At 31.4% G+C, this 72,089-nt stretch overlaps 3 protein-coding genes across 4 annotated transcripts in view; 2 read left to right on the plus strand and 1 right to left on the minus strand.

Moving 5' to 3' along the window:
* The first annotated feature begins 6,588 nt into the window (after window positions 1-6,588).
* On the plus strand, window positions 6,589-8,791 carry LOC113393360 (very long chain fatty acid elongase 7-like). Its single transcript, XM_026630207.2, has 5 exons — window positions 6,589-6,640; window positions 7,368-7,555; window positions 7,639-7,707; window positions 7,813-8,112; window positions 8,582-8,791. Exons 1-5 carry the CDS (start codon window positions 6,589-6,591, stop codon window positions 8,789-8,791), a joined length of 819 nt encoding a protein of 272 aa, XP_026485992.2.
* A 7,384-nt stretch (window positions 8,792-16,175) lies between these two features.
* Window positions 16,176-56,748, plus strand: LOC113393429 (very long chain fatty acid elongase 7-like). Of its 2 annotated transcripts, none has more exons than XM_026630300.2 (6): window positions 16,176-16,321; window positions 50,422-50,565; window positions 52,087-52,277; window positions 52,920-53,000; window positions 53,282-53,581; window positions 54,575-56,748. In XM_026630300.2, the coding sequence occupies exons 2-6, from the start codon at window positions 50,469-50,471 to the stop codon at window positions 54,857-54,859; spliced, it is 954 nt and encodes a 317-aa protein (XP_026486085.1). In that variant the 5' UTR covers window positions 16,176-16,321; window positions 50,422-50,468; the 3' UTR covers window positions 54,860-56,748. The 2 variants fall into 2 exon arrangements, with proteins under 2 accessions (XP_026486085.1, XP_064071302.1); XM_064215232.1 differs by lacking the exon at window positions 16,176-16,321 and adding an exon at window positions 49,234-49,256.
* An 11,675-nt stretch (window positions 56,749-68,423) lies between these two features.
* LOC113393234 (very long chain fatty acid elongase 7-like) overlaps window positions 68,424-72,089 on the minus strand; it is a 10,070-nt gene continuing 6,404 nt past the window's right edge. Inside the window, exons 2-5 of the mRNA XM_026630018.2 lie at window positions 71,482-71,672; window positions 70,889-70,963; window positions 69,943-70,242; window positions 68,424-68,847 (exon numbers count right to left, since the gene is read on the minus strand). Coding sequence (XP_026485803.2) covers window positions 68,641-68,847; window positions 69,943-70,242; window positions 70,889-70,963; window positions 71,482-71,672 — 773 coding nt within the window. The 3' untranslated portion in view covers window positions 68,424-68,640. The remainder of the gene's footprint in view (window positions 68,848-69,942; window positions 70,243-70,888; window positions 70,964-71,481; window positions 71,673-72,089) is intronic.

The following is a 72,089-nucleotide window of genomic DNA, read 5'->3' on the forward strand; positions in this document are numbered from 1 at the left end:
CTGGTAGTATTTCGTTGAAATTAGACAAATGCAGGTTTCCTCACGATGTTTTCCTTCACCGCCGAGTACGATATGAATTATAAACACAAATTAAGCACATGTAAATTCAGTGGTGCTTGCCTGGGTTTGAACCCGAAATCATCGGATGGCGGTGGCCACTTACCATCGGGTGGACTGTTTGCCCGTCCACCCATCAATGATATAAAAAAGACGGGCCAGCATAAAGCCGTATCAACTAATCAGCGATTAGTAACAACTAATTTTGTATTTTATTAAATAAAGTAGTATGTTGAAAATCATTCATACGAAGATATAGAGGATAAAAACCGTGTGAAAACGAACTCATGTCATTTTCATTAGTTCCCATAAACCAGTTGTATAAAAAAAATGTACATTATTCAAGACAACATGTACATATATTGTATTTAGTTCATTTTAACTGTCCCTTTTCCCCAGCAAGCTGCTATTTAACTAAAATGTTGTATGGTCTCCTTATAATCAAGTTCGTGTGCTTCGTATGCTCGTTTTACTTGGCGATAGGGCTTTGGGCAAACCTGTCTATGTAGGTACCATCGAAACATCAGGTATTCTGCCGCCAAACAGTAATACTCAATATTGTTGTGTTCCGGCTTGTAGTATGAGAGATCCAAGCGACATAACGTCTTAGTTTCCAAGATCGGTGGCATTGGCGATGTAAGGGATGGTTTATATATCGTATAGCACCAATATCTGTGGGTGGTGGTGACCACTAAACATCAGATGGCCATTTGACCGTCCGCCTACATATTACATATAAAAAATTCTCTGCACTACTTATTTCTAATTTCCTAGGGTTTTTTATTGCCTTCCTAAAAGACTGGCAACGCACCTGCAACCCCCCTGGTGTTGCAGATGTCCATGGGCGGTGGTGATCACTTTCCATCAGATGAGCCTCCGGCTCGTTTGCCCCCTATATATATAAAAAAAAAAATTGCCGTAATAACTCGACAATTAATACGTTCGACGTGTAATAAATAAAATAAAAATCAAGGCTCATTTTTATTAATTAATTAAGGTTTTATTTCGACTATTAGCCGACTGTTGGTACTTACTTATATAAAGACAAAACTCTCTTTAACTAAGCCTACCATATTTATTTTAATATACATCAAATCAAGGGCACAAGTGGCTATTAATATTAAACTTAGCTTTAGACTGTATTCTAAAGCTTAATCATCGTCAGCCTACTTGACTTCTAAAGGCAATTGAGTAAGTTACTCACGGACAACATTTCACTTCGAAGTTTATATCAATAAAACGTTAATTAACGAGACATGACATAGGTATATAAAATGAATCGTTAAAAGATTACAATTTTGAATGTATATCATAAGAATTATTTATTACAATAATAAATAGAGATGTAATGCAGTAAATGTTTGTATGTATATAATATATATTTCGGTAATAAGTTTAACGACACACATTGATAGTAGATTTTCATCTTGAACTACAACCATGAGGCACTTATTATACGACGTCATTCTGTATATTAAATGTTACTAAAAACATTGCCCATTGCCTTTACCACTTTAGACTTTAGAGTAGTAAAGTTTTTGGTCTGTGTGCTACGGATAGTTAAATATTTGTAAACGGCTTCAATCGTTTTGTGGCTGAATTGTATCGGTGCAGATCTTAACATCCAGTGTTCGTAAACATGTTTCGAGTATTATAAGCTAAAAATATATGATTTCGTTAACATTTCGAAGTTTTTCCAACATTTACATAATGAATATTATGTAATTCCATAATATTATTATTGTACCCTTCCCATATATGTAAATATCATGATCCTCTGCCCAAAGGTTGTCTGGAAGAGATCGCTGCTGAGCGATAAGGCCGCCTGTTGCACCTCATGCAACTTTTTGTTTCAATATTGTAATTTTTAGTTTTAAGTTTGGGTGCAATAAAGTATAAATAAAAAAATAAATAAAAATATAAAATAAGCCTCACAACACCAGTTTATAGTTTTCAAAGTATGTTTTTACCTAGTTGCCAATACGAATGTTTGTACATAGAATAATTTGTGGGAATAAAATCTTTAACTTACGTTGTTTATGATATCGCATTTGCATTTAAATCTACGTTCATGTCAGGACCGGGATCGACTGGACGATGCGACATCGAAAGTGCAATCATTATCATAAAAAATATGATAAAATTTAATCCATATATTCTTATAGTGTTAACGTTATTCACAAGCAAATAGATTGATGTATAATGCCGTTTAATCAAGAGTTCAGTTGCAAAAGTGAAAAAAAAGTTTAGAAGTGTTTTTTATGTTACAACAGATTAATTAAAAAAAGGCTTTTAAAAATATTTTAGAAGGTCAAATGAAGGCATCGGAGTGTCATAGTTGGATGCGAACCGATGCAATGACCCCACCATGACGGAGAGTGTAACGCTAGTTTAACACACACATGGCTAGTTAGCAGACACCCCCCACCACTAAAATAGTAGTGTTGACGACATTGGATTTATTATGGAAATATGTTTGGTTCGAAGTTGGCTAGCTTGTTTTGATAAGTGGCGACACCTTCAGCGATCTTACGACATATGATCGACGGATACTGTGTTCACTTCTTTCTGTGTATTGTTAAGGGAACATCGGACGATAGAAGAGTTTTAAATTAAAGTGAAACTAGAATTTTGTGTTCTCCAGGGGCGTAGCTACCGCCGTATCTCAATTATAAGGGGCCACCGCGTAAGCAAAAAAAAAATGGGATTTTTTTTTGTTTCACAAATGACAAAAGTCAAAAAAAGCAATTCTTAAAAGTGCCCAAATTTTTCGAAAAAGTGACACATAATAATGATGAATAAGTTTTCTTTTAATTTTATGCATTTTTTTTTCTTTTGCGACATATCTTTACCCTTGCTAAGGGACCCCAAACAAATTTTATACGGAGCCCCGCCAAGGCATAAAAAGGAGAATAATATAAATAATATCAACGTTCTGTATTGCATTGTATTGTAAATATGCATTTTAAAACAATATATATTGTGGTAAATATGATATATGATAAAATTGTGGACTTAATAAATGGGTGCTTAGAATAAATGTTTTAAGGAATATAAAAATGCATTCATGCATGCTTCGTCAAAGAAGCACGTAATGGTACATCTAATAGATATCGAAAGTCAAATATCAATACGTCTCAGATCAGATACGGACACGCACGGAAGCACACAAACAAACACACACTACATGACAATGTACCTAGTCGATACGATTTGTTTTTGTACTCTATGGAGAAGTAAATAAAACAATTCATTAAATATATATATACATATAACTATAATAATATTTGGAAACAATGTTTTTCCTGCTCATGTTAAAAGAAAAAAAATCTCTCTCCATTCCAAGTTAGGCCTAGCTCAGAACGAATATTAATCATAGACTTCTATCCGTTATATATTTATTAAAATTAAAACATATTCATTTACACAAATAAATATTTAATATTAATATAATATTTGCATCGAAATGAATAAAACATAATCATTACATAGTTAACCATTCAGATATCATTCACTTGCAAGTTTTTCGAGATCATTCAACATATCTAAGCGTATGACACAATATATCTTGTTTTAAAGTCACACTTATTTTTTGTTGTGTTTGCAAGAGTAAGAGTTTGTTTCCATTGCGTTTAATTGACGTCAAATAATCGTAGTTTATGTGATTATATTCAGAATTGTGTGTCGGTGTCCATAATTATTATTATTTAGTTGCCATATATAAAAACGTATTCGTATTAATATTCTTTTATTACCTTGTTATTATATCAATTCAAAAAATAGCAATTTCTTGTTTATTTAGTGAATTGTGTAATAGGTATGACTATGTAGAATATTATAAGTCAATAGTACAACTGATAATTATTTATTTATATAATAAAATAAAATAATACACCAAATATCACGTTAACAAGGATAACCTTGTTTTTTTTAATGAATTAGATTGTCCACAGACCCAGTAGTCTAAAATTGGACACATACCAAGTTCCATTACTAACTTTTATTCTGATTAAGAAGTATAATTTTATTTAGTTACCAAACTCACGGTGAGTTGCAATTGTCTAAAGAACAAATGTTTGTAGTCATTTTTTATGTGTCACATTTTTCTTCTCGCTCCCTCAATCTATGGGAGTGATGGAAGAGCCTATTTGCTGCTGAGTGCTGTAGCACTGAGTTGTAAGATAGTACCAATCCAATTTCCGAGATGAAATGTTCAAATTCATCAATTTGCAGTTCAATTGTTTTTAGTTGTGTTAACAGGACACGGGCTGTGAGCAGTCAAATGTTACTCATCATATTTTACTACTGTAGGTCTCATTATTTTTATTAATCAAAACGCTTCGCAACAAAATAATGAATAACTTAAAAATAAAATCGTTCGATTTTCTTTAATCTTAAACTGTGTAAGATGGGAACTTGAGAGAGTGTTTAGATGAAATTAAACCAAGAATTAATTATTAAGTAAGTTCACAAACGAAAATTGTAAGTTTATATAATAGTAGTCAAAGAATAGAATCGATAAATCCATACAATGGAAATAAACTCTTAAGCAATCGTATGGAACACGGGCTGATTGACACAAAGTGCAGTTGTCTGATGTCACAACCTGCTACACCGATTTGTAACGTTACCAAATACAATTCTTCACTTTTATTTTTATTAAGTACAAGAGATCTTATAACTTAACAAATTTATTTTGTTTGTTAATATCCGATAATTTTGTTCATTTTTTTTATTTGTTGTTTTTAATGAACCAGTACTTAATTTTAGTAGCGTGATATAAATGCAATTCTTTCTGTTTTTTTTTTTCCATATTTTTTCTACGAAGATAATACTATTGTTGAAAGTTGACCCGTTGAATTTAGGTTATCTTCTATTGAATTACTTTTAAATGTGTTATATTGTAACACTGTGCCTTCACCTTTTTTATTATTACTTTTTTTTTATTATTTTTTAAAAAGGCAAAGAGCAAAAACTTATTTTGCCTAAAGTCTGATATTATCCCAGTAATGGATAAATATTTCCTCAAATTACCTCTTGACTTAGGTACCTAGGACCGGTCAGGTTTTGTTTTGTCGAATATCATATAATCGTTTACCGATCGATTGCAAATCAACAAGCTTAATAACACAGCGCATCAGATGGCAGATTCAATTTCGCGAAGTTCGACGAGAAATCTCCCTGTTAGTCGTATCAGCGATACTCCGCAAGAGATTGGCCTGGTGGGTTAGAAGGTGGATGGTAATATCACATGAAAATGACACAAAATATGCGTGACCTTGGGTTGAAAGTGCGTGTCCGGGGCGTGCTAGCCAGGGGATGTCTGATAAACCATATCGAGCGGCGCTTTCGACGCCTCATCGGGAAAATAATGCAACTCTTTTATATTTAAACCATTTCACATTCAATCTACTAGATCCTCTCGAGCAATAAAATGTGTGTGTAGTATTATGTTCAGAAATTAGATTCTTCATGCCATATTATAGCGCCTGTTAAAATGTTAATAGCAAAATAAAAGTAACAGACTTTGCTAAACAAAACCTCTTAGGAAAATTAATTAATGTATTATACTTCAAATCAACAATGATGACTAACGTTCTTAAATTAAATTAAGTATATGTATATATGCAAGACGCACCTGTAAACCTAAATTACACTCATGAATAATAAATGAATTAATACAATACACTAACTCACTTTTCATGGATTTCATTTGTCATACTTTTTTACCAATACCAACTGTGAAGTGATCGTAATTTTCAATTAATCATTTTATTAAAATTAAAGCTCATTTATTAAACATTAAATGGCGCAAATTTCAGTTAACATTAACTAATAAAATATCAACCTGGTAGTAGGATCTATTGGCTGATTGGGATGGGTACCACCCATTCATTTATTATTCTACAGCTAAACAGTATTTTGTATCGCCGCGCTCAGGTTTGAAGGATGAGGAATGAATGGTGTGTAAGAAGTAGTTAACAGTTACAGCAATGGTATGTTTTATAGGGAAAGTCGACGACTTACCATTGGGATATTTACACGTACCACTTACCATAAGATTCTTTTTAAAAAACTCTACATTTCGTATAACATTACTTCTTTGTAATGTGCTTAAAAAGTGAAATTACAGTTTAAATCAAATTATTTAAAAAATAAAAACATTATAATGAACAAATTTTGTTGAACATACAAACATACATCTATTGACAAGCATGAGCTAAATAGCAATACCAATTTGAATACAAAGTAATCTGTGTTATACATTCATTTAATAGTGCAAGATTTACCAAATCGAATAGAGATTTTATTAAAGCAGTTTTTATTAACAGGGACAAAGGTTTAATTTTGTTTATCAAAACAATTCTGTTATATTTATTTTCATTTGCATGTCTTTTAGTGACATTACAGCCCTAGTTATAAGGTTCCCTGACTTACCTTAACATGAGCTTAGTGTAGGAAATACTTTTGAACGAACACGTTAATTTTTGATAATTTGTATTGAAAAAAAATCTTTGAATATTATTAGCAATGGCTACGGGATTAGAGGAGCGATTTATATTAAGTGAAAATAATGGATCACGTAAGTATTTTTTAATTTATCAAATGACAATATCATATCTATAAGTTTAGTGTATATATTTAAATGTGTATTTATATACTTAGTGCTAGATAGTGAATTTATCTTACTCAAAAAAAAAAAAATATATATATATATATTTGAAAATTAATTAAATGAATTAAATGTACACGATCTAATAATTAAAAGAATGACTATGTCTATAATCACCTATTAGCACATTGTTTTTATAAACATAATCGGTTAGTTATGAAAATAAAAGTAATATTAATGGGCTGGATGATTGGATATCTGATGGTAAGAGGTTTATTGGCACTATTAAATTAATAACCATTATTCAATATCGCCAATGCACTACCAACCTTGGACCAAGATATTATGACCCTTGTAGTTTATCAAATCGTAACATAACAATACTATTTATTGCCGCAACTATATACACTATTGGTAGAATATATGATATGTCGGTGGGATCTACCCAGACGGGCTTGCACAGCGCCCTACCACCAAATAAAATGTTTAAGATAATCTATGTTATCTTGTGTCTATTTATAATTAGAGTACTTTGCGGAACTATATTTGATAATTGTTCAGGCCCAAAAAGTATATAATACGATATTTACATAAAGTTCTCACGATATTTACAAAAAAGTCTTGAGTCGAGCGTTATAATAATAACTATAAAATGTTACCTTAATTTAAATACATAGTTTAAGTTTATTTATTTCAGTATTAGTTCCAACATGGTCTTTTGGTGAGACTTCAGCCGGACTTGCTGTTGTAATAGCATCTTATCTAGTACTCATTTTAAAAATACTACCATATTTTATGAAAAATAGATCTCCGTATCAGTTGAAGCAGCTTCTCCTTATATATAATGCTTTTCAAGTAGCTTTTTCGGCATATGCAGTATTCCTAGTAAGTATTGATATTGTTCTAAATACAAATATGTAGATTATTTGTTAGTCATAATTTGTTAAAATAAAGTGTTTTCTTTACAGTATACCAGATACACATTTAATCATGGTGTTATTACCATAAGATGCCCGAAAGCAGACGATTTAAAAGCAGTAAGTCTTTATTATTACAATTTACAAAAAAAAAAAAAAAGAAATTAGGCGCCTGATAATATATTGAAGCAAAAAAATTACAAATGTGCTATAAATAATTTTCAGGTTATTGCAGAATCCTGGCCTTATTTTATAGCAAAACATGTAGATCTTCTAGATACTGTATTTTTTGTTCTCCGTAAGAAGGATAATCAAGTGACTTTCCTCCACGTTCTACATCACACTCTCATGGTTACTTGGACATGGTTCCATCTCATGTACCATCCTACAGACCATTTTGTCGTGGTGGGACTCATTAATAGTTTCGTACACGTATTGATGTATGCTTACTATGGATTATCGTCTTTAGGACCAAAGTACGCAAAGTTTGTGTGGTGGAAAAAACATTTGACCAAAGTTCAATTGGTAAGTTATAGTCTAATTTAATGAAATCTGATTCTACACAAAATATATTCCTACATACATATACATATATTATTGTTATTCAGGAATGTAATTGAACACGACATTTGGTGATTATTAATACTCTATGTTACTAGAACAGCTAATTAAAAATATTATTCTTTATGCATTTCGTCATGCTATATCTTTTTGAATTTTCAAACCCTCAATTTTGAATTTGAATTAATTGAATTGAATGAAGATAAAACATAATAATTATATTCATTGGTATAGTTTATTTCATTCTCTCTAAATAAATCTCATCAAAAGTTCAGATCATCATAATAATATTATTCAATTTAATTGAATTACTTACTCGATAGCTTTAAGTTATGCTAACGAAGTGAAGATTATTTTGAAAATATTATTAAGTATGAAGAAGCAGTGCTTGGCGCGGTGAATGATAATCTTATACATGTATTTCTTTTAACAGATTCAATTCATCTTAGTGCTCTTGAACCTGCATTACCAGCAGCAGCTGTCACCGTGTCCCATACCTTCCATGTTTCACTACTTTTGCTTGACCAGTATAAGTTCATTCTTCTTCCTCTTCATGAAATTCTACTTCACAAGTTATGGCACTAGAAAAGAGAAGAATATTAATAGTATTGGATGTAATATAGAAGTAGATAAAACGAACTAAACTCATCGTCTGTCATTGTGGACTAAAAAACCTTTTGTGATGAAATAGTTTTTCTCAAGCATTTGAGTTTGTATTTCTTTTTAAGATTTGATATAACGTTGAGTCAATGCACTTATATCATACAAAATTATTTTTAAGTAAAAGGTACTTAAAATTAGCTTAAGGACAAACTATTTAGAATGAGAATAAGAATGAGAACACGTTTATTCAGGACAAACATAAAAAAAATAAACCAAAAGTAAATTAAACATTAACTAATGACTATAAGAAAACAACAATATAAGAAATAAAGAAATAAATAAAAGAAAAAAATAAATTTCGATAAAAACACAAACATAATCTAATCTTATGATGTCTGCAACCGTGATGTGTCCCGAAAAGGTGTATCATTCAGCTTGGGTTAGAACCCAACGCTGATTTTCAATGGTACCCTTGTGGCCGTGACGAGCCGTGATAAAGTGCTGGATAAAAATTAATTATAGTGATTTATAATGTAAATTAATTAAATAATTCCGTAACATTAATTAGTATGAAAGCAAAACATTACAAATGAAACGATATATTTATTTGCATAAGAATTTGCAAATGAAATATCTAATATCATTAAACAATACGATGGTCAAATATGTGTTTCAATTTTACCTAACGCAACTTCTAAAAAAAAGTCTGAATTGTTAAACAAAAGCGTCGCCGTTTAACATGCTGCTCCAATGGAATGGTGGACGGACAATGGACACGTGTTAGAATCTCCCCCGCCACAAGCAAATTTCCTCACGATGTTTTCGTTTTCTGTCGAACACCAAATTAATTATAAGCATATGAAAATTGCTGGTGCTTGATGGTACTTTCCCTTAAAATCCTTCGTTAAGATTCCAGTTAAAGTATCGATGTCTAAAAGCTATGATGATAACTCACCACCAGATGGCTCGTCTGCCAGTCCGACTGACATAAAAAACACGCATTTTTAGTACAATTTCGTTTTACGTAAAACATAATACATATTCATTATCTAGGTTGTTACAATGACCGATAAATAATTAAAGTAGGTATTGATTATTGAACCATTGATCGTCTGACATTTTACAAATTCTAACATTGTATTTAAACTCACAATTGATAATTTTGCTTAATTTAATTTATTTTTAACATTTTGAAATAAAACCCTATTTAGACTGTTTTCCTATTGTCTCTTTTTTTATTAATTTTATAATGTTTTATTTTATCAATTAGCTTTTGCAATGTTGATATATATTTCAATTTCCAAGTAATCTTAGAACACCTGTAAAAAAGTAGGCAATTACCCATTTACTTATTATGACTTTTGGTTTACTGTGTATTTTTGTACTACTTGTAGGTGTTGTCAAATAAATAAATAAATAAATAAATGATTACAATGTTTGTAGTATATTCAATGTAACATTTTCATATATTAACTGAGTGTACATTTTGTGTTTTAATTATATTTAATCAATAAAAATAAAAACGACCAAGCCCTCAAATATTTATCTGATATTTCAGTTCATATCTAGTTTTGGCGTTGATATGTTTAGATTTGAAGTTAACTTTGCCGTTTTATAAATTCAGATCATTTGTAAAAAATACATTGGTAAAGAAGGTATATTATTCAATTCAAGATCACATAGATGATGAAAAAGCGTGGAGCTAATACTTGTTGACTTCCAGGCAGGATGTATTATATATATATATTTATGGATAATTGTATCTAACTAATATGACTTTGTATTTTTAAATGTTGAAAAAGACTAACTAAGTACTTAGTTTCTTGCCAGTTCTTTTTGGTAGAACCTGCAAGACGAACCCGTGGTAGCTTCACTTAATACAGTTTGTTAAATGACGATTCAAAAGTGCTTGTAAAATCCTACTTGAATAAAGTATATTTTGATAGTTAAAAAAATGTTTGAAAAATATATGCCATCTTCTTTTATGAAATGGCTAGCTAGACGGGGAAATGGGCCACTTGATGGTAAGTAGTCACCACCGCCCATAAACATTGACGACATAAGAAATTTCAGTCATCACTCAGATCTCCAATGCTCCATCAACCCTGGGAAAGAAGTTATTTGGCCCTTGTACCTTCAGTTACATTGGCCCTCTCACTCTTCAAACCGGAACACAACAATTCAAAGTATCGCTGCTTGGCGGTAGAATATATGATGAGTGTGCGGTACCTACCCAGACGGGCTGCACAAAGCCCTACCCACTCATCATCTTAATGCTTCTGCAAAAATGAGGACAGACTGGGTTAACGTTTTACTGTAAGAATCGAATATGCCATTCCGTGTAATGTTATCGTTTATGTCTCCATGAAGCTGTCATGATTCGTACAGAAGCAATTTGTAATTTTGATGTCGTAAAATTTTCAATGTAAATAATTTTCATGTAACTCAATTATTTTGAATGTATGTCTATTGATGTACAATGAAATGCCAGAGCTTCGACGAGTAACACAAGAGGTTAAGTTCATTCGAACAAGAACACACAATATGGTCAAACAAATTGATAAAATAAAGAATAATTTAACTTTTGTTGATCCAATCGTTTTAAAATTTTCGTATATCAACAAATCCGGTTGATTAAAATTTTGCAATGAAAAAAACCAACACATGTATGCAGAATATCAATCGTATAGTTCATAACTGGAATGAGTACGGGCTTCGTAGTTTGTTCTTAATATATGCATATTGCGTGACAGGGCGATCACAACATTCTAAAAATGCATTAAATTGGTGATTACGCCTGTCGTGTAATTATCTGCAACCACACCGAAGCGAATACCTCGCATACCAGTTCAGGCGAACTTCTGAAGCCGATTTCATGTTCACTAAAAACTAAAACAATTGTTCTATTACGATTCGTGGTTCCCCGGTCAATTGACTTTGACAACAGTGTATATCTGTCACAGTGAATAAAATTAACCCATCACTGTCAAAATGCTTCTATTGGATTTAAAGCAATACTTACTATATACTTAATGTATTTATTTACATTATGAAAAACGAACTCACTCACCTTTAAAACTGAAACTTGCACGAAGTTTAACCAGCGGTATCGGTCTGATAGATCGCTGCGATGGCAGAGACATGCTCGTATATTTACAATTATTCAAATATCGAATCTCTCGTTATAACGAGTTATGAGTTATTTGTCATTAATTAATAAAAAAGATGATACAAATAAATAGTATTTATGTGTAAGGACGATGTGTAACGACGTGTACCGATGTAATACATCGGATACGCGGCGATTGCAGCGGCGGAAAGGAAAGTTGTGCATCCTTATGTACTGTTGCCCCAATAAAACCTTCGATTGAAAATACAATACGTGTAAGGGATTTGTTTATTAATATTACACTTGAAGCTACTGATTGCTTCGTGTATTCTAGCAAAAGTCAAGAGATTTTATACTGCCACTACCGATTTTCTTTGATCTGTTGACCGGTATGGAAATTTAATTGCTACTAAGCAATCTAGTGGAGAGTTTAATCAAATTAGATAGTATTGAAATTGTGTCTAAGAAAATATATGTGTGTGAATTTTCTTGGTTCATCAATGAAATGATGAGATATTAATCTCAAATAGATATACAAAGTTACATTTTAATAAACAAACAGAAGTGACGTTATATAATGTACTATTATTTGACTTTTATGTATTCCGGACAAATATTATTTCCGAGAAATAGTCACTCAGTCGACTTTATGCTTCGATTGCCAGTTTTCTGTGACTCTGCTAGATAATGAAAAAAAATAGTTTTTTTTTTAAATAGTAAAAATAATTATAGTATTGAAAATTATGGTCTTGAGTATCGAACTTAAAGTCTAGGTGATCGATTCTATTTTTATAAGTCAGTCATTTAAATAGCCGAGGTGGCCCAGTGGTTAGAATGCGTATATCTTAACCGATGATTTCGGTTTCAAACCCAGGCAAGCAACACTGAATTTTCATGTGCTTAATTTGTGTTTATAATTCATCTCGTGCTCGGCGATGACGGAAAACATCGCAAGGAAACCTGCAAGTGTCTAATTTCAACGAAATTCTGCCACATGTATATCCCACTAACCTGCATTGGAGCAACGAAGTGGAAAATGCTCCAAACCTTCTCCTCAAAGGAAGAGGAGGCCTTAGCCCACCAGTGGGAAATATACAGGTAATGCCGAAACGGACCGACCGGTTGAGTACGTCCAAATGGCTACAGATTCCGTGCTGCAGCAAATCCCATCCGCAGAGATCGTAATTCTTGGCGATTTTAATGCCCACCATGCCGAAGGGCTTGGATCACGCACTACCAATCATGCGGGTAGATCTGTTCTTTCTTTCTGATCTCGACTTTGTTTTAGCATATGATTCGACAAAACTGGTCCCCTCGCCAACGCGAATACCGGCCGTGGAGGATTATACACCTTCTTTGTTGGACCTTTTGCTGATTTTCCATCCGGATGGCTACCAGGCTATCGCTCGTCGGACTATTGTCTCGTCCGGAGTATAGTGCCGGTTGTGCGGTACTTACGACCTGGTTTCATTGCCATACCGCGAAGAAGAAAGCTGATCTTTTAGGTTCTCTCGAACTCGACTCTGGATGACCGAGGAAAGTCACCACCAACAATCCCGCAGTGTAATACCACGATGCTGGAGGTTAAATTCCGGCAAAGTGCAGTTCGTAAAGCACTTCTTTCCTTGGATATTCATAAGTCGAGTGGCCCGATGGCATCCCTCCAATTGTGCTACGGACGTGTGCTCCCGAGTTGGCGCCTGTCTTAACGAATCTTTTTCGGCAATCCTACGCATTAGGCGTCGTCCTGAACTGCTGGAAGACTGCTTTAGTGCATCCAATCCCTAAAGAGAGCAAACGCTCAGACCCGTCCAATTATAGGCCTATAGCCATCACCTCCTTGTTCTCCAAGATAATGGAGTCCATCATAAACTGCCAGCTCCTGCGGTACCTCGAGAAGTACCAGCTGATTAGCGACCGCCAGTACGGTTTCATTCCAATCACAAGAGGACAAAACCCAAATAGGTAAAAAACTTTTGACATTACATTGAAGCGATATCATTGGTCGAGAGTTTAAATAATCTATGATATTCATTATTCTTTGATAAAAAACGTAGAAGAAACTGTTAACTTTAAATTAAAGTGGATATAAGTATTTCAGTAAAATAATGTTGTATTATGAATAAAGATATACTAATCATGATCTGTCATTATGGTTGATATTAGTAAATCGCATACAATTCGTAAATCAAAGGTTTGTTTACCTTTACTCGTTCTTCGATTGGAATAGACTATAGGTTATAGTCTGATATAGCGGATACGTTACTTTTGCCTGAACAATGTACGGAACACTAACAACAGATAATATGTTAATTTAAATATAAAATATTTTTTATAAGTATTTTTGATACGTCGAGCGTTATTAACGTTTCGGGATGTGGATTCGACTAATTCGAGATAATTGGCAAAAAAATTCAATAGCTATTTAAAAAGATACTATATAATTATAAATTAGGTACATACAATTTGTTAATTTATAAACAAGATTCAGCAATCAATCAATTCAATACAATAATTTTGTCAGATATATATTCTGGTATAGAGTAAACTTAGCCATTAAGAATTATTATTATTACCCGAACAGATTGAAGCCCCTTAGTAGAAGTTCAGCACTAGTATAAGACTGCGGAATTTTATTACATAATATGCCTTACTCTAAAAACTATTTATTAATTTTATTAAGATCCCTTATTAAAATAATGTAACTTTTATTTACTTTAAAATAAGTTCAGAATTTGCAACGGTATTATTTATAAATGTAAAAATAATTGTTATTTTAATTATGTGAGAAGAAAATATTTGTTTTTTTTTTCAAACATTTTCCTTCACGTGCAAAGAGCAACTATTCGAGTTTCTTGCCGTTTCTTCTCGCTAGAGGCTGCTTTCCGAAACGGTGGTAGGTTTTTAATATCGACGATTTAAAAATGCTTCGTTGTGAAGTTTACTTGAATAAAATTGATTTGATTTGATTTGATTTTCCTACCCAAACGGGTTTGCACAAAGCCCTACCACCAAGCTTTCAATTCATTCAATTCAACACTGTAACATGACGATTCAAAAGTACTTTTATGAGCCTCCTTGAAAAAAGAATATTTTGATTTTTATGAAATAATGTATACAATCATCGCCATCTTCCATTAATCTATTCCTAATCACATCCTCGGTTCCAATTCTGCCACGAGCTGATCGGCACAAACAATAATTTATATAAGTATAATAAAGGTTAAGTATGTTGCACAGAATACCATCAATTTTAGCTTTATGCTACAAAGGAATGTATTGTGAGCTATGCCAAACCCAGTTTAGAGAAAGTGGATCCACTTAAACTTAATTTTAGTTGAAATATTGCTAAGCCCTTTAAATTTATGATTTTAAAATTGGAATTCAATCAATCGACCATTCTCATAATAAAAATGGTCCAGTTCTAAACTAAAATACATTCAGATTCTACTACATTCAAATCTTCTCAGATTTTATCAATAATAATTACGCTAACGCTATTAATGAATGAAGTAACAGCTGTGACCACGTAGTTCTCACAATGCAGGAAATCATACCGTTGCAATTAGGCATATTCAAGTTCATTAAGAATTAAAAAAATGATAACAGGTACAATTTAATTTACATTTTTTACTCAGTTTTATAATATGTTTTACTATCTGTCTTATAAACATGTTAGTTATTTATTAAATTAAAAACATTTATATACTTTACATAAAGTATTATAATATACTTACCTATAGAATATGTAATGAAAACAATAAAAAATAAGGCCAAAAGATTGTACTGTGCTATAGTACCCAGGCAGTATTACCTCTCGGAATTGAAAAGAATCGTCAGACTTTGAGCTAAGTAAGCGTCAGCTCGTTTTAATTTACTGAACTTGTATATATATGTATGTATATATGCTTGATTAGTTTATTTTACTAAATAAATAAGCAACGAAAAAAGAGTTCAGTACCTTTGTCGCCTCTGTTAACTGTTATTTTTTGTAGCTATTGACTAATAAACGTTATAGATTAAGGATTTAAAATTATAGATACTATGATAGAAAAATAAAAAAAAAACACATATAATTATAAAATTAAATTTTCAGTAGTGATAAGGAATATGTATGCGAACCTACCGCTGGACGAACAGAAGTATTAAAAATGTTATGGACTACCAAAATCTATTTTACAACTCACGTGTTTTAACACCTGACGGTTCTAAATTATCAAAATGCAAAATTGTTTAGAGAAAATGGTGACAGGTGTTCTCAACAGCGTGTCTCTTAAATTCTTGCATAACCCATGTGTAGGATCCGATGAGTATGGGCAACCTGCGCGCACACAGCCTTCTCATAGTAAATCAGTTGCCTTCAGACCACAGCGTCGATCGGTGTGGCGATATTTTAAAAGTGTGATTCGCGTGTGATCTTTTTTTTTTTTAATTCCGTGTTATATTTCGGAGTAAATAAAGGTTGGTTACATTCTCATACATATGATATAAATTGTATATTTATTATTATAAATTTATAGTACTACATAAAAGTGTTCTATGTTCTATATATTTATGTGTCGTATGTTATGATTTGTTGTCATTACAAAGCCTCAGTTCCTATGTATTTTTGTAAAGATATAAACGACAGTACAATTTGAGAGAAAGTAGCACGTGACAAATGAGGTCCCTATTACATTGTAATTGAAAACAAAAGGGACAAATAACAATTATTAATAAATAATTATGTATATTTAATTTATAATTACTATTACAGTTTCTCCGTATAGCAATAATACAATTATTGAATATAAAGAGTTAATTAAAAGCGGGATTATTTTGGATAATAATTATTCTCTTAAAATATAAATTGTTTTATTAAATAACATATTAGGTTTGTTATTATTATAATTCTTCGTTTGAATCAATTTTTCGATTTTAAACGACGTTTAAGAAGTACAAAATAGCAGCAAAGGTACCTGATGGTTTTAACGATTATATAACAATAATAAAGTTAGAAAATGCTGTTTTAGCGATATAAAAAAAGCTCATTTTTTATAAGTAAATATCCCGTTGCTGGGTCTCCGTTCTTTTGAGGAGAAGTCGCTTATTCTACCAAAATGTTCTTATTTGTGTTGTTGGATACACGAGAGGAAGTGTTCTACCGACGCATTCGGGATTCTTCGCTATGTTTTTATTTACCGCTGACATTATATTCATATTTAATTATAAATACGAAATAAGCACATGAAAATTCGGTGATGCTCGTCGGGGTTGAAATCATTGGATCAAATTCACTTGTACTTGTTGGTAGGGCAAGCCTCTCAGGTAGGCACCACCCACTCATCAGATAGTCTAGCGCAGTGATTCCCAAAGTGGTCCAGGTGGACAGGGTCTACGTAGGCGTGAATAAAAAATGGGGGTCCATAAGATGTTAATGGGGGTCCACGAAAATTTATCTGCTTTTGATAGTAAAGAGCAAAAATGTAAGCATAGTTTTTATAAGGGCCTACCTACATTGTTTTAAGTACCTAACTAAGCAGATAATATTTTAATAAGGCAAGCGACTGTTACTTGTCCAAACTTGCGTATTCGATATTACGTACAATTTCGTGTACAGACGCGAAACGTTGCAAAGAGCACTTTTTTTTTTCTTTCGTCTTCAGTTTGAGAGAATCACTAACAAATTTTAATTGCTGAAGTACTCGTAGGGTTAATAAGGATAGAATTAAAAGCACCAATATTAAACAAATTTAAATTTAGTACATATTTTAGTGTTTCCCTCAAACTGTGTGTTAGAGACACATGCCAATAGGTGGTCCACGAGAAAAATAAGTTTGGGAACTACTGGTCTAGCGCTAAACAGCGATTACCGAGAATATTTATTTGCTTTTAATTTTGTATTCGCTTTTGTTACTTGAATTTTATACTCCGCGCACTTCATTTGTTTGATCAGTTCTTGTTTTGTTAACTATAACATATCTTTGTATAAGGTAAAACATAAAGATCATATCGTACTTTATTTTTGCTACGTTAATTTTGTATATAAATAGAATGCTTAACATAGTTATGATAAATAAAAAAATATAATAGCTAACATGCTAAGCCAATCTTCTCGACAAATACGACCATAAAATTGAAATATAACCGTGAATAAATTTAACTTCCCGAACCGGTTTCGCACACATTAGAATAAGGGCTAATATACACATTGAATATGTTAAAGGTATATCGTACATACTGTATTGGTTTACGCGACAAGCCTATAAAGCTTTCAGTCACCACGATGTTTCCTGATATGTTTCCCATTTGTGAATTTTCAATCTATTCAATTCAAGTATATATATTTATATGGTTGAATATATATACTCTAATTACTAAGACGTTCATTTGAATTTCACAATAATGAACGAAATAGAGTGTTAAATTTTTACAAAAGGGATGTGCGTGCTGTAAACCGGATGTCGATAAATTGGTCAAGTGCGTGTGGATCGAACATTTGAATAGAAGGATAGAAATAATTATCGATATAACTCGCGTATACGCTTAAATATTTAAAAACAAACAAATCCGATAATAGTTATTATAAACCAGTAGAATTAGTGCCTTGACCCGATATTATACAAGAAATACGAGTATGTATAATGGTTTAGTAGTTTTTTTTTATGACAGACACATAAAATAACCTCTTTTCGTTTATTAATATAGATATTTCACTGTGTGGTTGGGCTTTGTGCAATCCCGTATAAGTAACACACCACACACAATGATTTGCCCTACCGCCAAACGTACCTACTTTGTACAATGTGTTTCCGTTTGAAGCCAGTGTTATATTTTCGTATACTTGTGTAAGACTGAGTGAATTGAGCGAGCTGAGTGAGCTAAGGAATACTTAAACTCAGTAACTTAAACGCGGTTGACAACTCATTAACAATTAAAGGAATTATTAAATGGAATTTTCTCATCAATAAAGCGTTAAGTGTTAAACAATTAAATTGATAAAAACAGCTGCTGCTATACAAATGTCGTAACTCAAATGAGTACCTATTTCAGTTTTTAAATAATTTAAAAACTACTTACGGTAGTTAATTGAGAAATAATATCGGTCTCGGTAGCTATAATTTGGCATACGGTATGTCTGTGTCTATGTGTGCGAACATATTTTTACTCTATGATATGTTATGCACAGTTGGATAGTGTTCCTCGAGTCAGGAGAAAAGTTATGGAGAACATCATTATATATACATATACTTATATAATACAATGACATATGCATATATGGGAAGTTGAAACTGAATAAGAGTTCAGGATTAATTTCGTATTAATATTTTTGATAAGTATGCAAACTTTTTAGATTTAACTAAATTAAAACGTCGAGACTGTCCGTTGATCATAAAAAAAAAACAAAAATTTAAAAATAGAACTGCAATAAAAGATAAAATTATAGCCGGTTAAAACTTATGCACAGTTTCAAATTCGTGTGTTATTAGAAGTAAAGGTTGAAATTAATTCTCTTTCTTATTATTTTTTTTAATTTCTACATGAAATTGGCGTCCATTAAAATCGTGTGACGGCCGTGGTTACATGAAGTCTTAGTGTGCGTGAGACGACTAAGAGTTAATTCAGTAAAAAATGAAAATTAAATTATTATTTTAAATATCATGGGAGTTTTTGTATTGCACAGTTTTTAGGATTATAACTATTTCACAATCTCACAAATATTTCCGGGAGCGCAGTAGCGGTTAAAACTAGTGAGCTATAAAAGCGCGGTGTTCATTACATACGCAATACGAAAGGCCGAGCAACATAATATGCAGATGGTAAATTGATTAGTTTCCTTACATAACTTTCACCACAGATAATAATATAAGTTCCTTAATCTTTATATTAAGAACTCCTTTGTATACCTTTGAAATCTATTTCAATATAAGAACCACTTGCCATCAATTCCTTTTTAGTGAATAAAATAATGTATTACTTTTAAATTTTCATTTATTTGTAAATGGCACATAAAAGTTATATATTTTCCATTCCATTATATAATTTAAAAAAATATAGGCGTCATCTATATGGTAAAAGTTAAGACACCCTTTTTAGGGTTTCGTACCCAAAGGGTAAAAACGGGGCCCTATTAATAAGACTTCGCTGTCGGTTCCTCTATCTGTCTGTCACCAGGCTGTATCTCAAGAACCGCGATAGCTAAACAGTTGAAATTTTCACAAATTGTATATTTCTGTTTCTGTGCTTTTTTTGCCCTTTTTTTGTTCGAAATCAATAATGGTAACAGGTAGGCACTTGATATATTCACAAAATACTCAGTTGTATTTTTAATTTAATAATAAATAATAAAATAAAAATAAACAATAATAATAACGGTACGGACCCTACGCGTGCGAGTTCGACTCGCACTTAGTCGGTTTTCTTATTTATCTGTTATTATGTTATAAAATGGAAATAATACTGGAAAAAAACTTTACAGCATACAAATTTATATATGTTTTCCTAAAATATTCAATATACTCGTAATTATTGTCAAATTACACTGGTCTTTTTGCTTGGTAATAGGGTTTTGTGCAACTCATAATATATTCTAACGCTAATATTAATATGTAGTATTGTTGTATTCGGTTTGTAGGGTGATTGAGTCAGTGTAGCTATAGGGACAAGGCACAAGGGACATAACAACTCAGATCCCAATACGCGTTTCTTATGTAAGAAATCGTTAATATTTCCTACGGCGCCGATGTCTATGAACAGTGGTAATCATCCCTCATCACTTCTCGTCATACCAAAGACTAAAAAAAATCTACGACCACTAGTTTCAAATAATTATCTTATTCTTAGAAATACAATAAAATTTTAATTATTTTTAATTAATCAATACATTAATATTTTAATCATTATAATAAACATTATATATTATTATGTTTAGAATCATGTCAATAATTCTTCTCATTATTTACGCTATTGATGTGAATCTTGTAGCCGAGAAACGAAAGAGCTTATCAGCTCAACCTTTTTTTGTTTCCTGTGATAGGACAGAGGTAAACTTCTATATAAAAATATCTGGGGCCGTTCAAGACGTATGTTTTCAAAAGGTGAAATAAAAGTAAAGAATTAAGAGGTTATTACGTGCATATTATTTAAATTAATCGCCGATTTTAATTTTTTTTAAATATAAATATTGGACAGCATCACATACATTACTCTGATCCCAATGTAAGTAGCTAAAGCACTTGTGTTATGGAAAATCAGAAGTAACGACGGTACCACATACACCCAGACCCAAGACAATATAGAAAATTAATGAACTTTTTCTACATCGACTCGGCCGGGAATCGAACCCGGGACCTCGGAGTGGCGTACCAATGAAAACCGGTATACACCCTACTCAACTACGGAGGTCATCAAAAATTGATTTTAACGAATCAACAAATATATTTTTCTGTAAAGTACCATTTATGATTATAAAATAAATCAACTAAAGACAACGAACTTCGTTTCTTAAAACTGTTCCGTCTCGTTTGAACAGGATGCTCGAAAAGGCGTATGCCGTATGGAGCTATAAAACTTGAATTACTATAAGTTAAATCATAATTAATTTTTATACAACGAAAACAATGTTGGTAGCCAAAGACACGACTGCGAAATTGTCTTGAGATATGAACTAAGTAAATAAGTGATTAGTTATTTAAGTATTTATAAATATAACTAGTTATCTCCCGTGGCTTTGCTAGCATTAGAAAGTTGGGGAGTTAAGAAGGAGCTAGGTACTTTTTTCGGCATAAAACTTACTTGGTGGTAGGGATTTGTGCAAATCCGTCTGGGTAGGCACCTACTCATCAGATATTCTGCCGCCAAGCATCTATACTATACAATACTTGGTATTATTGTGTTCCGGTTTGAAGAGTGAGTGAGTCGGTGTAATACATACAAGGGAAATAACATCTTAGTTCCCAAGGTTGGTGGTGCATTGACGAAGTAAGGGATGGTTAATATTTCTAACAGCGTCAATGTCTATGGGCGGTGGTAACCACCTAACATAAGGAGGCCCATTTGCCGGTCCATACATAAAAAGTCACAAATTTACTAATCCGTACAAATCCGTGATCAATAAAATTTTGTACCATGACATGATTCAAAATGAACATGAGCAGGACTGTCTCATATTATTTCAGTCCCTTAGAGTACTCGGGAATATGGGGACCTGCGGATTAAATTATTTTTTGCCCTTCGTGACACACCAACCTTACATCACATCATTGAGCACCGCATCGCCAGAAATATTACAAAAAACAATGTTCGGGGACCCTCGACAATGGGGGCCTTGGCCTCGTGTCCCTTGTGCCTTTTTAGTAAAATCATCTTTGTGCCACATTGAATTCAAATCCGGTCATCCATTTGGCGTGATTGAGTACGAAATATCCATACACCCAAACTTTTGTGTTTATAACATTAGTGTTATTGTGATTACATATTATTTTTAATGATCTGGTTTGGTTTCTTCATATAGTTTTCGTAAAATCATTAATAACATACACGTTTTATGATATAATATTATATGCGCATACGATTATTCAAATTAATATTAGTATTAAAAAAAAACTAACACGAACTATGATGACCATCAATGATGAAAACAACAGGACAACAATAAAAAACAATTTAAATTAATTTATTTATTAAATGGAAAATAGTTTATTATTATTATTAAAGTATAAAGAACATCAACATAGTATTGATATGTGATCTTTAGAATTACCCAATTAATTTACCAAATGATTTGGACACTTATTACTCAACTTATAATTGAACAAGTAATCAAACTGTTGAACGTTCATTTTGTTCTGCACGTGTTACGAACCTAAACTAGACCACTCAGAACTGTTGCTTCTGTTCCGGGCGTTGCCCTGGTTTCAGAATTTGTTACTACGAGTACCAGCTTATGTAATAAGACTTGTTATTGAGGATTTCCTGAGACAATTCGACAAATAATGACAAGCTTGATTATATTATAACGATAATATTATAGAATTTTATGCCATCGATTCGATGGTGAAATACATTTGATGTTCAGTAATTGCACTTGGCCTGATGACTAAAATATTTATATCATCGCTCTGCTACTAAATTAGATTTCTTAATAACGTGGTATATTAACAGACTGCCTGCTGTATTGACTTGGATACAAGGCAGATTCAAAATGATAAGACAATATGCGATGAAGGATATTTGTTTTTCTCTGAAGATTTTTTTAATAGCAGTCCAAAATAAGAAAACTGAAGCAGAACTATCTAATCTAATCCTGCTCTGGTTTACCGTCCCATTAAACTATGAGACCTGTGTTTGCGTAGAAACTATTGTAGTATATTATATTATCTCTATATCTGCATTCAAAAAATCTGATAGGAGGACTTGACTTCGTCTCCTTCCAAGAATTTAACTAAAGTTAATTCGTGCAAACGATCGGTGTAGTGCAACAAATACGTTGGTGGTTTATATTGTCATTGTCATGGTCATAATTTATGATATGATGATTCCTTCGCGAAAAACAGAATACTAAATAATTAAATTAAACTGCGAGTGTACAAATACATCCTAGGATGATGACGATGATCGACCATTAATAAATTACCATTAGTACATACATATATATCTTATCATCATAGCAAATTTTTTTTCAAAAATTACCCGGGCTTTAAATATTCAATTTTATCTAGATAAAATAAACACAATTATACGCGAGCGAAGTTACTGGTCGAAACTAGTGTATTATTATTGTAAAACGATATTAATAAATATAAAAATAACTTATACTTCAATCGTTGGCTGATTTTGTTAGCGTAGTGATTATATGTCGTTAAAATATTTTAGAAATATTTCTACGCCTTGTCCAGATTTGTGCGTCGGACTTGATACTAGTTTAATTAATATATTTGTTATTTCAAAGTTGTCCTCTCGCCAAAACTATATTATGATTGACCGTGGCCTCATTCCGTTTTATAATCAAAAAAAAAAATCAATATTTATTTGTACATTACTTAAGATAACGATTCGTATACAAAATCTATGTTAATGTCGGCTTGTATTTGATCGCTTATTAAATATTTCTTATTAACTTTTGAATGATCATATCATTGTTCACAGTTAAAATATATATGTGTGTCATTTGTAGTTGAAATGGACAATGGACGAAAGAGAATCTAAAAATTTTAAGTTCGTGCTTTCTGTTCTGTCAGGAAGCGGGATGTTAAATTAATCTACTAATTAGTTAATAGTAATTGTTGGTTTAGTGGCTTGCTGATTTGGCCGTATATTTTGATGTAAGGTAATCAAACTGTAGATCGGACAATAAAAATACAATTGGGTTTGCCCGTGGCAGACCACACCTTCAAAGCTATTTGTTCGGTGATGGAACTTTTTCCGGTATCGTATCGAATTTTCTCGTGTTTTGCATTCGAATTAAATTTTGGTAAAATTCAAAATCATCTTCGTACTGAACTACGAACAATGGGCTATTTGCGACTAAAAGGGCTTAAAGTCATTACTTTCAAGTAACTAACGGTCGAAAGGTTTAAACAGAGACGCCAGAGGAACTGGAGCGTGGCGCGTCACGTAACGAATTACGATAGGTACTTAATGTGTAGCGTATGTACTCGTATCTATAAAAGTATTTTCTCCTATGGATTATATTAAAATTACTATTTATCGCCATTGTGTATTGTTTTTAATTTTTATGCTTTTTTTTTCATGCTTATGCTTATGTATTGCTTGGTTTTTTTTTCAATAATTTCTCTCGCGATTGTTGCCTAAACTGACACAATGGCGATAAAGCCTGTGCTCGGTCAAACCGCCTAAATATCCTGCACTTGGATATAATATTGTAGTTTATATATAAACAATTAGATACCTTGCTAATAAATATATGTCATATGTTTTTTTTTCTCAAACCGATTAATTAAATAAAATAAATGAAAAGAAAAAAAAATGCAATCCATTCGTTATAGATTTTAAATTTCGAATGTCTCCCATTGGTAGATGATCTAAGTCAAAATTGGATTTTAAGATATAATAAGATACAAGGTGGAGGGGGACGCCTTCGTGAATGAATCGACCTATACGGTGTAATAAAGATATATTTTGATAAGATCTAAGATAATTGATCGGCATATTATAATTGTGTATAGAGATTACTCTTGTATGTATATTATTGAAAGAGCCGAGATGGCCCAGTGGTTAGAACGCGTGCATCTTAACCGGTGATTTCGGGTTCAAACCCAGGCAAGCATCACTGAATTTTCATGTGCTTAATTTGTGTTTATAATTCATCTCGTGCTCGGCGGTGAAGGAAACCTGCATGTGTCTAATTTCAACGAAATTCCGCCACATGTGTATTCCACCAACCCGCATTGGAGCAGCGTGGTGGAATATGCTCCAAACCTTCTTCAAAGGGAAAAAGAGGCCTTTAGCCTAGCAGTGGGGAATTTACAGGCTGATAATGTAATGTAATGTATATTATTGAAGCAATTTATGAATCCAATGGGTACATAAACATGAGGTGCATTTTTGCATTACTTATACGTATGTTAATAATATTATATCTATGCAAGGTCGCGTAAGCAATGCTAAGAATTAATACTAGCATATTTTGTAGGATTTCACCTTTAATTGCTTTTAAAACGTCGAGGGACATTTAACTAGGCACAATAGCTAAGTGATTGCTATTAGATATATAGGCGTTCACTGACCCAGAAAATGTTAAGTAGTGATTTAGATAATAACATGTTTTATATAACAATCGCCATGAAATAAATGTTGTTTGTCAGGCGTTTTAATTACTTGCCCACAGTTTATGTGGAAAGTTTTTATATAAATTAATGTTCATTATATTATCTAACTAGCTGTGCCCGCAACTGCGAGTTTGAATTTAACAAAAGAGTTATTGTCGTAGACTATTTACTCATTAATACATCTGATATCTGCCAGTGAAAGTCCCGTCAAAATCGGTCCAGCCGTTCCAGTGATTAGCCGGAACAAATAGACAGACAGACAAAAATTTAAAAAAAATGTTATTTTCGTATAAGTACCGTGTATACATACGTAATATGCATTAAGTAAAAAGCGGTTATTTTAATATTACAAACAGACATTCCAATTTTATTATACGTATAGATATAAATAATTACATAAATGTATGCAATGCTTACCTGGGTGGGTACCACCTATTTATAACGGGTGAGATGATGATGTCGTTCGGACTGATTTGGGCCACGATAGCCAAAATCAATTGAGACCAACCTACTACGCAAGTCATTATATATTGCACAAGTGTAGGCGCAACAGGTGCACTCCCTATAACATCACTTTGATAACCCGATGGGACGGCGATTCCGTCACGACTGGAGTTCAGGTGTCGAATCTGCTTTACGTGATTTTCGAGGCACTTTAGTGTACACGCTTTCAACTCCGGGCTCCGGTAGAAATACCCTATAACATTTTATTGGTCGGGCTCGAACCCAGGACCTTGGGATCTCATATATCTAGTCACTAAACCAACGATGCAGTCAAACTAGTTGAATTACAGGGGAAATTAAATCACAATCTTAGGTTGGTAGCGCTTAGGAGGGTTGTTGTTGCTTCTTATACTTCTAGTGTCTTAGTTCGAAGATGATCTTACCTTCAGGTAGTCGATTTGTTTCCTTTATTGTATATTAAAAATATACTTTCCGCTATTTTTATATGTATAGATGTCAATCAGGTGAAAATCGAATTTCATCTCCGAAGATGGAATGCGGTAACAAGTCGATAACTTTCACGAACGAGTTCACTAACTTTTAGGTTAAAGCTATGTTAGAATATTTTAACACAGTTTCGTACTTATAACAGTTTTTATAAAATAAAACGCTTATTTACCTTCGTATTTTTATTTCTACTGTCTGACTGTTTTGTCTGTTTGGTGTTTATTAAATGATGGTGGTAATAGCAGCTCCCAAAACCGTGGCAGCCACGGGATGCACAAGTTAAATGAAATTATTCTATGAGCTAATAGCTATAAATCGAGCCCATACAAAAAAACATCAAGTAAGTTGATGATATATTTAGGCGGAAATTGACAAATTGGACAAATGGATCACGTGATGGCAAGTGGTCACCACGACCCATAGACATTGGCGCAAATATTAACCATTACTTACTAACCTAAGATATTATGAGAAACGATAATATAAGATATTACAGGAAACTATGATATTATGTCGCTTGTGCTTGTAAATACACTGGCTCACTCAACCTTCAAACCGGAACACAACAACATTAAATATGTTGTTTGGCGGAAGAATATTTGACGAGTAATTGATACTGAGACGGCTGGTACAAATCCTTACCATCAATTAAACGTTCTATTTGGTGTTTTTCTTAATATTTAAATGAGACCAATCCACCAAGTACATAGAGCAAAAACAAAAAGATTTCTCCAAATCGTTTTATAAATATAAATCATAATTTATATATTTAATATGAGAACCTTTCGTATTTATTTTTAATCGGTAAAAATATATAATTAATGAAAGCCAAGATATCAATATGGAATTTAAAAAAACGTAAGTACGTTAACAAAATCAATTTTTTTTTTAATATTAAAATATACCTTTAGTATACGGAACTCCGTTACAAGGGAGTGCAGAGGAAAGTTTCAATTACGGCATTCTAATCGATTTTACCCCAAAGACGTCAATCGTTGTTGTCTTAGGATTTACGTTTATGTTCTGCTTTATTTAAAACTCGGTTTCGGAGATAAAGAACGCGTATATATTTGATAATCCTTCATTTTATTAATATTATATATTATAAATCATACACACGAAAGAATTACGAAATATTTTTAAAACAAACCTTGCATGGACAACATTGACCTTAATATTATACAGATTAAGAATTTCAAGTTCATCGCCTAGTATAATTCGGTAGGCGAACCGTCTCATATGATATAATTATCTCGACTGTATCACATTTGATTAAATCTTTAAGGCCTCTTAATATATTTTTCTTTAAAAAATATCTCCACTACGCTTAACTGCGGAGCTATAATTTTATATAACTAATTACTCAAAGGTGATTATGTCCAACAAGATATACTTAAGAAATTTTCCTTAAACGTATAAACTAAATAATAATGTTTATAAACAAAGAAACAATTAATATCACAATCTTGAAACATTACAAGTACAATCGTCAAGTGAGTTTTAAGCGCGTTATTTTAGGGTTTAAAAGAGGAACGTATTTCAATATTTGTATATTTGTGTACTATAAAAATGATTCTTTGAACGGATAGATCGTAAGTGCTTCATCAAATTTTATCTATGTGTCTGTATATATAGCTTGAGCTATTAATAGATCGACAAAGCCTTAAATATACATATGTATAGTTAAACGATAACTCAGATTTGAACTCAGCGTTTGAAACCAGCCTTCACTTTATACTTAGTGATAAGAACAAAGCTAATAAAAAATGTACAGGGAAAACTTACAATTAAGTTTTCCCTGTACTATATGGATAAATTTATCTCAAATCTAAGTTTGAATTTTTGTCATAATAAAGAAGTTACAATTTACAAGTTACATAAACATTTAAAGACAAAAAAACTATATCAATAAGGCTTACTTTTATCGTTCAGTAACTTCATTGGTACTTTTTGCCTCGGGCGTGAAATTGATTATAAAAGCCAGTTAGAATCGGGTCAATAAATATAATATGTCTATGCGAATGTACACATATAAGGGTTCATTTGCATAGACATATTATATACATAGACAGTTATATAAGGGCCTTTTAAAACGACCAAAGTTGGTTCAACATTTGTGAGTCTCATGGTAACTGTTTTAGAAATTAGCTCCCTAGATGTGTGATGTGATATGGATTGCCTTATCAAAATGAGCTTATACTGATAGTAAATAATGAAAATTTGATTTTATGCTTCTGTAATTTTATTACAAAAGTTTACACGTGCACAACGGATCAGTACAAGTGTATTCGTACGAGTATGAATGCATGTTATTATTCACATGCAGGCAATGATTAAGTTGTACGAATTACACTTGAATACTATTATGTAAATTTGGTAAGATAGCATTGCAGTTGATTTATATATTATATATGTTTGTAGCTATATAATTGAGTAGCGATAGAGGCTTGTTTCATTTAATTTACATTAGCAAAAAATGCGTCAATCTCCTCTTAGGATTGTTTATGTTTTGCCCTAATATGGTTCAAATGATAGAGCTAATTTTTTAACAAAATGCGCGTTTAAATGCCTTTTAACATTGTTGCTTTTATCAAATATAAACTAATCTTGAATCTCTTCATCTATGACAATAGTATATATACAAGTTGTATATATATTACAGTAATCGTCCGCAGCTTTGCTCGCATTTTAGGAGTTATCAGGTTCTTCTTTGGGGTTCAGTTTATCTTCATATAAAATTTAATCGAATTCGATTCAGTGGTTTCAAAGAGAATGAAAGAATAACAGGTAGACAGACAAAGTTACTTTCACATTTATATAGTATAGATATATCTTAGTGAAATTGGCAAATATTTATATTTGCTTAAAATCTTTACGGCACGGCTTGGTTTAATAAATGTGTGTTCTTTTAAACAGAAGCTGATAGCTTTATCCAGCTGTAGACTGTCCCATTTATACACATACTAGCTGTACCGGTTTTACCCACCCTTGGGATGGAGGTTCGTAAAATCCGGATTTCTACGCCCAAAAAGTAACCTATTTCAAGTTTGTAGGAGTTATAATTTCTGAGATTTCGTGATTAATCACTGAGTGGTATTTCGTTTTTATATATATTGATTAGGAATAATCGTGGAACATTTTTTTGCGCAGGTCACTCAAAGGTATTTCATTTAATTTATACCTTAAAATAAATAGGTTACTATACATTTACGATAAATATTTAAAGTTATATATAAAGAAACATGTACAAATTATACCTATTGGTGTCAATATGACCATGAGCAGAAATTATTAGAATAACTTATGCTTAGATGACCTCAAAGACGAGGTCCCAGGTTTTATTTCCTACGATTGTGAATATTTCAAATTTAGTTAGTTAAATTAGTACTGTAATAAATTTCCATAACTCCTAGTATTACCAATTGCGCTATTAATCAGGTGGTGAAGGTACAAAACATCTTAGTTACTAACTTATTATTATTAATAGGTGGTACCTACACAGACGGCTTTGTAAAAAGCTTACCTTACATACCACCAAGTGAATCTCGTTTAATCAATTCTTTGATTTAGGGGTAATTTATATGGCTGTATTTTAAATAAGGTTAGCATTAAAATTGTATTTTTTCAGTCAATAAATTCTCAATAGCGGTCCGGAGTTGACAATTGACATAAGACTCCTGTGACTGTTTACTGTAAAGTATTTTCTGATCGTGACGTGTCATCCTGTCATTCTCATAGAATTAAGCTTGCGCACGTTCATTGATATCTCATTATATTGACTACGCAGATGAACAGTTACAGATTTGAGAAAACCAATTTTCATAGATCGTAGCTGTTACCCGCCTTTGATGTTTGTACCATAGTAGGTACTTATGTGTTTGTAGAAGTAGTGGTTGTACTTTTATTATGATAACTAACGAATTTAAAATTGTTATCATTTTATTTTATATGAGAATTTTGAACGATATTCAAAATATATATTGTTTTTGTTTGTAAGGCTTTTTGAAACGAAGTCTTTTTACGCGGCTTACAGTAGACTGGGCTAGCAGAAAACGTCACGTAAGGAAAACAAGTTATAGACCTTCAAGCGACCTCTCCCTGTCTTTCTGTTTCGTTGAAATACATTTTTATATAATATAATTAAATTTTTTTTTTTTTAGTGTTTTAATTCACATTTAATTTTTCTCAAACGGTGTTAATTTCTTTTATTGTGTCATATTATATGGCGAAGGCAACTGCGTGCCAAACAGGTGTCCCAAAAGACCGCTGGTTTTTTTTTAATCAAACTATGACTTCCTACATTGTTAAAGCTTTATACCAGATGTAATCAAAATCAGTTCATCGGCTTAGCAGTGTAAACGTATTACGTGAAAATGTTACGACGACACTAGTTTCGTATTTATAATATTTGTGTGCTGGGTTATTATGTCAACGTGGTTCGGAAATAAAATTGTGCGTAGGCGTTAAGGTGAAGGCTGACGTAGTTATTAAATAACATAATAAAAGCTATGTAGAACGCAGAAATTATAAGCACTGAACAACTATCAATATAATTTAAATTATATTACAAAAGAGATATTTAAGAAAACCTTTCTTTTGTAATTCGGAGGTGTAATAATAAATTGTTTTATTTTTTTAAATGGTAATTTGTGCTCTCGTTTTTTGCTTTCCTCCAATCGACTCATTCTATATAAAATGATGTTAGGAATTGTGCAACGTTTCGTGTTTAAGATGCACTCATTGTTGCTTGTTTTTGGTTTCTTAATCATTGACAAAAAAAATCGATAATCGATCAATTTTTATGAACATTTTTGATCTAGATTACGTCACTAATAAATATTTGTGCCCAAAGGTTGCTTCATAGGGATCGCTGCTTTAGCAATGAGGCTGCCTGTTGCAACTCACGCAACTTTGACAAATAGAAGCCATAAAGAAAAATGAAATTATAATTAATTTGATACTAAAATAATAATTTTGCTAAAAGATGAGAGAAGATTTTGCGAACAGAAAAATAGTCACACTTTCTGTCATCTGTGTAATCTATTCGTGAACAAGCTTTGTAAAGTTCCCAAATGTCATACAAACGAATCTATAAACCTATAGTTAAAATATCATAGTTAATGCTTGCAATGTACATGATATTCTTATTGTGCAACGGCTGTGAGCAATTAAAACAAAAAAATCTATCAATTAAGTTAAACAATGGCATCTACGCTTAGCATGTGAAGATAAAATAAAAAAATAAAAAACCTGATCGTATATTTTATGAACAGTTTATGATAGGAATCTTAAGTGTCATCAAATTATTTTAAATAATTTTAATCGTGTAATACCAGTGTATTCTGTTTTAATCTGATCACATAAATATTGCCTAATAGATGTATCATAAACTATATTATATCTTAGTGGTTGTCAAACAAAACGTGTTCGTATATTTGCATTAATACGACAATTGTACAATACTTATTTCATTATATTTAGTGGTAAGGGCTTTGTGCGGGCTCGTCTGGGTAGGTATCACCCACAAATCTCCTTCTCCCGCCAAACATCAGTACTTTATGTTGCTGTGTTCCGGTTTGAATGATGAGTGAGGCAATTTAACTACAGGCACAAGGGACATAACATCTTTGTTCCCAAGCTTGGTGGAAAATTAGCAATGAAAATGATATGAAATAAGTGTTATATGAAATAATCGTTAAAGAGCGTTTGTGTGCTAAAGGATATTACAACACTAATGACTTTTTAGTTGACTGCACACCTTGGGAATGAAATGATCGCCTCCAGGCTGTTTCAAATAACTAAAATATAATAATTATTGTACATGCAAAATGAGAAAAAAGAAAAGAAAAAAAAAAAAAATATCCCGCTGAGTTTCTTTCGCCGGTTCTTCTCAGGTCCGAGGTGCTAAATTCCGAACAGGTGGTGGATTTTTGACAATCAATAAGCAAGTGTAAACACTTCTATATTGAATAAAGATTTTTGATTTTGACTTTGACTTTGACTTTGTTAATATTTCACACTGCACCAATGTCCATATACATTTGCTCGCCCAGCTTCCTATCTCATCTTTACATAGTATAAAACAAAGTCGCTTTCTCTGTCCCTATGTCCCTTTGTATGCTTAAATCTTTAAAACTACGCAACGGATTTTGATGCGGTTTTTTTTAATAGATAGAGTGATTTAAAGAGAATGATTTTGTATGTATAATACGTGGACAATATAGTAGATAAACACTGATAATTTTAGAGGTTTCTAATGTGATGTCGTAAAAAGACACATTTTTTGCGCATTTATTGCAAACGCTGGCTGAACACTATGAGATAGATCAAAATAATGTACTACAGAATTGTATACCTCAAAAATGTCTACAAAAAAGTCCGCGATGGTATGTGTCTATCTGTTAGTGATAATCCACAATAACATTTTTTTGTCATTTATTTTTTACCACAAATATTGGCTAATTTTCGAAGCGATTTTAACTTATACAGCATTAATCCTTATCCGATGAAATACCTTAAATACATTGTTGATTTAATATTGATCTATATGGCCCTTTACAGCATATGATTTAAATGAATATTTTCGAAAATATTACAGATTTAAAAATTGCGGAACGTAGCGTTTGCGGTGGTACCGGCCGGCAGGGGCGGCGGGAGCGTGCTATAGGCGCGTCGGAGGCCGCGGTTCTCCCTGTACTTGACACTTGTAGCACTTTGAATTTAGCAGCGATCGGACGCGGTTATTATCGGAGCTCTCTAGCGAGGGAAATAACAATACATACTTCCATACTAATATTATAAATGCGAAAGTAACTTTGTCTGTCTGTCTCGCTTTCACGCCAAAACTACTGGACCGATTTAAATGAAATTTGGTACACAAATAGTCTAGAGCCTGAGAAAGGACATAGGCTTTTTATTTGGAAAAAAATGCTGTAAAGGGTTGAAAAGGGGGATGAAAGGTTGTAAGTTGTTGAAAGTATTATCATGTTTAGAATTTTTAGAACTAGAAGCATAAAACTTATATTTTAGGCTGTACACTTATAAACTAACATATCATGATACCTACTCAGGAGGGAATTTTAGATATTCTACCCCTAAATGGGTGAAATAGGGGTTGAACATTCGTATGGAATTTTTTTAGTTACCAACATGAAACTTTATTTTTGGGATACTGATTAAAAAGGAGTAGATACTTATTTAAGTGTTTCTGCATATTTTACCCCTACGGGGGTGATATAGGGGTTGAAAGTTTGTATAGAAGTCCGTCATTTTGAAGTTAGAACTTTGAAATTTTATTTTTGGGCTACCGATTAAAAATGAGTTGATTCGCATTTAAGCGTTTCTGGATATTCTACCCTAAGAACTGAAATACACACCAATGTGCTATACAAAGAGGTATTACATTAAGTAACATTTAAGTTAATTTGTAAATATATTCATATTCTACGCGGGCAAAGCTGCGGGTAACAGCTAGTTGTACACAACATTGTTATTCAGAGCACTTGTCGGCTTTTTGTCTATACATCAAAGGACTTAAATAAGGAAAATATTTATACGTGGTTGGCTCAATAACATTGGACTGATGTGATATTATATCATAAAATCATTGTTCTTACTTCAGAATTGTGGCGTCGTATCAGATTGCCGTTTTGAAGGATAATGATTGTAAGCGAATTGACAGTACACCTTTGTATACGCACAGGGGTCACTATAAACATTTCATGCGAATTCCATTCTCCGAGTAACAGTACATTATACTATTATGAATTATATTGATACAAAAAAGTCGTGAAATCAGTAATTTTTAAATTGTATATTAGTATTTATTTTATATATTATTATTTTTTTTACGAATTGACTAATAATAATCCATTTATACTTGAAAAAAGTTAAGAATGTAATAATAATCCATTTATAAAAGTAATTACTGTCTTTATTGCTTGTATTTCTCGTATAATTTACATTCCGAAACAAGACACCGTAGTAACATAACTTTCAATGAATCTTGTAAAATAACTATTTAAAATTGCTTCTATAACACAAATTGAATAGTTTTTTTATAATTTTGATATTCGTATTTTATTGTTTGATAGTATTTTACTATCAAGAACTATTATTATTTGATTCGGTCGTTTAACTCACATACATTTGTGAACAGATATTCTTTCATTTTTTATATCTTCTTTGATCGTATAGTCCATTATTTTGACAACTGTAACACAAAAAATAACGATTTCAAAATACTTGTACAATACAAACTGAATAGTTTTCTTATAATTTTTATTTTCGACTTTATATTAGTATTTTCAAATAAGTTATCTATATGTCAAATATTTTGTAATAAATATGTTTTTGTTGATGAAGTAAATTGTTCAAATAACCTTTAATATTATTGAAGTACCAGAGAAGGAAGATGTTGCGTGATTTGCGCATGCTAAAGGTCAAATCGGTTTCGCACTAGTCTTCTATGGAACTACTCTTATATCTTCGACTTTAATTTAAATACAAGCTCATAAGGACTTCGTACGTGTGACAAAATAAATATACTATGGCCATTGCTATTCTTCAAGTATTGTTTTATCTTCTGCACTAAAAGATCCAAACCTGGGAAATTAGATAGTTTTAAAGTTAGAGCCAATATTTCCTGAACTCCTTAAACTGGTAGGATAATACATTTAATATTATGCGTTTCTCTTGGTTTGGGATCTCTTGTATACTATCGGAAATATTTTGTGCTTGATCGTTTGCAGTGTTTGATAATATATATGCGTATATATAGCGTATTTAATGTAGGACATTTGCGCTGAGTTGCGCCCATATTACTAACATTAGCGATGTTTGCACTTCGCAATACAGGGTTCAAATGACTTACGCTAACTAAGTATTCATTAAGATGTTTTGACATCGCAAAAAACGAGCGATAATGAAAGTCTCATTACTTCATAATGTAATATTTTTAATAGGCTTACTATGCGGAATATTGTTTTATAAAGTTAATTTCTGAATATATTCTAATTATTCGTATGGTATTTGAAGAAATACAAAAAAATAAACTATATAATAATACTAAAAAAAAATTCAAATTCGACTGATATTAAATTGATATTAGTTTAACAATGAGCTAGCCAGCGTTTTTGTAGAGACGAGAGATGTGATATCTAAGGTCTGATGGTTGGTTGGCAGTACAATGACCTACGATTCTTGTAATCTCAGTTGCAATGAGTACCATTATCAATTAATCAACAACAACATCATTTTTTTAAGAGTGCGATTAAATTCAAGTAAACATTACATGCTATGCAATATTTGTAAGTAGGCTCGATTTCATTCCTTAACAGAAGAGAAAACTATTATGAAGTATGATTACTTCAGGTGATGATTTTCAGTGATTAGACTAAGGGCTTAAACTTTGAAAAAAATCAAACTTTAATCTGCATTGTATTCAATCAGCTAATCGTAACCTACTTTCCATTTTTAAATAAATTTAATTTTTAATATTTACGTTTATAGTGTTCTATAAAAAAACCGGTTTAAAGTCAAGGTTCGTTCGAATAAAAATACGTTACAATATCTAAATACCGTATAGTATCGTAGTAGGTATTAAGAAACGCTTGCGTTTCATTCATTAATCAAAGCCTATGTAACGTAATAAATAAAAATATGAATACATTATATTTTTTTTTAAATAATTCTTCATGGTTTACATAAACATGTTATATAAAACTTATCAATTAAGCATAGGAAATCGAACATTGGAAATTTGAAGAATTACGTAGAATTGTCGATAAAATGCGGTCAAATATGATTATTGAATTTCTGTTGAGCCGACATGGCCCAGTGGTTAGAACGCGTGCATCTCAACCGATGATTACGCGTTTGAACCCAGGCAAGCACCACTGAATTTTCATTTGCTTAATTGAGTAAGTGTTTATAATTCATCTCGTTGTCGGCGGTGAAAGAAAACATCGTGAGAAAACCTGCATGTGTCTAATTTCAATGAAATTCTGCCACATGTGCACCACGCGTGCTAACCACTGGGCCATCTCGGCTCTCTTTGAATGTAATTGTCATTTCAATTCCATACAAAAATAAAACAGCTTTAATTAAGATTAATTATTAAGATGCCATTAAAATTTGTTAATTTCCAGCGCGAGTAACATGAAATACAAATTTGAAATAAAATCATTTTTAGTAATTATTAAGCACTATTACTATTATTTAATTCGGTCGTTAAGCTCACATAAATTTGCGAACAGATATTCTTTAATTTTTTTATATCTTCATTGATCATATTATTTTGACAACTATAACACAAAAGGAAGACCGAAGAAAAGACTAGGAGGATCGGATTGGCTTGGAAAGAGCGACCCAAATAGTATTGAGTGGAGGTTTCTGGAGATCTTCCTAATATGAATATAATACCACCAAGTAAATAATATTTACTTGGTGGTAGGGCTTTGTGCAAGCCCGTCTGGGTAGGTACCACCCACTCATCAGATATTCTACCGCCAAATAACAGTACACTGTATTGTTGTGTTCCGGTTAGAAGGGTGAGTGAGCCAGTGTAATCACAGGCACAAGGGACATAACATCTTAGTTCCCAAGGTTGGTGGCGCATAGGTGATGTAAGGAATGGTTAATATTTCTTACAGCGCCTTTGTCTATGGGCGGTGGTGACCACTTACCATCAGGTGGCCCATATGCTCGTCCGCCAACCAATGCTATAAAAAAAATAAAAATGGTGCAGTGGTTTTGCACAGGACACGATTTGATGGATTATGAAAGAATTCCTCTCTATATGTATTCAAGTTCTACCCGCTTAGCCATCTTGGTTCAATAAATCATGACGATTGGCAAAAGATAATATTATATTAATATGGAGGAAGTCACAAAACACTAGAGAGAGATTGTGAATACTTATCCTTTAAAATGTTTCTTTGGCATTTCAAAGGACCATAGCTCCGATCAGGAAATAACAATGATATCTCATTGCATACTTCCCGGGTTGCAACAATGGCATTCTTCCTTGTTGTAACGCAATTGATTTAATAGTTGTTATTTAAAAATTAATTATCTTTTAACCTTTACGATATTTTTCTTTAGTTCTGTAACTTCTTATGAAGTTGATTTAGGAAGACAAACAGCGCGATAATATTACATATGGCAGAATTTAATTTGACATTGCAAGAAGTGTGCAGGATGTTTCTCTGTGTCGCTGAGCACGACGTGAATTATAACCACTAATTAAACACACGAAACTATTCGCATGTATATTGTAATCAACCATAGTAACGAAAAAATCATACCTCTGTGTTGATACCTACTGTTTTTTTTCCACCGTTCGAAAGAGGTAAAAAATAAAATAGATTTTATTAAAAATATCTATTATTAAAGAGTCGTAACAATATCGTGGTTGTAAAAAAATTAACAGCCATTTTTTTTTTTTCATAATTTTTTGAACTATTTTTACAACTATTTTTAACTTCTGAATCCGTCGGTCTGTAAGCTGTTCCCAAAACAAACCTTTATATGTCCATAACCTCATATGCCCTTAATAAGTAAAACTTTGATACAATACGTTTTTGAAATATTTAAATCCAATCAATTATTGAAAATGTCAAAGTCATTGTAAAGGTTAAGTTAATACGGAAAGAAAGTCGACACATTCTTTGAGATACATGGAATTTAACTGATCAGAAAACAAAAGCTGATTCAGTTGACATTTGACATAAAAATGTTTATGTGAATGAGCATATCAATTATCGGAATTTTGTCTCGGTTCTTAAAAACGACTAACGACTGGGGCAGTCATTTCACAAGTTAAACTTAAAATTCCAGGCAGTTTGAAATAAAGATTAAACGAAGAAATAATTTCAATAACATAAATGCGAAAATCGAAAAAATGAAAACAAAGATCCTCCTATACATTCAATCTTAAAAATATTTCTCCGCTCGGTCTTGGTTATGACTTATGATATCCTTCAGAACGATTTCAGCAAATTTTGTAATTTCTAAGAGAGACTTGCCAACTGCTCAGAAGACATTATTGTGTACAGGTGCATAATACGATGGGGTATCAAAATGTACACAACCAAAAATAATTCAGGTGCGGTTCTAACGGATGTATAATATGCTTTTTGAAATCCTGGAACGCAATTACAATTTCTAGCCTCCAGACACAGAACTTCTCGGTAAAAAAACTTAATAACTGTTTAATGACCCAACTTGGAGATTCTCTCTATGAGCTCAGAATCTCAAAAGTTACTCTCTAGACTAACGAATCAGCCCTAACCTATCCAATATATTCAGAATATAGCTAAGTTGTAACTGTGGCGTCTCCTGCTGGTCTTCAGTAGCCACAACATTCATATATATGATCATCATCAGCGTACTCATTTCAGTTTTCGGTTAAGGTCAAATCGCTCAAACTTGTGGTTTAAGCTCTGTGGTAAATAAATGGTTAGTGGTTACCATCACACCTTAAATATTTTGTTATTGACCTAAAACTTATGTGAAATAAGGCATACTATGTATTTCGTAACTTTTTTCTAAATTTTGACGAACCTATGAGTGAAAGCCTTATTGATCTTGAACTCAAATGTTGTCAAAACCTATGTTACTTTTATAAATGTGAAAGTAACTCTGTCTGTCTGTTGGTTTTTTTCACAGTCAAATCACTGAATCGAATTTTATGGAATTTGATATGAAACAAGCTTAAATTGCAGGGGAAAAATATATCTATCACGGGTTGGCCGTTGGAGTAAAGCCGCGGGTGACGTTACGTTACGTGAATTTTATATAAATTGCTTAGCGATAATAAAGTTTTAGCTTCGCAGTTACCTTTCCTTTTGGTCTTTTATTGTACCTACACATACATTCTTAAAGAATGTAAAAATATTAAAATAATATGAATATTTTGAAATAGCAAATATTACATTAGCATTAGCAGCCTGTAAATTTGCCCACTGCTGGGCTAAGGCCTCCTCTCCCTTTGAGGAGAAGGTTTGGAGCATATTCCACCACGCTGCTCCAATGCGGGTTGGTGGAATACACATGTGGCAGAATTTCGTTGAAATAAGACACATGCAGGTTTCCTCACGATGTTTTCCTTCACCGCCGAGCACGAGATGAATTATAAACACAAATTAAATATATAGCGAATATTAGTTAAGCATTTTTGATAGAACCATCTTCATTGGCATAATATAATACTATCAACATTATTAATATCGAAAATTCTTGACTACACTTGATTATTTTTAAAGAATTACGGATATATAGTTCCGTCAGTACATATTGGATAATTATTGTGAATTGAACTAAAAATACTTTACCGATATGCAACCGGTATTCTTAAAAATAAACTACACAAATAATTATTTAATTAAAATACATAAAAATATATCTTATTCCGATATGTTTATCTTAAGTTAATCTGATTTACTGCCATTTCAATTTACTTGCTTCTGTTATGTCGTATCGTAAAACGTAATATAAATTAAATGTTATTGAGCGCTACTATTAACTCTATATTGGTAGCGTTTACCAGAATGCTTTGAACTATGTAAATTATTTTATTCTCTTCTATTATTATTTAAAATGGACTTTCTGAACGTATAAAATGTTATGGATATCGTGTTTATACTGTCTCCAAGTAATCTAGAAATTAAGTATCCAAAATCAGTATCGTGTAGTCTATTCCTATACGAATTAATTTAGTGTGAATATAATATTTTACATGTATTTGAACCATAGGAGGCTTTTGTCTAATAACAACTAGTAGAAACTAAACTTGATTCGTGATCAATATCGATGACATACCAAAATGCCTATTACGTAAAACTATGTGTTTGGTATTATACTCGTATCTGGTTTTCGAGAACGTAATATATATTATGAAAAAAAAAATAAAAATTTCGACTCTATACCAATAAACGTAAAGTTTTGATTTGTAAATTGACTGCTTATTTTGATTTTGTTTAAACTTCGTAACAAATTGATTTTCCATTTCTCTTATAAATTATTCTATGAGTCTAATAAATAAAAAATAATACTTACGTATAAAACAATTGTCAAAGTAGATTATGTTAGGCAATATTATTAGCGAATTTATGGTAATTACACTGAAAATTGAAATACAATGTTTACCATCGCATTGGGTAAAAAATATTGTTGATGTTTAATTATGAAGAAAGCCAGACGATTTATTTAAATCAAGGTCATAATTGCGTAGAAATAAAAATTTAAATAGTTCCTGTACAAATCATGACCGCGTGGAACGGTGGCAAGGATGCTAGTAAAATTTCGCCGTTGAATCGTATTTCCGATCCTCTGTGCAAAAAAATAGAGCTAGTTAATTTTACCTGCACTAGTAAAAGCAATAAGGTATTATATTTTATACTAAGGTTTTTGTATTATTAATAATTACAAGGGATTTTTTGTAGTCTCTACCTTTATAAGACGTAGATATTAGGACGTAGTAAACAGTATTTTCTTCTTAGAAACATTGGTAATAAGTAATGATCAATTATTATTTTCCCAGAGTCGGTAATTACAATGTGCTCACTCAGTCTTGAAATCCGACAACTCTCATACACAGTATTGCAGTAAAGTATTAGGATAATATATAAATTGGTGGCGTTTACCCTGATAATGAAATTGTATTAGTAGGCATATGAAATAACGTAATAAAACATAATACGTTTATAATTCATATTCATGGGGTAAGCGTCACTGTTGATACCGCGACATTATCAATTCATAACGACAATTTTTTACGAAGTAAAATTCGTATATATAAGCTTTAACGAGTTGTAGACGATATCCAAATGATCAGATCGGAGAAGATCAGTTGAAAATACATTCGGCGGATCGGCAAAATTACAGAAATGTCTCTCATCTCCAATACGGAGAACTACAATAGTTATAGTGTCGTTATGTTTTTGTTTAGATTTAGGACATGAAGTACGAGTATCTAAAATTACGAGACAGTGAAAGTACAATGCAAAGTATCTTTGAGCCTTCTAAAGGAAATTATAAATATATCACAATAGAATTGTTTGTTTTATTGTGTAGTTAATATTATCATTATATTCTATAGTTGATTCCATCGAACAAGTCTCAAGACTATTGTGCGCGCTACTTACGAATTGAACGTATCTTATTGTTTTATTTTTTTTAAAACCGACGTTATTGAACTATTGCTTATGAAATTAATATCTATTAACTCACATCGGATTTAACTGTTAGTAAGATTTATATTATCATTTAACTGACCAAAAGAGATAATACTGAGAATGTCTGATTTATCGCGTAAATATATATTTATGTTTTTCCGTAATATATATACTGAACCAATGTACCTACGCATCATTTTGTAACATGAGTGAGAGTGGGATTTCCGAACGGTATTCTGTGGAGCGCGGTATTTAGGACACGCAGCGGACCGAGGCAGTGTCGAAACAAGTGGACTTAACATCGCAGCCATGTAAAATTAAACCTTATTACAAAATACATAAGTTCATATGACAGCAAATTAAATATTGGTTGGTCGACAAAACGACCAGTACGAAAGAACTTTTAGTTTCATCCGCTTCTTGTATGATATTTAGAAGGGATGGATCAGATAAGCCTGGTCTGTCGTCGGTGTAAGATGCTTTACGGCAGGTATGAATGAATATTGCGAAAGTTACACATTGGTGCATTTGCAGATTGATGTAATGCGAGTGTTTGTAAACGAGATAGTGAGATTAATGACCCGATGATATTTTCGATTAAGCAAGTTCATTGCCAAGTATATGTTTTTTTATGTAGCTTTTTTTCAATAAACACCTTCTTTGTTTTAAATATATCCTGCATTTTTCTTTGTATGAATCCTATGTATTGAGTGTGGGAAGTTAATGTTACGATAGGTTATGACGGAGTTATAAAACCTCAGATCCGAAGGCTAGGTGCATTGCGGTAAGGAGTGGAGGAGGAGAGTAATACTTCTTGCAGTATAACTTTAATTTGTTGTGCAAGCCAGTCTGGGTAGGTACCACCTACTCAGCATATATTCTACCGCCAAGCAGCAATACTTTGTATTGTTGTGTTTCGGTTTGAAAGTGAGTGAGCCAGGGTAACTACTGGCACAAGGGACATAATAACTAAGTTTCCATAGTTGGTGGTTTAGATATGTAAGGAATGATTAAAATTTCTAACAACGCCAGTCTCTATGGGTGGTGGTGATCACTTACCATAAGGTGGTCCATTTGCCTGACTACCAACCGATTTCATTAAAAAATATAAGTATCTATAGGTATAGATAGCTCGTCTACTAATTACTTATTTTGATTTAACAATACAATCACATAGACCTTAACTTCATGTCTGATCTTAACTTATTATACATATTAGTTAATTATTATATATATATTTTAATATAAAGTATTAAACTATCAAAACATAAGCAAAATTGATGTTAATATAAGTCAAATCGAATAGAAAAAAAATTAAAAAAAAGGTATGTAGCAAAATTTAAAAGAATAAATTTTAGTATACTTAGAACAGCTTTAGAATGTATGTTATATAAATAATTTGACCTGAGTTAAAGTCATATAAAATTGAATAATAATTTGTTTTCGTGGTTAGAACATGCGAATCTTAACCAACGTTTAGTACCTACCACTGAATTTTCGTGTGCGTTTATAAATAATTGCTTAGCCGATGATGAAAGAAAATATCGTACATGACCAACGTCTCGGATGAAATTCTCTCGTATGTTTATCGATAACGAATGGTGGTATCAGCTCCAAACCATCTCCTCAAGAGAAAAGCTGGTCTGGGCCGAACGATTAAACGATTTAAATTACACATAATCTTTGTATTATTCCATGTCATCTTTAAATTTTTGCATTTTTAGTGTCAATAATATAACCCATGTAAAATAAAGACGCTTGCTAGTTTTATTCAGGTTCATTAGGTTATCTGTTGTCTTCTTTTGTCGTATTCTATGAAACGACGCTCAACATTTCAATGTCTCTCAAATACATTTTTTTTGGTGTACATCCGAAAGGCGATAACCGATCATCGAGCTGTTTGGTACACAGCTTAATTTTGAATTTATAAGACTAATTATCTAAAGGATTTTTTGCGGAATTTTATATTTCTTTGAGTTACCGTATCGATCATATATATCGAATTATGATGATTTTTGATTTAAAAATATACATCGCTTAATATTTAATAAATTGATTTTTCAATTCACTATAAAACGTTTAACAAATTAAAAAACTAAAAAATCTGAAAATTAAGAAACACGCTGGTTACTGAGATGACTTATAAACACACATAAATTACTTAACTCTTTATATTTGGCTGGGCTTAAATCAGCGATCTTTTTTTAAAGATCGATGTCTTATAAATTGATCGATCTCGGTTAAAATAAATTTGTCGGCTTAAAAGTTCCAAATTTAAACGTCTTGCTAACAGTTAGATATATATTAATATTGACGGTTTATGTAATTAATTATATTCAAATATAGTTCTCGAATCTATTTCGAATACTATTTATCATAACGGCTTAAAGGTTCTAAAATTAAACGCCTTGAGTTAGTAGGAATTAATTATTGTTCAAAGCTGTAACGGATTTAAATACCACTATATTATACGAATATATTACATAAGACGCGTTTTTCTCAGAAATAACCAGTAATTTGATTCAATCATATATAATACGTTTAAATATTTATGGAATTCAGTCTATGTAATATTTATCTTTTATTTAAAAGAGGAGCCAGGCTTTGTTTTGATACTTATTGATAGTCGAACCTACTATCGGCTTGGAAATAAATTCTACCGTGAAGGAGTAGCGAAAGAATTTTAACGGATTTTTATTTATCTCAAATATAAATTAATTACTTGGTTGTAAGGCTTAGAGCAAGCCCGTGGTACCAAACATAAATCACATATTATATTACAAAACAGTAATAATGTTTGTGGATGAGTGAGCCATTGTCACAGGCGCATGGGACGAAGGGCGATGTTAGGAATGGTTCATATTGTTCGTTGTTTACGTCTATAACGGTGGTGATCTTACCATCAGATAATATATTTTCATTAGAAAAGGTCAAGATGCAATCATTTCATTCTGAACGTGTGTATTAATCTAAACTGTAATTAGTTTTAAAATGTCATTTAAGCATACAAACTTTACTTAACGAGTATTTTTAAATTTTACAATATATTTACGTTTAAGTTATTATTTATGACGACATTACTTAGAATAATTATTATATTAACAAGCCAAGGAATCCCCGATGATGTTTAATGCGTTTAATGTCATGAATTATACTTAAACGATTGTAATTTTTAGATCATCGAGGTCGCTCACGATAATTATCTATGGATGATATTTACCTGAAGTTTTCTTTGTTTCTCGTTGTTTCGACTAATACGGCCTCGACTAAAAAACACGACCCCACTTGGAAAATAATAAATATATTTGGTTATTAAGATGGCAGATTATGTAAAATATACACTTCAAAACAATGACAAAATAATACTATACTATTATAGATAAAAAACGGTTTCACTCAGGTGAAATAAACTAACTAAAACTAAATTATTTACTTTTCATATAACTTTTTCATAAACGTAAATCTATCACATATTATGTATATGTTTCCATCGTGTCTACATTACTCCTGCACGAAATTATTGTTTGGAACACACTTTCGGAACGCACCCGTAAACGTCAAACATGGCCGCCCGTTGAACTGTCATGTCATTGAATTTCATAGATTTAATATCGAAATATCTCGGTTATACGAATTTTGCTGATATATGTTGTCGACTAAAAAATCATTATTTTTAAACGATCTATTATAGTGGATAGATTTCGATCGGGTCTATCGTAGACCTGAACGAAATTGTTAATATAGATACATTGTTGTATATTTTATATAAATGATTTTTATAATATACTCGAATTGCGTTCATAATGCGTTCATGATGTGAAAGTTTTAAAAGGAATTAAATTAAATTGTACTTTTTCACTGAGACGCTAATTTAACAAGCACCTTTGAATCTAAATATTAAAAGATTTAATTATGTTCGTGTAGCTTGGAATGTAGATTCTATCGATAACCGACAAGGCATTCAAGTTTATTTTATTCCGACACATAAAATATATTTGTATGTTTACTGTGTAATTATATTATTTAATACAATTAATACATTATTTATCCTGCAAGCCAATCGACTCAATCCGTTTTTATCATATATATATCGCACGTTTAATCCAATACCGTCACTGTCATAAAAAAGCAAATTTTACAGGAGAGCTATTTAAAGATTTTAAGAAAGCTGTATTTGATATAAAAAATTTAATATTTACTTCAGTCGAAAAAAATGTATTTTTAATCTGTAACGACTATTATTCTTAATGAAGGGGGGGGGGTACAAATATTTTTTGTACTTTTATTTAATCGTTAGTTATTCATTTTTTTTTAATTATAGTGACACTTTACTGTTTTAAAATAAATTCTATATTAATTAAAGTGTCATTATATTATCATAAGTGTATGGAAATACAAAAATAATAATAATTCATATTTCTCAACTAGCCGATCAATATTCTTTGGTTTGGTTGAATTGCAAAAATAAAGTAGCGAAAACGAAAAATAAACGAAAAAAACAATACTTCTAGTGGAAAGTGGTCACCGATAATATCTACTGGGTTTACTACTTACCTACTTATAAAATACGTATAAATTATTCAGAATTCTAACTGTAAATATATAAATTTTGTAAATTATAATAAAATTGTTTTAGTGCACTTAAAAATCAATAAACATAATATTAACAAAACATATAATTTTGCTAGCAGATGAGTTCTATGGCATAAGTCTATAACATAAGCAATTAATAGCTATTTATCTTAACATACCACTTTTTAGTATTTATCTCGTTATACTAAAACTATTTTAATAATAAATCAGTCTTAATGATATTATATCGAAATTAAGAAAACAATCAGCACGATTGCTATTGCATGACATGAATGCTACTCATTCAAACAGTGCTGTTACAAAACTCGTTTCCATAAAAGAATGGGTTTAAAAATTATATTGAGAGATTTTAAATATCTTTTCTTCCGAGCATTCAACAAAATTCTGGACCTTATACAGCTTTTGAAGGTCAAAATTATGCCTGCTTCTGGAACGCCCGCAGGCGTGATGATCATTCTGGACAAAACAGCTAATAATCGTTTTGAGCATAAGAGTATTTGTGATAGACGTTAAGTTCGTCGTCAAGTTCTTTGCCAAAGTTTGTTATCTTTATATCAGATAATCAAACTGGGCACATACTACCAATACTACCAGACTCTGGCCAAATCTCTCTCCTCACAATTTGTATAAGGGTCATATATTGTTCAGGTATAGGTCGGCGAGCTCTTCAAGAATTTTTAAACTTATTTTATGACCGAGTTGTCATTATAGTTTTAATTTTGAGGATGCCCATTTATTAAAAACTAATGAGTTATACTCTTAATATGAATGTTACTGACAGCATGCATATACTCGTACATCAAAAACATGTATTGATTTTTCTGCCGACCAAAACAGTTGTCAGAATAAACTACTAGTTCTAGTTTTGTATATCATGTATAGATTCCGATTTGTTTTCCAAATACAATTTAATATATGAGCCTATATCATTCGCTCCTCGAAGTCCGTCAATTTCACTCCAAACGAAACATTAACAATGATCTTTTGCGCGATAACAAGCTGTGAAGTAGTACACATTCAACTTGGACTTTTGGAAACTTGGACTCTTGGACTTTGGCAAAACCTAAGTTAAAGAAATCAAAGTTAATGAAATATTTCATAATTTGGGAAAAGTGATAACGTCGTTAAATATAATTAAACATTCATTGCAGACAATTTTATAACACAAAATGTTTGTAATAATTTGAAAAGCGTCATAAAACAAACAGTGACACTTTTGGAATCGCAGTATACAAACAATATTTAATTAATGGTAACAATAAACTGGCGTTAAACAAAAAATGTCGTTTAATTACTTATGTCAATCCTAAGATTCCCGAAGCATGAGAGTCGAAAGCTGACAGTAAACTTAAAATGACGGTTTAACACTCAAAATGATAGTATTTTATAAACAACGACACGTACTTATCCGTTTACTGTCGTTGTAGGAATATACGGAGGAGAAGAGTTCGTTTAGTGTCGATCCGCAACTACTGCTTTCTTGATCAACGGCTGCGAATTAAGACACAAGAATCGAAGCAAAATGTAAATTCCGCTCTCAGCAACTAGATGGTATTAAATTATAAATTTTCTTAAATTTCGTTTAGTGACGGTAGTGAAATAAGCGTGCGATATATATATAATCATTTATCGAGTAATATCAATTTATAACACGGGCTTTTAATTTAGTTATCGGCAAGAAGCAGGTATTCTATAAATATGTAATTTATTTTCGACTTATTGAAAATAACTTACATAATTATCATATTTGTTGCTTTAAGTAGAACTGGGACGAAATCAAAATGTTTTGTGTATATAGCAGTATATTAAACAGACAAAGGTATCGATTTTTTTTTTTTAAATTATCTAATAACAGTCAATAGTTTTGAACTTATATAGTATACCTTCACCTTTTAGTTGCATCACATGTTTACAACAGCCTTATAATATGTTAATAGAATCAATTACAACCAATCAATAACGATGATTAAACGTAAACTTATAATTAGTTTTCGACTTCCAAGTCAGTCTTGTTTCAATTTTGTTTCCTGTTTTTATTTTAGAACATTTGGCAGAATAAATGAGCCACCTAGTGTTAAGTTGTCACTATCATAAATTTGCATTGTAAGAAATGTACGATATGACATAACCTCTAACATGGTCAATGTTGCAACATTGGGGACTAAGAGATTATGTCCAAAGCAACTGTAGTTACACCGGCTCACTTAGCCTTAAAATCAGAACACAACAATACTAAATATCGGTGCATGATGATGGGCCGTAACCTGCTCGGATGGGTTTACGCACAGCTCTAACATCAAGTAGGGCTTGAATGTTCTAGGGGAAAAATAATAGTTTTTATAGTTAGATTTCAAAGATATGTTTAATTTTTCATAATTATAAAGTCTCAATGCGAAAATGTATAAATTATAAACGAATGTATTCGTAGATTTTCACGTAGGACAGATGGATATGTAAATGTAATTCATTTGCGGAAAAGATAACATTCTTGCCGGATATTTCTCTATATAATATATATTCTGAACCATATACCTTACCATATAGCTTGGTATTCAAGTAATCTTGCATGACGATTCAAAAGTTTTCATAAGAGCTTATTTGAATTGAATATTTGGATGTTTATTTTACATAACAAAATAATCTATTACTGTTCATGAAGTTCGATACAAAAATTTATATCGTAAAAAAGTGTTGGTTCTACTGCATCGGCCCGTACATTATGCTTCCCTTGCTATCTCTCGTTACCAAAATGGCGCCGAAGGGTGAACGGGGGTATAGGGGCGTCAGTTGCGTCAAAGCCGTATTCAAGTGAAGACGTGTTTCGGAATTACCAATGTATTTCTATTCATAATAAGTGAAGCACGTATAAAAATATAATTCGGGAAGTTATGTGTTAGTTATACTATAGTAAGTTATTTATTATATATTTTGAACGAAATATACATATTATAAAAATAATATAGGAGTGTAATGTTCAATTGGGTGACAGTTTTTATCCAAATCATGAATGACTACTTAAATGAATTGGTGATCTAAATTAAATCTATATTTCAAAATTTTAACATTAAAGTGATGAATATTTTAACAGCAATAAATAAGGGAAAATATTCTTAAACGTAATCCATAAATTATTAATATACTATTAATAACCATATTTTTAAGTGTTTTTGTATATAGTAATTATTAATATTTATAAATAATAAATTATATTATATTTCTGTTAATAAGTCTATTATAATAAAAAAAAAATTTCGGTTCATGAAAATTTTAGTTCGGAATGAATCTCAAATATTTTATATAAAATTAAGTTGTGAATATTAATACTTTTTTTTTAGTTAATAAGGAGTAAACCACTTGATTATTATAGGCTAAAAGGAAGCTATAACCTTGTGCAATGTTATTAAGGGTAAATTATAAGCTATTTATCAACAAATTAAAATAACGTATCATGAAACCGACAAACAATTTCGACAGAGTTTTTCTTAGTTATTTCACAGTCGTAATTTTTAATAACAATACGATTATGATATCTAATCTGACAGATATTATATAAAAGGAATGAGTGTATTTGTACAGTAAGTGTAGGATGTTAAAAAAAACGAAATCATAAATTGTTTCATATTTTATGCTACCTAAATTTAACTATAGAGATTTAAACTACGATAATATTTTTGTAACTAATAAATAAATTGTTTATAAATAGCTCTAGAAGTGTTTCATATGTTGAAATAATCATTCTATCTGACGTCTAAGCCTTTATATGACAGCAGATACGCCGCCCCTTATCTCATTTGCTTGGGTTCGACATAGTCCATTTTTCTTTTCCAGTCATCTATATTTTCAGTCATAGCTCACATCTCTTCTAGCTTATGATAGCCGTCAAATAATCTATCTCTTTCTATTTTTATTAAGCTTTAGTTGTTAGTTTGTATGAGCGCAACTGAATTTTAAACCAATTTCGCTTTTCAGTTTCCCGAATGAACTGAAATTTTATTGACCTTGTTGTTGGTACAAAGTATTAAATAAAATATTGTTTTTAATATTTTTAAAAGTTTTTATTTTTTATTTTCAGGTTTAATATAATTGGATAGTCAACAGGAAAATGCGTGAAAACCTCTCATGACAGTTGGAATTGAAAACACGAGCGGAGAGAAGATGGCGGTCTCGAACAATTCATTCGCGAAAACATACAACCGCCTGTTTGTTGAATTAGCAGGTAAATATTCTTTATTTAATTTAATTCTGTTCGATATTAATAATAAAAATATAAATTAATTTATTAATTTAAAAATAGATTATCCTCAGCTTCCATAAGCTAGCTTAGATAATGCAAATTAAATGAACAACCATACTTATTTGTATTCTGGATGTCGTAGAATTAACCACAAAATTTTGAACACACAGTAATATCTCGGTATCGGTGTGTCCTTAATGGATTTTCACGGTGAATAGCGAAGCTTAATTAGTTTTTATAGGAAGTTAAAACATAATATAATAAATCAATATGCGTATTGATTTATGAATTATAAATAATCTTTTATAATATTTTTTTTTTGTAATATTTCTAAAAGCTGTAAAAAACATTTTGATAAATAGATACAACAATTTAGGATCGGCTATTTTATCAGAGTGATATTAATAAATTGCATAAAACCGCGTCGCGATACTCTTAATTTTTTTGTAAACAATCTGATACTAGCGTGCCAACGAAAACTATATGGTATTTATTTTCATAGAAAAGCACACGAGAAAAACAAGGAAACAGAATTTATACATAGGTATATTTAATAGTTTAGAGTACCTACGTATCTGTGATTATGTGTGACAGCAAATTTTTGTTGGTTGTTGATTTAGGAAATCCTCTTGACGTCAGCAACAGATCTCTATATAATCTCCTGAATTTATATAAAAAAACTTAAGAAAATGTTTATGTAGTGTATGAAGAACATTGAAAATAATTTTTTGGTCATATTATTTTGAAATTTGCTTGAAAATAAATCAATGTTGCCTCGATCTATTAATATATTTCAGTGAAACGAAATACAAAAAAGGTATAATATTCTTTTTAAACATATTCAATGGTCAAGGCTTAAAGCGGATTTCCGTATTTAACATTTTGAACTTAAGCTGATAAGGTAAAAGCCTATTATGTCCATGTCAAGGACTTAAGGCGTTTTCCGTGATACTGATTTTAATAACAAATTAATTTGTCTGTAAAATTAATTATTTATTCGAAATATTGGATCTTTTCGTATTTATTATGTTTTCGTTTTTTATTGCGAATGACGCAGATACGTTTGAATGAGCAACTTATTATTAAGTCGGATACTGATATTTGAATTAATTATATGTTTTGATTATAGTTTTATTTTTTCTTACATTCTTTTTTTTTAAAGTTACGATTCAAGCCTAAAGATCAAATTAATAAATTTGAATTTCAAATTATTTTTATAAATATTAATGATTCAATTTATTATTATAATGATTCATGATTATTATTATCAAGAGTCAAATTATTAATATAAAGATCATTTATCTATTTTTTTTGCTTTTAGTTTACTATTATTAATGAATACAATTTTATTTTTTGGAAAAATATAATCAAATAACATCATTCGTAACATGTATTTCAAGTCTTTACTGGCATAATAGTATTCCAAAAATTTTAGTAAATTTCGAAAAATTACCAACAATTTTCAATAATTATTTTACTAATGAATGCCGTTTATATTTTCAGATCCTCGAACTAATGATTGGTTCCTCATTAAAAGCCCGATACCAGGGCTCACCATAATAGGATTGTATCTATACTTCACATTAAAATGGGGTCCACGTTACATGGCTGACAAAAAACCTTTTCAATTCCAGAAGACGTTAGTGGTATATAACTTTATACAAGTTTTAGTTAGCTGCTGGTTGTTTTACGAGGTGAGTATTCAATTTAAATGGATAAAATCTGCTTTTATTTTTAAAATAATCATCAATGTACATAGGACTGAAAATACGACTGAATTGGGTTTTTCTTTACAAAAATTCTCAATAACAGCTCTGTGTCCAGAAGTTCGAATTATGTATACTCCCATGCCTTGGAAAGCCGTTCAGCAAGTAGTTCGGAAAATAGTTCGGCAGTTAAACTCTTTCTAATCGTGTCAGATTCATCTCCATCGGATTATTGGAGTGAAGGAATAGAATATCTGATGAGTGGGTGTTACCGGTAGGTATTCTATCAGATATTCTACCGCCAAACAGTAGTACTCAGAATTGTCGTGTTCCGGTTTGAAGGGCGAGTGAGCCAGTGTAACTGCAGGCACAAGGGACATAACATCTTAGTTCTCAAGGTTGGTGGCGCATTGGCGATGTAAGGAATGGTTAATATTTCTTACAGCGCCATTATCTATGGACGATGGTGACCACTTACCAGGTGGCCCATTTGCTAGTTAGCCAACCTATATTTTAAAAAAAGAGCACCTCTGTTGGGGCACATACTTATGTACTATATTATGTCCAGCTATGGCTATTCACTCTTGATTGTTGAGTGTTCTCTCTATAATCTGTAAATTGTATTTTCAGGGCCTCGACGCTGGTTGGTTGAGGACTTATAGTTGGAAATGTCAACCAGTTGATTTTTCGTCGACACCTGAAGCGTTAAGGGTAAATATTTCTTTTTTTATTTAAATACAAGTAGAAGTTTCAGTATGGGTGCTTATTTATTTAAAATAAAATTAACTTTGAGCCTAAAATTTATTTATAATAGCGATGTTATGAACAATAAATAAATACCACGTGAGACGAATAAATAGTGAATAAATTAGAATATTCGATGAATATTAAAAGCAATCCCCTTGAGTGTGACCTTTCCACATAAATTCGTCATCTGAAAACCACGTCTGTCCTTGCACTATTCGTCTTATAAATATTATTTTATATTCTAGGTAGCACGAGGTGTTTACATATATTTCCTGGCGAAAATGTCAGAACTACTCGACACGGTGTTCTTCGTTATACGAAAGAAAGAACGTCAGATCACCTTTTTACATTTGTACCACCACACCGTGATGCCTATGATATCATGGGGAGCGACCAAGTACTATCCTGGAGGTCATGGAACTCTGATAGGAGTCATCAACTCCTTCGTTCATATAATAATGTACACATATTATATGCTGGCGGCAATGGGACCTCAATACCAGAAATTCTTATTCTGGAAGAAATATATCACAACATTGCAAATGGTGAGATGGTACCTTTTTTATTTTAAATAGCTAAGCCGACTATCAAATGAGCAACCAGGTAATAAGTGGTCACCATAGCCTATAGTTTGGCAATTAAGAAATATTAACCGTCACTGATATCAACCCTGGAAATTACGATGTTATATCTCTTGTCCCTGTACTTAAATACTCACTCGCTGTTTAAACTGGAACGCAACAATACTAGGTATTATTGTTCAGCGTTAGAATATGTTATGAGTCCGTGGAAGCTACCAGGACGGGCTTACACAAAGCCCTATAACCAACTAAACCATTTAAGTTTTATTAGCAATTAAAGTAGTGAAATGTTCACAAGCAGCTGAGAAAAACTATTTTAATAGTATTTAATATTATTCCCATTTATTATTAACTAGCTGTTATGAATATATTTACAAATTAACTTATAATATTTAGTTAATGTAAGACCTCTTTGTATACCACATTGGTGTGTATTTCAGCCCTTAGGGTACAATATCCAAAAATGCTTAAATGCGAATCAACTCATTTTTAATCGGTAGCCCAAAAATAAAGTTTCCTGCTTCTAACTTCAAAAATGACGGACTTCCAGACTAACCTGTAAACGAAATGTCAACCCCTATTTTTTCCTTTTGGTTTAAAATATCAAGAAACGCTTGAATACGTATCTACTCATTTTTAATCTGTATCCCAAAAAAAGTTGCTCAGGCTAAATCGGTCCAGTAGTTTTGGCGTGAAAGCGAGACAGACAGACAGAGTTACTTTCGCATTTATAATATTAGTATGGATTACTTATATTACCAATGGATACGTAACAACAAGTTTGTTCCTGTTTACTGGAACAAATGACATCATCTTAAGATTTTGTTGTCAGTTGACCTACTTTTGAATATTGGATTTGGATTAACCTTCATATAGTTTAACAATCATGTCTTTAAATAAGACATATAATAAAATATTTAAAATGTATATTTAAGCATCAACAATTTTATATTTCAGCTCCAGTTCTGCATCGCTTTTATTCATTCCTCCCAGCTGCTCTTCTACGACTGCGGCTATCCTCGCTGGTCTGTCGTCTTCACCCTCCCAAACTCCATCTTCTTCTACTACCTCTTCTACGACTTTTATTACAAGGCATACGGTAAACCGGGAGACAAGAAAAAAGTTAAGAAAAATGAGGAAATCGTCAATAAACATACGAAGTCGAATGGAATTGCAAATGGCGTTAAATCCGAAAACGGCATAGTAAACGGAATCCTGAATGCAGGGAAGAAGATAGATTGATTCAAACAAGGGTACATATTGTAAATATATTATCTTAATACGTGTACCATATTTTAAAGGGATTTTTTTAATATTAAAATGTACTTTATTTTTAACGACTTGACGTACCCGGATAAATGTTTTTTTAGTCTACGAAGCTGATAAAATACCACACCAGCAAAAGTGTTTCCAAAAATGATTGTGTCCTACAGGATAATGATTCATCGTGCTAGTTATCATTTGAAATATTAAATAAATAGGTCTTTTAGCAACCGCAAATAAGTTGTAAGGCTTAGAAGTATATTTTTATACTTCTCGATTATTATAGTATTAGATATAAAAAAAATCAATTTTCGGTGATAGTCACACCTTGGTTACCAATTTTATGAGGAATTATGGGTTTATAATACATATATTAAACATAATCTAGTTGTAATGACTAGTATTCATGTTTGATAGGCTATTTTATTTTTGGTCATATTTACCAATAATTATATTAAGCCATATAGAATTAAGTGGACGCAGAAAATATTTATTAATTTTATTTTGATAGATGATTTTCTGTTAACCACCCAAAATAATTTGAAAATAGATCTAGACAGTTTTGTATATAAGTACGATAGTTTTAAATATATGATATAATAATAGTATTTTTTCCAAATATTTCATTTTTATTTGTTAAATATACTTTCAATAAAAATGTGCTACTTCCATTCCGCCTCGATGAGAACTCCGTCTTTTTTAATTGTAAGTTATCAAACTGAATATTACGTGACACAATAAAAATATCCCAAAGAGTTTGTACTCTATTGATGTTTTGTAAAAGCAACTTGAACGGGTCGTAATATGACAGAGTGATAAACTACATTGACTTCAATAATTAATTATAATATTTAAGTTTGATTTCTCGCTAGCAGCATTCGTATATAATGTAACAATCTAAGGTTTAATTTTGAATATTCGCCTGCAGTCGAATTATTTCTAAATCTGTAATGCGCTTCTCACTCATTTACGTAATCTGACCTGTTACAATACAGTCGAATGCTCCTGGATGAAGAACCACCCTAAAAGGACTTAGATTGGTTCTTAGGGCGTATCAAAAAACCGTATAGCTGTCACGTCGGATGCCAATATTCAAGAGAGAGGTATCTCACTATCTCTTTCAAAATAGCATTGCTCTAACTAAACAATATAATATTTTTTTGCCTGAAAATAGTTTTTTACTTATGATGAAATATTTTAATTATATTATGAATTTTGGCACACACTTTTTCTAGGGAAGGTGATAGTTTTCATAACAGCCACTTACTAAATCAAAACCCTATCAGAAATTTAAAAGGAGAGGTTTTTTGACTTGTGTTGTTATTTAATTAATTGTTTACACCTTTGATTAATTATTTATATGTGTAGTCTGTCAAAGGGGATAATGTGAACAGTTGGCCACTAAGTACACGCACACTAGTAAAGTAGTATGACATTTTTGACGAATGTCAAGAGTAGCTGTCACGTACACCAATAGGAATGTTTTTGTAGCGCAACACTATCTAAAGCTAAAAAATATATAATTTAAAAATGATCGAGTTTGAGGTTTCGAATGGAAAAAAAATGTCTTCCAAATAATATAAAGCAATATTATGAACTATATTATTTGAATTTTCTTATTATATATTTTTTTAAATTTTGTCTGTGAATTTTATAAGTTGTTTTATTTTTTTTTATTATAAGAAATATTCTTCATAATGTGATAAATTATGTATATAAGGTATTTCTATCGTTAAAATACGCTGTTAGTTTTTTATACAATAAATATATACATACAATTTATTTCTGTATGTATACAGATGTATACAAATGTTATCATAGTACTAAAACTAGTGATCGGGTTCAATTACAATGTTGTATACCGTCAACGGTTTTGTTTTATTAATCCCTTATATCCTATGGTTTTTATATTTAAAAGAAAAAAACATTTACATAAGAATTATTAACATGAAGTCCATAAATATATATAAATATGAATTAAAAATAATAACTGTATAAATAAATCATAACCGCGTGGAATGGTGGCAAGAATGCTAGCTGCATTTCCCCGTTGAATCGCTATTCCGATCCTTTGGGCAAAAAACGAATCCTTGCCTTCGCTGGTGACAGGAGGACTCCTGTCACCAGTGAAGGCAATACGGCGAGGTGTTGTACTTTTAATGAAGCTTTTTGCCGCGTGAAATGGAATGTAGTGTTACTTTAAATCACTCTTAGTATTAGTATAAATTGTTTTTTTAACTGCAACATAAAAAGTGTATTAAGACGAAGAAGTGCTCTCTATTTCATACACTTATTGACACATAGTTTTTTTTATATATTTTAGCAATTTTCCTGAAACGGGAAATACCTAATTTCTAATATAATTATTCAAATATCTCATACACATTTGCGAATGTTGACGAATTACATACCTACATCTTGTTATTTACCAATATCGCTTGTTTATGGGCTGTCAAGGCAAGTCTTCCTTGTATGCATTCATAGTATCTTGAATACAAGTTTTTTTCCTAAGCTTCAAAACAAATCGCAATCTGTTCCCGCTCAGCGGAGACTGGGACTGGTTACTCCTGGGACTTAAAAGATAGGGACGTACCTTCGAGACATAGATGCGTGAGATCTGCGAGACCTGGCGTTACCTTTTTTTAGACGGCTCTGAGGAGGATCGCAGTTGGGATGGCTTCGTGCTGCTGTACGCACTAGCGAGGAGTGCGGAGAGTGGGACGGCGAATGTCGAGATCAGCTTCGCAAGAAGGGACTCGGGCACCTTTCTGAAGGTTTTCAGCGTGTGAAAAATATGACCACCTTTGAGTTCTGCCAACCTAGCATTACTATCCCTTTTCAAAATAAAAAAAACAATTCTAATAGATAGCTTTATCAATACATTAAATAAAATTTAAAAAATAAACATGGCGAGTCATTTTATGATTGTGGAATTAAATAAAAGCAAAATTGTAAGAAAGCATCAGTGAGGGGAGCAAAGACAAGATAAGTAGTTAAAAATAATATTCCTGTATATAATAGCTGTAAAATTTAACAAGACTCAGATATAATTTTTGAATATGCTCCCGGAAAACACGTAAAGTCTTTAGTACTACGCCTAAACTCATTCTGGTTACGTCGGATTATGTGAGTAAGGGAATATAGAGTGCATTTGTGTTTGCGCACACACTTGTGTAAGTCGGAGATATTGACGGGTTTCCTGGTACAGATTCCATCACAGTGAAACACAATCAATTTAGAGAAGCTTTATTTATTATATTAACAGTTTATTGTTTTTAAAAAGTGTCCATGCAATTACTGCAAATTCATTCTTGAAATAAAGTTTAATATAAAAAATGTATATTTATTTGATTATTATTATTACATATAGATGTAAATAATTAATTTTAAGTGAATTACTTAAAAAATAATATAAGCCCACATTTTTATTACATAGTAATATATATGACACAGTAATATACATATATGACACATTAGAGGTGGCGCTGCAAGACGAATCCAAATTAAGTTTTAATTATTGCATAATTAATTCAATTTGATTCAGAATAATTATATTAATTGTGTGAGATTTTATTTTGCACATTACACAGTCAAATATATAAATTTATTTTTAAACAATAAATGAAACATAAAATATCTTTAAAAGATTAATACAATCAAACCAAATTCTAATAAATATTAAAGATTCATAAACAACAGTATATTCACACATAACGATTCAAATATAAATCCAAAGTGCTTTAGACATTTACGTAATAAAATATAATCATTAAAATTATGATTAACAATATATAAAGATTAATATTTTAAAACCATTGCCGATAAATTGACACCTACAATTTATACTACGCTAACTCGAATTTAAGTGAAAATCGTTTTTTTTGTGCTAAGTTGCTTAAAATATGTTATTTTATATGTATTAATAAAATCGTGAAGAAATATACAAAATTAACGAAGTTACAAATGTATACAACGCTAACTAAACGCAATTTTTGAAATTAATCGATTTATATTACGCTAACAAATATTAGCGGAGTGTGCGCACACTTTCGAGTTACCGTAGTATATAATTGTTGTTGTCGAAATGGCGACATGCGTCCACGACATGTCTATTAATTATTAGAGCCTTATAAATAACATTATCATATTTACAAATAGCTATTTCAATAAATGTTTTACGCTTTTAAGGCATCTATCTAATAAAACATAAACGATGACATAAAACATAAACATAATTATTTGACAACCATAATTACCGATAGATGGAGATTTGCGACCATATGTACTTGTGTTGTGTGTGTGATGTCCTGCGTAGTTTGCTGGTTTCCCTTGAAATTGATAGATATAATAATAATAATTGATTGATAGAAATATGAGCCGAGATGGCCCAGTGGTTACAACGCGTGCATCTTAACCGATGATTTCGGGTTCAAATCCAGGCAGGCACCACTGAATTTACATGTGCTTAATTTGTTTATAATTCATCTCGTGCTCGGCGGTGAAGGAAAACATCGTGAGGAAACCTGCATGTGTCTAATTTCAACGAAATTCTGCCACATTTGTATTCCACCAACCCGCATTGGAGCAGCGTGGTGGAATATGCTTCATACCTTCTCCTCAACGGGAGAGGAGGCCTTAGCCCAGCAGTGGGAAATTTACAGGCTGATTATGTTATGTTTATTATGTTATGATAGAAATAATATCTCTATGTCCGTAAATCACATGTAAACTAATAAACGTATCGGTATGAGATTATACAGTTGACGCCGAATCGTCCGCAGATGTTTATATCTATATTTATTCAATTCCGTTGATGCTTCCTAGTTTTTTTAATTTATTGCCTAGCAAAGGGCGGGAATACCATTGTATCTCATTCCTAACCTTTTTGAATGTTACTATACTAAATACTTAAATAACTACCTTTTAAAGAAAACAAGCAATATCATTATATACGTAATAATTGCTATTTTTTTTACTTTTAAAACGTTAAGTTTGTGTTATATTAAATTACTGACTGGTGTCAAAAGGAGAGGTATTATATGGTTGACATATCTGTGTATCTTTGCGTCTATCGTGGTGTTGTAGTTCCCAAGTGAATGGACAGATTATGATTTTTTTTATAGACGACTTATTTGAGAGTTTTGCGATTGATAAAAATCAAATGTTATAAATTTGTAATTTAATTTTGTTATATTAAAAAGATAATTATGATCTATTTGTCTAACTGCGTAATGTCAGTATATTACATAATATTACACGTAGTGCCGTCGGGGATTAAAGCATAGATTTTTTTGCAGTTGCGAATACTCGACTGAGCTACATAAAGCTGGCCGTTTGCACTGGGAACTGGACTTGCTTAAAAGAAAACAAAATACATTTTTGGAATGAGAAGGAACCGGGGTATAAAAATAAAATCATTTGCGCCGTACCCATTTATAATATATTTATTTTCAAATGCAAAGGGATGAAAAATAAATAACACCTGTGCCCTGGTCCACATCAGCCCTGGTTCCATAACATACCGATTTTAATAAAACAAACGCTATAATCTGTTAACCTCAAGGTTACTACAGTACTACAGGTCACTACAAATTTTTGACTTTTTCCGTCGATATTTAATAACGGTGAACGATACGTGTAAAATGCAAAGGACCATAAATGTAGATCGTAAAAAAAAAACAGCAAAACAATATTCTACAAACATTTACATATCTCAACGGAGAACCGAGTTATTATGACCCTTTTTTCAAGATGGCGGAAATTGTACAAAGGCTTTTTTTGTCGACAATTTAAAGTTAAGTTTTTCTAGCCCCTCCCCCACGTAATATTCAAAATTGGGATTTCTCGGTTCATTTGCATTTCCAAATGTATGTAATGACTGCACTATACTGACTTTTTAGTTTTTAGATACTTTCCAAAACCTTATTTCTTTCTATTTAATTCTAATTATTTTCCTATGTTTTTGTCATTTGAGTTATTTAAAAAAATTACCAATGGAGATTTGTTTTATATATACTTCCTATTATATCTTATTTATCAAATCCTTTCTTGGTGGATTGAGAATCATTACTTTCTGGATCTTGTTTTTTTTTGTTTTCTAAGTGATCTTTTTTTATTCTAATTAACTAACTCAAAGCGACCTTTGTTGACGTCTTCTCTGGTTTTCAACGAGTACATTCTACAGACGAACTCTTCAATTTCCGGATTAAATTGTTTTAATACCTCTCTTTTTATCCTAAAACTTGGACATTCATTCAAAACACAGCTCAAAAATCACTCAATTTTTTATGTGATAAATAATGTTATTAACATTGAAATAAACACTTCGAAAATATTCAAAAATTTAATCGATGCGTGCACTTCTTAGGTATAAAAACGTGTTACTGGATGCTCTGACTACGAGACACGTGGCTCGTGTGAAACTGTGTCACGTAAATTCAAATAAAATATGTTAATATTTTGAGATAAATTATTTTCAGTACTTAAATTTACAAATTATGAAAAAAAAATACGGTATAGTTTATAATAAATAAAATGTCATTTTCTTATATTTGTCGGATATATATTTGTTTACTTTAAAAAATAAAATCTAAAAATATTTAATTTAAAATTGAAGGTTAGCAGCATATTCCACCACGCTGCTCCAACGCGAGTTGGTAGATTCACATTTGGCAGTAAATGAACTCTCGTGTTAAGTTTGTCTCTATACAAATATTATAATTATATTATTTTGTATTTCTTTGTGGACATAGTGACGTATGACTTTTAGTTAAGATTTATAATCATCAATTCATCTATTAGTCAGAGAGTTCATCTATAAAAATATTTAACTTACCTATTTGATAACAAAAGCAATATCTAATGCTATATTCTCTCGTAATATACTCGAATTCTTAATATATATCCTGTTACTACAAATATTTAATACAAAATAAAGATTTTTTTTCACGGTATCGTTATGCGTACACCTTTGAAATTTTAATCTTACATAACCTATACGCTACAAACCTTGTAAACTGAGATGTTGTGTATCTTGTACCTGTAGTTACGCCGACTCACCCTTTCAACCGAAACACCACAATACTAAGTAATATTGCTTAGTACTAAAGCATATGATAAGTGGGTGGCACCAGACGGGGTTCCACAAAGTGGTACGAATTAAAGTGAAACGACACTTAATAAAATAATTTAAAAAACTCCCATTTTAGTTCTAGCTAGTATTGTTTTAATGACGTATGGATCGTTGAAGCAGTTCATCGATTATATTTTTTATTAGCTGTGCCCGCGACTTCGTGCGCGTTTGAATTTAATAAAAAGCGTAACTTTTTTTTTTACATATAATTCTAAAATAAAAGTAGCCTAAGTTACTCCTTATTACATCAGCTATCTGCCAGTGAAAGTCCCGTCAAAATCGGTCCAGGCGTTCCAGAGATTAGCCGGAACAAATAGACAGACAGACAAAAATTTTAAAAATGTTATTTAGGTATATGTACCGTGTACCTACATATGCATTTAGTAAAACGCGGTTATTTTAATATTACAAACAGACACTCCAATTTTATTATATGTAAAGATACATATATAAATTACTCCGTTAGAATTTGATCATATTTTAAAAAACTACTTATTATAATGTTATTATGAAATAAAAAAATTTAAACACTTCACCTGATCTTTATTATCACAATTAAAGTTACAAAATAAATATAATTACTGAAAAATAATTACTGTATAAATAAATCATAACCGCGTGGAATGGTGGCATGAATGCTAGCTGCATTTCCCCGTTGAATCGCTATTCCGATCCTTTGGGCAAAAAACGAATCCTTGTCTTCACTGGTGACAGGAGGACTCCTGTCACCAGTGAAGGCAATACGGCGAGGTGTTGTACTTTTAATGAAGCTTTTTGCCGCGTGGAATGGAATGTAGTGTTCCTTTAAATCACTTAGTATTCGTATAAATTGTTTTTTTTAACTGCAACATAAAAAGTGTATTAAGACGAAGAAGTGCTCTCTATTTCATACATTTATTGACACACAGTTTTTTACTGGTTACTCCTGGGACTTAAAAGATAAGGACGTACCTTCGGGATATAGATGCGTGAGATCTGCGAGACCTGGCGTTACCTTTTTTTAGACGGCTCTGAGGAGGATCGCAGTTGGGATGGCATCGTGCTGCTGTACGCACTGGCATTACTATCCCTTTTCAAAATAAAAAAATCAATTCTAATAGATAACTTTATTATTACATTAAATAAAATAAAAAAAAAACATGGCGAGTCATTTTATGATTGTGGAATTAAATAAAGGCAAAATTGTAAGAAACCGTCAGTGAGGGGAGCAAAGACAAGATAAGTAGTTTAAATTACAAATTAAAAATAATATTCCTGTATATAATAGCTGTAAAATTTAACAAGACTCATATAATTTTTGAATTGCTCCCGGAAAACACGTAAAGTCGTTAGTACTACGCCTAAACTCATTCTGGTTACGTCGGATTATGTGAGTAAGGGAATATGTGTGTTTGCGCACACACTTGTGTATGTCGGAGATATTGACGGGTTTCCTGGTACAGATTCCATCACAGTGAAACACAATCAATTTAGAGAAGCTTTATTTATTATATTAACAGTTTATTGTTTTTAAAAAGTGTCCATGCAATTACTGCAAATTCATTCTTGAAATAAAGTTTAATATAAAAAATGTATATTTATTTGATTATTATTATTACATATAGATCTAAATAATTAATTTAAAGTGAATTACTTAAAAAATAATATAAGCCCACATTTTTATTACATAGTAATATATATGACACAGTAATATACTTATATGACACATTAGAGGTGGCGCTGCAAGACGAATCCAAATTAAGTTTTAATTATTGCATAATTAATTCAATTTGATTCAGAATAATTATATTAATTGTGTGAGATTTTATTTTGCACATTACACAGTCAAATATATAAATTTATTTTTAAACAATAAATGAAACATAAAATATATTTAAAAGATTAATACAATCAAACCAAATTCTAATAAATATTAAAGATTCATAAACAACAGTATATTCACACATAACGATTCAAATATAAATCCAAAGTGCTTTAGACATTTACGTAATAAAATATAATCATTAAAATTATGATTAACAATATATAAAGATTAATATTTTAAAACCATTGCCGATAAATTGACACCTACAATTTATACTACGCTAACTCGAATTTTAGTGAAAATCGGTTTTTGTGCCAAGTTGTTTAGAATATGTTATTTTATATGTATTAATAAAATCGTGAAGAAATATACAAAATTAACGAAGTTACAAATGTATACAACGCTAACTAAAGGCAATTATTGAAATCAATCGATTTATATTACGCTAACAATTATTAGCGGAGTGTGCGCACACTTTCGAGTTAGCGTAGTAAAAAAATTGTTGGTGTCGAAATGGCGACATGCGTCCACGACATGTCTATTAATTATTAGAGCCTTATAAATAACATTATCATGTTTACAAATAGCTATTTCAATAAATGTTTTACGCTTTTAAGGCATCTATCTAATAAAATATAAACGATGACATAAAACATAAACATAATTATTTGACAACCATAATTACCGATAGATGGAGATTTGCGACCATATGTACTTGTGTTGTGTGTGTGATATGCCCTGCGTAGTTTGCTGGTTTCCCTTGAAATTGATAGATATAATAATAATAATTGATTGATAGAAATATGAGCCGAGATGGCCCAGTGGTTAGAACGCGTGCATCTTAACCGATGATTTCGGGTTCAAACCCAGGCAGGCACCACTGAATTTACATGTGCTTAATTTGTTTATAATTCATCTCGTGCTCGGCGGTGAAGGAAAACATCGTGAGGAAACCTGCATGTGTCTAATTTCAACGAAATTCTGCCACATTTGTATTCCACCAACCCGCATTGGAGCAGCGTGGTGGAATATGCTTCATACCTTCTCCTCAACGGGAGAGGAGGCCTTAGCCCAGCAGTGGGAAATTTACAGGCTGATTATGTTATGTTTATTATGTTATGATAGAAATAATATCTCTATGTCCGTAAATCACATGTAAACTAGTAAACGCCGAATCGTCCGCAGATGTTTATATGTATATTTATTCAATTCCGTTGATGCTTCCTAGTTTTTTTAATTTAATGCCTAGCAAAGGGCGGGAATACCATTGTATCTCATTCCTAACCTTTTTTAATGTTACTATACTATATACTTAAATAACTACTTTTTAAAGAAAACAAGCAATATCATTATATACGTAATAATTGCTATTTTTTTTACTTTTAAAACGTTAAGTTTGTGTTATATTAAATTACTGACTGGTGGCTGCGTCTCTGTTCGCGTGACTTTAAGCCTCAAAAGGAGAGGTATTATATGGTTGACATATCTGGGTATCTTTGCGTCTATCGTGGTGTTGTAGTTCCCAAGTGAATGGCCAGATTATGATTTTTTTTAAAGACGACGTATTTGAGAGTTTTGCGATTGATAAAAATCAAATGTTATAAATTTGTAATTTAATTTTGTTATATTAAAAAGATAATTATGATCTATTTGTCTAACTGCGTAATGTCAGTATATTACATAATATTACACGTAGTGCCGTCGGGGATTAAATCATAGTTTTTTTGCAGTTGCGAATACTCGACTGAGCTACATAAAGCTGGCCGTTTGCACTGGGAACTGGACTTGCTTAAAAGAAAACAAAATACATTTTTGGAATGAGAAGGAACCGGGGTATAAAAATAAAATCATTTGCGCCGTACCCATTTATAATATATTTATTTTCAAATGCAAAGGGATGAAAAATAAATAACACCTCTGCCCTGGTCCACATCAGCCCTGGTTCCATAACATACCGATTTTAATAAAACAAACGCTATAATCTGTTAACCTCAAGGTTACTACAGTACATCAAGGTCACTCTACAAATTTTTGACTTTTTCCGTCGATATTTTAATAACGGTGAACGATACGTGTAAAATGCAAAGGACCATAATTGTAGATCGTAAAAAAAACGGCAAAAAAATATTCTACAAACATTTACATATCTCAACGGAGAACCGAGTTATTATGACCCTTTTTTCAAGATGGCGGAAATTGTACAAGGCTTTTTTGGTCGACAATTTAAAGTTAAGTTTTTCTAGCCCCTCCCCCACGTAATATTCAAAATTGGGATTTCTCGGTTCATTTGCATTTCCAAATGTATGTAATGACTGCACTATGACTGACTTTTTAGTTTTTAGATACTTTCCAAAACCTTATTTCTTTCTATTTAATTCTAATTATTTTCCTATGTTTTTGTCATTTGAGTTACTTATTTAAAAAAATTGCCAATGGAGATTTGTTTTATATATACTTCCTATTATATCTTATTTATCAAATCCTTTCTTGGTGGATTGAGAATCATTACTTTCTGGATCTTGTTTTTTTTTGTTTTCTAAGTGATCTTTTTTTATTCTAATTAACTAACTCAAAGCGACCTTTGTTGACGTCTTCTCTGGTTTTCAACGAGTACATTCTACAGACGAACTCTTCAATTTCCGGATTAAATTGTTTTAATACCTCTCTTTTTATCCTAAAACTTGGACATTCATTCAAAACACAGCTCAAAAATCACTCAATTTTTTATGTGATAAATAATGTTATTAACATTGAAATAAACACTTCGAAAATATTCAAAAATTTAATCGATGCGTGCACTTCTTAGGTATAAAAACGTGTTACTGGATGCTCTGACTACGAGACACGTGGCTCGTGTGAAACTGTGCCACGTAAATTCAAATAAAATATGTTAATATTTTAAGATATTATAAATTATTTTCACTACTTAAATTTACAAATTATGAAAAAAAATACGGTATAGTTTATAATAAATAAAATGTCATTTTCTTATATTTGTCGGATATATATTTGTTTACTTTAAAAAATAAAATCTAAAAATATTTAATTTAAAATTGAAGGTTAGCAGCATATTCCACCACGCTGCTCCAATGCGAGTTGGTAGATTCACATTTGGCAGTAAATGAACTCTCGTGTTAAGTTTGTCTCTATACAAATATTATAATTATATTATTTTGTATTTCTTGGTGGACATAGTGACGTGTGACTTTTAGTTAAGATTTATAATCATCAATTCATCTATCACTCAGAGAGTTCATCTATAAAAATATTTAAATTACCTATTTGATAACAAAAGCAATATCTAATGCTATATTCTCTCGTAATATACTCGAATTCTTAATATATATTGTGTTACTACAAATATTTAATACAAAATAAAGATTTTTTTTCACGGTATCGTTATGCGTACACCTTTGAAATTTTAATCTTACATAACCTATACGCTACAAACCTTGTAAACTGAGATGTTGTGTATCTTGTACCTGTAGTTACGCCGACTCACCCTTTCAACCGAAACACCACAATACTAAGTAATATTGCTTAGTACTAAAGCATATGATAAGTGGGTGGCACCAGACGGGGTTCCACAAAGTGGTACGAATTAAAGTGAAACGACACTTAATAAAATAATTTAAAAAACTCCCATTTTAGTTCTAGCTAGTATTGTTTTAATGACGTATGGATCGTTGAAGCAGTTCATCGATTATATTTTTTATTAGCTGTGCCCGCGACTTCGGGCGCGTTTGAATTTAATAAAAAGCGTAACTTTTTTTTTTACATATAGTTCTAAAATAAAAGTAGCCTAAGTTACTCCTTATTACATCAGCTATCTGCCAGTGAAAGTCCCGTCAAAATCGGTCCAGGCGTTCCAGAGATTAGCCGGAACAAATAGACAGACAGACAAAAATTTTAAAAATGTTATTTAGGTATATGTACCGTGTACCTACATATGCATTTAGTAAAACGCGGTTATTTTAATATTACAAACAGACACTCCAATTTTATTATATGTAAAGATACATATATAAATTACTCCGTTAGAATTTGATCATATTTTAAAAAACTACTTATTATAATGTTATTATGAAATAAAAAAATTTAAACACTTCACCTGATCTTTATTATCACAATTAAAGTTACAAAATAAATATAATTTGATCAAAATGTACAGTGTATTATTGTCTAACCGTATAGAGTAAAATTATTATCAATAAAAAAGTTTTAACGTATATAAAAATAAAATATAAATTAACAGAAATATATTTATTTCATTTATTAATAAAAATATTCTATTTAAATGTCTCAATTTCGTTTATTCTTCTCATCCTTTCGAACGTCCAGTCACGTGTTACGGTAGTTGTTACGAGTATCAATTTATAAAAATCCTACTAGGCTATGTTTAGCCGTTTACATGTATGTCAAATTGAAGTAGTGCAAATCACATACTCACATGCATACATATTTTACTTTTTAAACTTACTTTTTTACTTTAAGGTAACTTTTAAGCAATTATTAAAAACTTACTTCATGATCACGTGAATAAGAAAGATTATTATATTGATTTTATTCATGACAAAAAATATAATTATAAGTTCTTATATTACATATCTTAGTTTATAATTTTCTATAACCATTCTTTGAACATTCATACAATGAAAACATATTTATTTAATAAAATAGATTACATGTTTAGGGATGAATAAATTGGCGTTTAAACGTACCTCGACTCGAACGCTAATTTCAGGTTTTTAATAGAATTTATCGATTTGAGAACGGAATATTAGAGAGATTATGCAGACTTATATTATTAAATGTTATATATTTCTATAATTCTTTATTACATTTCGTAGCACTGACATTTTCATTCGATATGGTCTTCCGTCTGTTATAACTCTGTCTGTAGAAATGTAGAAATAGAATTAGGAAGAACGCGGTATTGGTACCGATGAAAGTCGCTACCCCGCTTGACGGCGGGCATTCCGAGTTTCGAACAGCTACGATGTAGTGTATTATAATGCATACGAACTGTACCTGAAAAGGAAAACAAATATTAATTAAAAAAAAAACCTGCAATCTTAAACACGTTTAAGTATAAAATAAGTATAATCAATTAATTTTTTTTTTTATGTAATAGTTAGGCGGACTGATAATATGATAAAATGGATTAAAATACTGCTGGATATTATCCTAAGCCCGCTAACTACGTCTCTTAAAAAAATAGAGAGAGGTTACCAAAAATGTTTATTTTATAAACTGAATTGTAATCAGAAACTTAAAAGCAAAAAACTCAGTTGTGTACGTCCAAATTCCAACTCATAATCTTCATTAAAAACCAACAATTACTTTAAATTAAATGTTGAATAACTTTAAAATATATGTAAATGTAATATATGATATATTTAATTGACTAACATATAATTAACATACTATAACGATGTTACTGTAGTATTTTGTTTCAAGCGACTTGGAAGCCACGAAATCAATCAATCAAAGAAAAAAACAAATTAATATATACATTTGTAGTTAATTAATTCGAATGATTAATTAAACAGGCAGACAGTTTAAGAGTCCTTGATTTAAAGGTTAAACAAACAATGGAGATAACACTGGACAATAGCTGAGGATCAAATTTATTGTTTTGTAATCAGATAAAATATTGGGACATTGTTCTGAAACGGAATAGAAATAAAATAATAATTGAACGTTTACCTAAGTCGAGGTAGGATTGTTAACAGTCCACAAATTGATAATCAAAATAAAATATTTACTCATATGATAAATAGTTACAATATAAGTCTCCGTCAATATTACAACGATAGTAATAATATTAAAATATAAACATCGCCTTAATACCAAGTAATCTATCCATATTAAGTGTCGTATTGTTATTAATAATTCATAAGGAATATATTCAAAATAAATTTAAGCGTAATTAATGAGTTTCTTCTGGATGGAAGCCGAATGTGCCAAACTGATGGTACCTTATATTTTATGTCCTTATCTTGTTTGATTGCAGATTTAACTGTTCTCGTAAGGTACAGCAAGCAGCATAGGTAAATTGTATTAATTTCAATGCCAGTGCTTGTATGGCATTCAATAATCTGTGATGAGAAAACTGGTACTTACCAACTGAAATTTCGTCATGTATTTCTTCCAAAAGATGTATTTGGCAACTCTCGGTCCGAGAGCGGATAGACCATAGTAAGTATACATGAACACGTGAACCAAGGAATTGAGGAATCCGATGAAGACTAATGTGTCCGAAGGCCAGTATTTCAGATAGGCCCAGGTGCCAATCATCATTATGGAGTGGTGGTAGAGATGGAGGAAGGTGATCTGGTTATCCTTTTTACGAAGAACAAAGAATACTGTGTCTAAAAGTTCCGTAACTTTGGCCGCGAAGTACAACCAAATACTAAAGAGAATCTGAAACACAATATTAAATGTTAATTTTCTTTTAATTAATTAGATAACATTTAATGCAAATGATACATGTGGGGAGCATCTTATAATATTCTTCCTAATCATTTTAAGCGTTTGTTTTAAATTTTAAATTAATTGGCTCTATTACTTAAACTCCTACAGACTTTTTAAAATATTCTATTACAAATTTACTCGTTTGTAGAATTCACTTACAATAAACTAGTATGCATAGATAATACGAATACATTACAAATTCACAAGATAATACATTAACTCACAAGAGCCGAGAAGGCCCTGTGAATAGAACGCGTACATCTTAACCGATGATTGCGGGTTCAAGCCCTGGCAATTTATTTCCAGCTCGGCGGTGAAGGAAAACATTATGAGGAAACCGGCATGTATCTAATTTCAACAAAATTTCGCCACATTGTGATGGCATATGCTCCTAACCTTCTCCTCAAAGAGAGAGGAGGCATCTTAGCCCAGCAGTGGAAAATTTACAGGCTGTTATTATTATGTTATTATAAATTCACTTTAAGCCTTATTCTGTACTGTTGAATTATTAATCGTCGTCATATCGTTATATTTATTTAATGTTAATTATTATTTAAGAGTTACTTAAAAGAGAAAATAACCAAATGTAATTTACCTCGTTCCGTTCGGACTCTTGGTTTATGAAACAAGTCTTCGGCACTAGTCCATGTTGTAGTAAGTGTCTTAAATACTAAAAAAATAGAATAGAATTATAAATATTTGTCGTCATTTGTGTCTGAAGTGCAGCAAAGTGTCTCATAATGTTGATGGTCAAATTAGAATATGAGACAAAAGGGCCGGCTGATGGTAAGTGAACTACATTCTTTACATTGCCAATGCGCCACCAATCTTGAGAACTAAGATGTTATGTCCCTTGTGCTTGTAAATTCAAACAGGGAGACATAAAACTAAGTAGAACTATTTGGTTGTTGAATATCTATCGAGTGAGTGGAAACCCAGACAAGCTTGCACAAAGCATAACCGTCAATAAAATCAAGTCATCAATTAATATTTAACAGTTTTTTTTTTTAAATTAATAAAATGTTATACGTATATTACACTTTAATATTAAAAAAAAAAGTTTATTAAATTCCTACTGAACGAGATAATACTGCTACTCGTAACTGTTTACTTTGATTTTTCAGATTATTTTAAAATTTCCAGTAATTATAACTTTGTCATATATTGTAAAAAATATATCTTGCTTACCTTTTGAACTAAATATATGGAATAAACTACTTGGATCGCGTTGTATAGCAGCAGCACTGTTGTCAATTTATAGGGTTCTCTCTTTACCATTAAAGCTGGTCCAATCTTCAGTACATATAATAAATAAACTGCTAAAATCACCATCACCGGTCCAGGCGTTGACATGAGCGGTAGAAAATCCGTTTCTTCATCTAAAGACAAAAGAAAAACATATTTAAATGTATGTATGTTATGTAAATATTGTTTCAGTCATAGAATCATTAAGCAGCAAGGGGATGAGATCAACCGCATAAGCTTTACAATGGCACATAGTAATTGTGCTTTGATTGATATGGACTCTGTGCTCTAGATGTGTGGGACATTTAAAGCCATTAAGGACATTAAATCTGATTGGACGGTTGACTCTCTCGTTGAGGTGAAGGTTTAGAAGTCATTTCATTACATTGCACGTGTATAATTTGATTGAAAGACACATACATCTGTATTTTTCACCTTTTGTAAATATCTTTATAATAAAACAAATTAAGCTCAGTGGTGCTTGATCGCCCTTGTACTTTGCAAGTGTCGGTTCAAAGTCAGACTGTCGTTGGCTTTCTACAAGCACTTTT

This window comes from Vanessa tameamea, chromosome 6, assembly GCF_037043105.1.
Source record: "Vanessa tameamea isolate UH-Manoa-2023 chromosome 6, ilVanTame1 primary haplotype, whole genome shotgun sequence".
Lineage (NCBI taxonomy): Eukaryota > Metazoa > Arthropoda > Insecta > Lepidoptera > Nymphalidae > Vanessa > Vanessa tameamea.

Coding starts and splice junctions, on each gene's coding strand:
- LOC113393360 (XM_026630207.2), top strand. CDS start 6,589: ATGGCTACGGGATTAGAGGAGCGATTTATATTAAGTGAAAATAATGGA. Junction 6,641..7,367: donor AAGTGAAAATAATGGATCAC/GTAAGTATTTTT, acceptor TATTTATTTCAG/TATTAGTTCCAACATGGTCT. Junction 7,556..7,638: donor CGGCATATGCAGTATTCCTA/GTAAGTATTGAT, acceptor TTTTCTTTACAG/TATACCAGATACACATTTAA.
- LOC113393429 (XM_026630300.2), top strand. CDS start 50,469: ATGACAGTTGGAATTGAAAACACGAGCGGAGAGAAGATGGCGGTCTCG. Junction 52,278..52,919: donor GCTGCTGGTTGTTTTACGAG/GTGAGTATTCAA, acceptor TTGTATTTTCAG/GGCCTCGACGCTGGTTGGTT. Junction 53,001..53,281: donor CGACACCTGAAGCGTTAAGG/GTAAATATTTCT, acceptor TTTATATTCTAG/GTAGCACGAGGTGTTTACAT.